Source organism: Melanotaenia boesemani, chromosome 18, assembly GCF_017639745.1.
Source record: "Melanotaenia boesemani isolate fMelBoe1 chromosome 18, fMelBoe1.pri, whole genome shotgun sequence".
In the NCBI taxonomy this organism is placed as follows: Eukaryota; Metazoa; Chordata; class Actinopteri; order Atheriniformes; family Melanotaeniidae; genus Melanotaenia; species Melanotaenia boesemani.
The window spans coordinates 14,867,616-14,939,704 of record NC_055699.1 but is presented as its reverse complement, the minus strand read 5'-3'; the positions used below and the strand labels follow the sequence as shown (position 1 = coordinate 14,939,704).

At 37.3% G+C, this 72,089-nt stretch overlaps 2 protein-coding genes across 6 annotated transcripts in view; one reads left to right on the top strand and one right to left on the bottom strand.

Moving 5' to 3' along the window:
* Positions 1–30,180: 30,180 nt before the first annotated feature.
* On the bottom strand, positions 30,181–66,934 carry fbxo15 (F-box protein 15). 5 transcript variants are annotated; one of them, XM_041967478.1, is made up of 12 exons: positions 66,878–66,934; positions 66,577–66,690; positions 64,658–64,762; positions 62,687–62,914; positions 60,998–61,201; positions 60,786–60,906; positions 60,537–60,619; positions 59,779–59,924; positions 59,133–59,257; positions 58,076–58,190; positions 52,728–52,768; positions 30,181–30,371 (listed from the first exon to the last, which is right to left on the bottom strand). In XM_041967478.1, the coding sequence occupies exons 1-11, from the start codon at positions 66,931–66,933 to the stop codon at positions 52,728–52,730; spliced, it is 1,338 nt and encodes a 445-aa protein (XP_041823412.1). In that variant the 5' UTR covers position 66,934; the 3' UTR covers positions 30,181–30,371. The 5 variants fall into 5 exon arrangements, with proteins under 5 accessions (XP_041823412.1, XP_041823410.1, XP_041823411.1 ...); XM_041967477.1 differs by having other exon boundaries at positions 30,357–30,371; positions 58,035–58,190; XM_041967476.1 differs by lacking the exon at positions 52,728–52,768.
* A 3,449-nt stretch (positions 66,935–70,383) lies between these two features.
* Positions 70,384–72,089, top strand: part of cbln2b (cerebellin 2b precursor) — a 3,157-nt gene continuing 1,451 nt past the window's right edge. The window contains exons 1-2 of the mRNA XM_041967465.1: positions 70,384–70,703; positions 71,062–71,593. Of these exons, the coding sequence (XP_041823399.1) occupies positions 71,306–71,593 (288 nt within the window). The 5' untranslated portion in view covers positions 70,384–70,703; positions 71,062–71,305. The remainder of the gene's footprint in view (positions 70,704–71,061; positions 71,594–72,089) is intronic.

The window sequence follows — 72,089 nt, the reverse complement described above, 5'->3', positions numbered from 1 at the left end:
GTTGAGCTTCTGCACGCAATGCATTGTGGTCTATATTGACCTGTCTAGTGACCATCGATGCTCACTACTTTTCAAGATGCATTGTGGGTAATTTTTAATGCCCTACTTTTTTCTCTTTGGACATTCGGACACCCCTCCAAAATGGCGTGACCCCTGTATAGGGTACTATATAGGAAGTAAGGTGCACATTCAGACCCAGCAAATGTGATTGGGCAGTTTATGGCTGTGATTGTTGGACTAACATTACGAACATGTTCTGATGGTTTGTGAACTTTTTGCAGTTTGTTCATATTAAATAATGAAACAGCTGATTTTTTAAAATGTTTGTTGGATCGTTTTAAAATAAAATGTTCAAGTTTCCAGTTGTTTGTCATGTGCAAGATGGAGGTGAAATGCAGTCAAACATGCATCTGAAGCCCAGTTACTACTAGTAAAAGAAAGAAAGATAAATTAAAGCGGCAAGCGGCATCCATCGGGTCCGAGCCTCCTGGACCCCGCCACCCGATGCTAATATGTTGCCATGACAACAGGTGGTGTAATGCGTTAAGGACCCAACAAGTATGAATACTTTCAACTTTGGTGCAGTTCCCATGTATTCCTATGGAGATATGAGTAGACCGTGTTTGATGGCAAGAAAGCTTTTTTCCATCGGTTGCCACGGTTACACGCTTTTTCCTATTAGAAAGATTTGAACAGCGTTTGGTCCCCAACTTGTCAGGAAGCTTCCCACCAAGTTTGGAGTCAATCGCACGAATCCCCTCAGACTAGTTCGTTCAAATACGATGTGTGTAAAGTGCAAAAAATGGCTGCACACGCCAAGATGGCGGGCACGCCGTTGTCATGGCAACAGGTGTTCTATTGACTTTTTTTGTTGAGTTGGGGTGTTACACGTGTGTGCCGAGTTTCATGTTCCTATGTCGAAGTAGACTTTCGGGGCCCCATTCATTTGGGCATTTTTTGGTGTCTAGGTGGCGCTGTTGAGCCAATTTTGCATTGAAGTGTATGCGGACCTTAGAATATTGCAATTTTCGCCGGGCTTGAGGTGTGTGCCAAATTTCACAACTTTTCATGGGTGTTTAGGGGGTCATATTTGGGGTCGAAGCGCTTAGAAGGAGGCGAATAAACATTTCAGGAACAATAGGGTCCTTCCATACTTCGTATGACTCGGACCCTAATAAAAAGACTCAAGCATAAAAAGATCATGTCTCAAGCAGTTTGAATCCGAATAATTTTAATCATTCATTTATTAATTTTCTATACCGCTTTGTCCAATTCAGGGTCGCGGGTGATTCAGTTTAATTCAACTTTATTTATAAGGAGCCACCTTATTAGTAAAAGATGTTGCCTTTACATAGAAGGTCTGTCTTAATAATCAAAACAGAGATCAATTATACAAAATGAAACCAGGAATAGAATTCAATAGCCTGGACATAGCTATTGCATTGGTTGAATTGACATTTTCCTAAACTTCGCCTGGGATCAGAGTTATAGGAATACTTGTGTCACCGTAAATCTCAATGTTTTAGGCACAGAAAAATTCAACTATCAAAAAAATAAATATAAATCAAAAGTTGATTTTTAAAATAAGGCATTCAATTGACTGACTGTTCTTTGCTGTTTAATTTGGTATTGTAGTATTGTGACATCCCTCTCCTGCAGCATGTAGCACATAAAGGTTTTTCAATGACTAGAGGAGTATTTGGGAATAAAAATTCATAGGTACTTTGATTTTCAGATATGAGGTGACAACTGTGTGACAGCTTTGTTATTATTATTATTTTCAATGAGCAATTTGGACTGGCAGCCTTGGGCAAATAAACGCGGGCCCTGTTGGTAACTAGGCTACAAACACAAACACCTCTGAGCTGCGGAGCTTTGAAGGTCAGTGGCCATTATGACGGCTGACTCAACTGTCTGCTAACCACAAGACACAATGTCTCTGGCTAATATATTTTTGAGGTTACCTTTCCATCTCCTTCCTGTCATCCTGCTTCTACTACTTATTACCTCTTCAGTGCACACACACTCATACAAACACGCACATGCACCCAAAAGGAAAAAGAGTCAGCGGTTAAACAGAATCACAGTGCAGATGCAAAGCTTTTCTTGGCAAATAACCTTTTTACCTTAAACTCATTACAAAGTAAATCTCTGAAACATTATCAAACAGAAAAATGAGAAATTAATGAAAAAAAATAATAAAAAAAAATTGTAAAAGCACCGTAATTTAATGTCTAATGTGAAATCAATAGGATAAATGGGTTTTAGTGAAACTGAGGAGCTACCAAAGAGAGGTGCAAGAGAGATAGATGAAGCTAATAATTTATAGAGAATCACAATCCAATTCAATTTTGCTTGGTACCACATCATAATAAAATTAAATCGCTCAATCATTAGACCACAATCCTTGTTAAATTCCCAATCAAATTAAAGCTGCCAATAGACTGAAGCAGGCAGTGTTATAATTCCCATGTAAGTTTTAAGATGAATGAGTGTCACCATTACTACCTACAGAGTTGTTGTCGCCCTAAATGATGAATAGCTTTCTATATCTGAGTACTGTTCCTTCAACTCTGCCTGTAATTGACCAGTAGAACTCATCACTCACACTTAAAATGCCACAACCTCTTCTCATTGGCAGACTAGTCATGTGTCATGTGAATATAGTTTTCTTCCCTGCTTCCACATCTCTTCTCCTCCATGCTTCTCATTCTGTTGGAGTTTTCTGTGTTTGGAGAGCAGCTCTATTAAAAGGAGGTGAGCTGCCCTTCTCCACACTAGAGAGATGGTGATCAAGAGAGCTGAGCTCCTTGTTCAGCCTTTAGCTTTCTCATTCATTTGGTGGTTCACAGCTCTTCTGCATGCTTTCATTGTTCTTCAAAAGCTGCTGCCAATTTCTCAAGATACCAGAGGCGTTGCTAGACATAGGGCGCTACTGGGGCACAAGGTCCCCCATTACTCAGATCACTTTTTTTTTGTGTGTGTGTGTGTGTGTGTGTTTATGAAATGAGCAACATCATGTTTCATCTACTTCCCTTTGCTAACCATACTATTACTGCTGCTGAAACTGAAACACTGAATAATATAAATAGTAATAACATGGTTGTAATAGACTTTGTGATCCTCCTTTTTGTGTGTTGTCAGCCATAAGTGAAAACATAGAAATAGAGAATTATAATCTAAGGAAATGTATAAATTACTATGGATTCAAAATAGAAAATACTTCCAATTGAATATCAGATTGTTGTACTAAATGCAGTCAGATAAAATAATTTTGATCTCTCTCACATGAGTTTGGAGGTTTGCTTTGAAAAACCAGCACAATAAAAGTCAAATAGTGGGACTTCACTCATATTTATTTACATTTCTAGACAAATATAATTATTAGCTGATTGTTGGAAATGTGTTGCAACAAAATGATGCTGGGAATTATTCTCTGGTTCTTCTACCATGCAGGCTGAGCACATTTCTGATGGATGGTACTACCTGAAAACTTTATTTTCTAGTTTTTATAAGTAATTAATTTGTTATCTAATTATGAAATGATCATTTTTATAAAATGACCCTTTTACAAGACAATATAGTTTATCATAAAGCATTAAATCTGATTCATATGCACCAATAGTAAGTAGGTCACATAACAATCAGACTCTGCCTTCTTCATCATTCATTATGGCCTTAAAGCTGAAATATTCCCCTCTGTTTCATTTGATCAGTTTTAATCTGAGATCACTTGATGTTAACATTGCAGTTTTTTAGGTTTGTTGCTTTCAGTTTTTCAGACAGCGGCAACTTTTCAATCCTGGGATTATAATTCACCGATACTAAATATGCCCTAGTTGATCACTGGGAAAGGAATAAAATATTGATACAGTCAAACCATTTTTACCGCAACAAATTTCTGATAATTAATCTGTCTTGTCCTTAAATGAATTCCAATGTCCTGCTGATATCAGCTCAGGCTGTTAGTCCGGGTGTGTTGCTGAAAGAAATCAGGAGCTGCTCCTCACTTCATTTTCTCTCCCACTCCTTTCTTTTCTTTTTTGGTAGCCTGGTTTTCCTTTTTTGGGGAAAGACATGACTTTTCCCTGCTTCCTGTGGCTGTCATTCACTCATGTAGGCCACTGGCAGGATATGTAATTCAGTTCAAACAGCCTGTGCAGGTGTGAACTAAACCATTGTACAGCTTTTAAAAGGGGTGAGAGGGGCGACAATACCAGGGCACAGATCCTATTCAAGATATTCTTTTCTTGGGAACCATAATCTGTTTCACTCCCCACGTTTTCCATTTCTATTTCTTATTCCTTCTTCTGTTTTATAACTGGAAAAATATTGAATGTATTGTCTGCACTATGAGGCTTAAGAGATGGCTCTGCAGCATGTATCATGTTGTCTTGATAATTCTGCAAAGTATAGAAATAAAATAAAGGCCCTAATTTTTAATGACCATACCAGATTATGGTTTTAGAAAAGTTTTTGTCAACCCCTAAGTTTCTATTGGCTGGAATTCAGTCTTATACTGCATAAACAAGTTCAAAAGAATCTATTGAACACAATTTTTCTGTGAACCTTGAACTGAATAAAACATATTTGCAAACATACAACTTGAACGTGAAAGGAGGACCTTACTCAGATTATACATTTTCCCAGCGCTACACCTACTTCACGCTACGTTATCCACAATGCACTAGACAGTCAAGCACAATGAATCAGAAATGCTCTGTGGCAATTGCACTGCTGAAACAGCAAGAGCAGGTGAAAAGAGAGTCTGCTTATGGTTATTTATAGGAATGTTACATACTATCTGAAAACACAATCTCTGTGCAAATTATGTCCACCTGCGCATAAAAAAAAAGTTAGAACGTATGCTTCATCAGCTTTTGATTTGAAGACATACAGTGTTGAAACATCTGCCCAGAGTGAGAAGATAATATAATTTCACATTTAGCAAAATAACTGAAAATAACTGTTTAACAAAACTTCTATCGCACTAAAAACGGTTAATGTTGTCCTTTGTCCATACATCTGTTCCACGTGCATATCTAGTGCTAATAACACATGACATAACTTGGCATGCCATAATTATTTCTTCTTATTAAACCAGGCTGCATCACACTTAGCAGCAGACATCCAGTGCAGGTGCAGTAAGAGGCCATCTGGTAGAGACAAAAGTGGGTGTTAAGTGCAGATTGATTCAGGATGTTATGGTGCTGATGATTCTTGAGTTTTAAGAAAATTCCGATCTATAAGAAAAAAGTCAGAAAGTGCAGAATTCACCATCACAAAAAAGGCAGGAGAATAATTAATAATAGCCATCCTAGGAACATTTTTCTGTAATGTTATGTCTCAAATTATGCTTTTTGCTGCAGATATATGGCCTTCATATAAGAAAATGGTTTCACTAAAAACAGCATAAATTATGCACTAAAAACAAAACAAGGTGCTCTACAATGGGTAGTGGATGTCCTTTGAATAAAGTTTTACTTATAACAGACATAATTTATTATCCTCATTGGGCCTGATAAATAAATAATTCCAACAGGAAGAAACATGAGGAACTAAATCATTAAAAGATAATATTTAGTAATGTCTGTTCTGGCAAAATGTTGAAAATTCTGATCACAGTTCTGCCAGAACAGCACAATAGCACACTGACCTAATTGTGAACTCAGTAAAAATGCAAAACAGGCTTCCTCACTGCCTTTAGTTTTGGTGTTTCTCTCATTGATGGGTCTAATTGCTTACTCTTCTTCCTCGCGGGGATATGAAATATTTGAGCTCATAAGCTGAAGCACTGATGTGCTGGAAAGACTTAGTTCAGCTTCAGAAGCCTGAAGAAAAGAAAAAAAGAAGGCAAAAAAAGCAATAATTTGTGGCATAATCATTATGCTGGCACTTTTCTTTCTAAGAGGGCCCACTTATGAATGGCCTGCTCAGCTGTCTGTCTATTTAAAAATATCAGGACAATGAACCACTGATCATTAATCAAATGGGCATCGAAAGACATCCAAGTCTCTGGGTGCAACAGTTAAACAAGATGGCTTGCTAAATAATTAATTTAACATTGAAACAGGTGAATTAAAATTAGCCACCATATTTAGTGTTTCATGCATTAATCATGAATCTGTAATCGAAATACAAAATAACAGTTAAATAAAGTATAATGACATGAAGTAGAATGAGACCGACCTGTGTTAGAGATAATTGTAGTTATGATTTAGTGTTTCAGCAATGGATGCCATCACCTCACACCAAAACAACAAAATAGTCTGCACTTTGAAAACCTACCTTCACTTTTGCTCTAAAACAACAACAACAAAAAATTATGTTTAAGGTGTAGTCTTTACAAAGTGCAATGAAAACCAGTTATGTTTATCTGTCATCAATTTATTCTGTTGCATGTACTTTCATTTCTTAACTCAGAAAACTGGGCAAACTAACATTAACACTTCAGCTTTTTTGCCACAGTTTATGTTACCATGGAGGGGAAACCATTTAAAAAGCAGCACCATAGCTTGATACTGTACTACTAAATCCGATTGCAAACACATTTAAAGGGACATTGTGCTGGAATAACAGCTATCTAACATTGGAATTGTGTATCACATTCTGACGTATAGTGAAGCGTCTAGCCGTATCTCCGAAAGCCTCTACAATCCAATGAAAGCATGTCATCCAATAGTCAATAGAGTGTTCACTCTGCTACACACAAAAAACTCATTTCTGAAGTTGAACATTAACTTTATTCACTGCCGCCATGTTCACAATGCAGTTCACCGACTTCGTTTACTTCACAATACCAACAACCGGATATCCGCCCCCTTCACAATAACAGTATACTTATGTGACCCCCATGAAATAAAGAACTATGTATTAACCTGTAACACAATTACTATATTTCAAACTTAACACACTCAGGTGAAGAAGTTCCCTCTGGATTATAACTGATTGGGGGGAAAACATCTGGTGGACAGAAATTCTCTGTAAGATATTGTTCCTCTGTGTTTCGAAGGAAGAATGGATCTCACAGGGGAAACAGACAGGGAAACTGTGAAAACGGCCCCTGTGCTGCTGCTGCTGCTGCATATGCATGGTCCTGCATTTTTGTGAATAACAATTTAATGGATTTTCCAACTTGCCAGGGTAGCAAGCTGCTCTCTTTTATCTTCTCCTCCTGCGTCCCAATCACGGTGCGCTGGCTCGCAGGGAAAACACATAGTTGGTGCTATTTGTACCTTGCCGACAGCTGTCTAGCAGACCGTCATGGCACTGCCTTACCACCTTACCTATGTATGAACAAAGTCAAGTCTCATGGCTCAAGTCCAAGTCAAGTCGCAAGTCACTTTTTGTTGAAATGCATAAACTGCCATGTGACGTCTGCCCTCTGGTCTGCTTAGAAGACTGGATTGTAATATCCGAGGAATACTCACCCTTTCTTTACCAGCATTGAATACAGCACTGCTTAAACTGACAAATACTCTGTGCCTCTCCTCTGAATGATTTCTATGCTTTACAGATTTTGGAAAACCTGTAGATGAGCATGAAAATGTATTCACATTAGTAAATATTCTTTAGATTTGTTCAAGGCTTTTTAATGTCAACTAAAATCTATTTGGACCCACAGAAAAATAAATAAAATTCTAGTACTGCAGTTCATAGCATTTTGTTCTCTTGAATGTACAGAAGAGGGATAATATGATGCACCAACTATCCTGCAGGTTTTAAACATTTCCCTGCAGCAACACATCTGATCCAAATGACAGCTTGTTGTAAACCTCTGCACAAGCTTCTGACCTTTTATTAATTTGATTGCAGCAGGTAAACATGTAAAATCTGGATGACAGTGGCTGAAAAGGTTGAGTGATCATTGCACTAAAGCACCAGAAAAATCTTAATCTTTTTTTAAAGGGCTTGAAATAACTCTGCAAGATGAGTATAGAAACTATTCATTTCAAACTTTTTAAAATTGAATACAAAATAATTGATATTTTAATTAATTTAGATCCAGTACTTGCAGACCCAATGAATATTTCTTAAATTCCTAAATGAGCATCACTTTTCTAATAAACAGACCCAGTAAAACCACATTAACAGTGGGTATGATCTCATCGGCTTGGTCACAATTAAATGGCATCATGGCAAAGTCAAAGTTTATGGAAACTGAACACAGTCAGTGCAGCCAATCTGATGGCATTAATATTGTTTTAGTACAAAAGTAGTAACAGGCTAACATTTACACCACTGTGGCTCTAAGTTCATTGCTAACATAGATGCTAACATTAGCTTTTATATTACAGTGACTCTCTAGTGTGTTTTAAGGTGGATGAAGATGGATGTGGGGGATCCAGCAGCCAGGTTCTAATACTCAAAAGTTACAATGGCACTGCAGCAACAACTGTGTTCACCGGTACTGTTAATGATTGATTGCACATGCATTGCGGGTGTGTCTGTGTGACTGTTACCGCTGGCAGCACTACAGCCAAGAGGGACTGAAGCGCTGATTAACTCAAGGAGCTGCAGCCATACAAATTAAGAGTGACAGAACAGATCCCGCCTCCTCGATGCCAGATTGGCCCAAGGACAGAGTGCTTCCGGGAAGACCGACCAATCCCTTGAGACTGCAGACTGTGGACAGTGGGACACAAGTCTGTCAGCAACTGGACTGTGGGACAGTTTGCTTGTTTGGGAGTGACTTCATGTCTTGTTGTGGGAAGGAATTCCGTATGTGGTGTCAAACATTGTAGTGGTTAAATCCTATCTGGTTCTGACTTTGAATTGGCGTCCCTGTTTGAGATACAAAGGGCATTTTGGTTGTTTTGTTTTGTTTAATCACCTGTGTGAGTGAAACCCGTTAATTGGGACATTTTCTGTTTGATTAGATAAATAATAATTGGTAACCCGCTAAGGGACACTTTTAGTTTGGTTTGGTTTGTATTACTTTGTGGTTTATTTTGGACAAGTCGACATGCAGATGACATTTGTTTGTGAACCCATTTATGTTAAATTGTGACAAATGAATTCTGGACTTTTATTTCATCCGGTGTTCGACTCACTCTATGTTCCGTCCTCAGACCCCTAGACATAGGAGGGCGTAACAGTGACATTACATCAGTGTTACGTCTGGAGAAATGACAGCAGATGGGAGATTGGACAGAGAGAAGATCATGGAAAAAATAAGAATGTCGAGTCTCAAGTTACCAGAAATGTGACTCGATTCTGAGTCCCAGACTTGAGTCTCCATCTCTGACACATACATCTGAAGTTGATTTTGGCCAGTAAACAACAAAAAATGTTACACAATGTCCCAATAAATTGAAATGCACTACAGATTATGAGGCAAAAATTTAAACACTAAATCAGGGGTTTAACTGAGCCATGGCTGCCCTTCTTTTCAAGCTCCTGTACCAGAAGCCTTGGAGCTTAAAAATTCTTTGCATTATCTTAGTAGTTCCCAGGATTTCACTCTTCTCAGATACCCGAGACGTCTCCAAGTATTTCTTGGAGTCGCTTATTCATTGTGGGTATCACTGCTGTGAGTGCTCAAATGACCATGGATACTGCTGTTGTCTTCACTTTCCAGATTTTCTCTTGCTCCTTTATAAGCTCTTGGAATTTCTAGTTTCTCATGTTCTTTTTTTCTGATTAGGTCCACCAGAACAGCTTTCTTCTGCTGCTTATCCATGATCATGATGTGTTTGGTGCACTATTACTATTTTGTAGCATGCTATCTGGAATTCTTACAGAATTTTAATGTAGTCATTCTCCACCACCTTGGGGTGAAGTGTTTCCCATTTTGACCTAAGGGTCTCCAGTCCATATTCTGCACAAATATTCCTATACACTATTCTGGCTACTTGGTTATGATATTCCATGTGTCATTTTCTTCCCAGTATCTCACACCCCACTATTAGGTGCTGGATTGTTGATAAAATGCTTACAAAAACAACTATTGGACCTTTCTCTCCAACAGGCTGAGCGGCAGGTGGATGGAAATGTAGGAAAAAAATACAATGTTATAGAAGAATGCAAACCTCACAGCATATTACAATCTAAGGTCTGCTTTTAAGTCTCATGAGCAATTTTAAAAAGTGCAAAAGTCAAGTGTAGCGTATAAAAAAGTGCAATCTTGATGCTTATTCAAATCAAAAATCCATTTTTTCTTGTTATTTTTTTTTATTTTGCAGACTAAAAAGTATTCTGCTGTAATTTTATTGCTAATGCAAGAAGAAACACGTAAAGCCATTTCAAACTTATCCTATAAAAGACAACTTTTAACAAATGACTGCAGACTTGCTTGCTTGAATTGTGACAGTATCATACTCTAAAACTCTAAAAACGTATTCTATGCTTAAAGCCAGAAAAATGAATGCTTCAATAAATGATTAATAAGTAAAGTTTTTGTTTGTTTTGTTCATTGATTTATGTTTTTTTTTATGGGTTTTGTTTTGTTTTTTTTTAATTTATACATAGTTGCAGTGCAGTTTTTAAACAGACCCTTTAATCTGTTGTAATTACCCAGAAAGCAAATAATGAATTATGTAGATTTAAACCGGGTGGTGCATGGCAGATAAAAGAAATGATCTGCTAGCAGAAAGCAGCAGATCAGAAAAATCCTTATTACAGTGGAAATATCAAGATTCATGGCAGATTCATTTTGGACCAGCAATTTGTTTCTCTGTGCTCGTAACACAACACAGCTGATGTTTTTAAGGCCCCAATAGAAAATGTAAAGAAAGATGAAAAGGGCTGCCCAAGAAACATTGTACAGCCACTTTCATTGACCTGTCCAAAGCTGTTAATACAGTAAATTCATACTTAATTAAGGTATAAACTTACCAGAATCTTTCATCAATCTGTCGGCTGATTCAGAAATTACCTCTCTTGTAGAACTCAATGTGTACAAGCTAAGAGTTAATGTCATTTACAAGAAGGCTCCTTCTTAATGCTTGCATGCTCTGAGGTTAATTACAAACTACAAAGCTTGCACCCATCACTGTTTTTGTATGCTCATGTCAGTTGGCCTGACTGGTTCACAAAAAGACTGAAACATTGGTGTGTTCTCATCTATAAATGTTTCCTGGGTTTTCTTCTCTCATGTCTACAAGTAATGGAATAATTCAGCAATAAAATCTCTAAGACCTCTTACTGTTACCTGTTCCTAAGGTCAGACAAAGTACAAACCTTTAAATATGTGATTCCTACAGCCTCGAAGTTTCTTTTTATCATTTGTTTACTATACTACTATAACAAAAAATTATAAAAAGAAAAAGACAAAGAAAACATTTCATGTAATGGGGACAGAAATTACATTTTAGAAACACAGATTTTTTTCATGACAAGTTCTGCTGCAAGACAATTTTAGCCAACCAAAACAATGTCAGCGCTTTCAAGTGAAATTTACATCCATCCATTGTCTATACCCAGTTATTCCAATGCTGGGAGAGAGGAAGGTACGCCCTGGACAGGTCATCCATCCATCACAGAAAAACAACCAACCTTTCTGACACTCACTCGAAACACCATTCAGTCTTGACTGCATGTTTTTAGACTATGGAAGGAAGCTGGAGAGAATACACACATGCACTTGGAGAACATGCAGATGTCACTGAAAAGCCCCAGCTGAGGTTTGAACCAGGAACTTTCCTGCTATGAGGCGATTAACCATCACACCTCCATGCAGCCCCAATTAGGATTTTAAAGAATACAGTTGTCCTGCGAAGTAAAGTCTTGTGTAATTTTTTAAAAAGTAAAAACGTTTATACTAGCATTATAGTCATATTCAGGGAATACATCCAGCTGGTTAGGTTTTGGTACCAAAAATAACTCAGTTATTGTTAGAAATATTGTGAATTGCCTTAGGAGAGATATACTACTATATAAAAACAGACTATTTCACATCAGCTATCAAATGCTAGAAATAAACTTTTTCCGGATTAGCAGGTTTGAGTCTTAACTCCTAAAAAAGTAAAGTCAGTGTCAAAGTCAGTTTGGGTTTGTCTGCAAGAAAATTAAAAAAAAAAATCTTTTTGTGCTTATTTGCAGCAAGTGAAGAAAAAAAATGAACATATTAAATTTCCGGAGAATTACAGTAAAATCCCCTCCCCCCTTCATATCCGAGTAAAGTCTCCTATAAATAAAAGACTCTTCTCTCGAAATCAGGCACCGAGCCAGACACAGTGTTTGTTGGCACAGTCCCCTCTTTAGGATTAAAGCTATTTATTTCTCTTCTTTTATGTTTGGTACACAGGATACAAAGAAAGGATTTATTCAGGAATGCAAAAAGGAGGTTGGCTTTTCAAACGTGGTAATTAACCTCCGGCGAAAGATTTTTGGTGCAGTTTCTGGAATTGTTGAGAACAGAAGCTTAACGCTTCGGTTGCTGGTTGGTTTACTCTGTTAATTTTCACAATATTTACATCAGCAAAATATCCACATTGCCAGAACTAAATCACTGTACACAAAAATATCATTGCAAACACAAAAAAGTAACTATAACCTTGATACTGGCAGGTGTGAAACTGTAGTCAAGGAGTTCAATTTTAAACATTTGGCACATTCAAATTAAAATTTGCTTCCTATGTTCCTCAAAATAGCCAAGATGGTGAGCTAATTTACTGTATAGTCTGGCTGCTTGGTGTACAATGCCGTAATACACAGTTGAATAAAAAGTAAACCGTTAGGACACCTTTACAAGCACTGATTAATGATGCTTTTGTTAATCTTCTTGTGCTGACTGCTCTCTTGGGAGTCAGGACCTTGCATGAGACTACTGACACCAGGTCTAAGGGCACATGTATAAAGCAGAGCAACAAGCTAAGAGAAGGTCCTCCCCCACCCCACTCCCCACAAACTCTCCGATTTCCCCAACGAACACTGCATTAACCTTCAGTCACAGCTATCTGATGGCAAAGCCCACTGGAGCAGTAACTCATTTGCTTAATAACACAGCCTATCTAAGAATGACGGATGGAGATAGGAAGTCAATCAGTGAAGAACTAAGAGAGTGAGCATATCCTTGCTTCATTAAAACGAGGACTGGATGGCACCTGCTTATATAAGGAAGAATAAACTGTTTTGGTATAAAGTAAGAAAAGCTTGCTGCAAACATTGTTTATGTAAGTGAGAACTTTTTACCTTAAAGGTGTCAGAAAGGTTTGACACTTCAAACGGTTTCTTTAACTTTTTGTATCATTTGATGCCACGTTCAAGCATTGAAGTGTCGCCTCACTAACAAGCCAGATTTGCAAAGCATGGTGCTGTCTGGCTGCAGCTGGAAGCATATCCTGTATCTATGGTTTGTCACAGACAGACGCAGGCATTAGTCATCGGCCCAATCTGTCTTTGATGCCTGATGAATTGGCAGGCCACAGTGGAGATGGCAGGCAGGCAGCCACAGTACAGCAATTATCAATCACACACACTGCTAGGCAGCGCTCGTATTTCAAGCCACCATTGTCAAATGGGATGGATGTCTCTCAGGTAGATTTATAGACCACAAAAACCTTATTGCCTTTTTTTTTCTTTATTAAATCTTTGAGTAAATCTTTGTAGTTTTTGTCTTAACATTAAAAGCATCACTTCAGTTTTTTTTTTTTAACAAATGGCATGTGAATCATGACATTTGATCTATTCAATATGAAAGCATCAGTTATAGTGACCAGCACTGTAGACTATCCTCATGGCTCCATCTGCCTCCATAGCAGTACTCAGTGTCACTTGTCTTACTGAATCAGTCATTAAATCTGACAGTAGATAACTGTATAATAATACAATATTAATAGTAAGATTGGAAAATTCTTTTAAAGTAAATTGCCACCTAAAGATAGTGTAATTTTAGCCTCCTTTCAGTTAGCCAAGTTGCATTTGGGTGCCTATGAGAAGTTAATGGTGTCTGTGACTTTATTCTTCATTAAACTTACATAATGAAGGCAGAATGTGTAATCAACTGCAGAAATGAAAATTGCTCATCTTATAACTGACATCCAACAAGTCAGAGCTGGTACAGCAGAGGGAGTACACTTAAATCCTACTTGGCATCAGAAAGCACAATTTGATCCTTGTTATTGACTTGTAAATGGCTTTGAGAATGTGTGTCTTTTTAGAGCAACATTACAGACACCAGCTCTGCTAGCCATTTTCACTTTATGCTTACACTATCTCTTCCCTGTCCTGACACGACATTGAGTGAGCTAAATTTAAAGAAAATGCAAGCAACGTGATTATTGCCGGAGAGAATAAGGAAACTTATGGTGATAGATGTGGGCACAAGGAAATGTGTCAGAAACTCTCATATATACAGTAATAGGAGGGGTGAGAACTGGGAATAACTGACAAACAGTCCTTATCATTTGTCTGCTACTTTCTCCTTGTTACACAGACCTGGGAATAAAAAAGAAAGGTTTTCAAAGGTTATATAAAAAAAGTGTGTGCAGGCAAAAATAAATGCATCCACTCTGAGGTTTAGTGGAGAAGGATAGGCCTAAGGCAGGGTGGAAATTAAGCTGAGAAAATAATTCAGTGGTGCTATTTAATGATAATAATCAGCGTTATTCAGTTATACTTCAGAGTGTATTCAGTCACACCTGAGGGTGAATTACTGAGCCATACGGCAGCAAAGATTATTAAAGGCACAGAGACTCAATGCATAAACATTTTCAATAGAAGCATATTTGGAGAAGATGTCATTCTCCCCAGTTTTTACTGAGCTCATCTGAAATTCTCAACATTGCTGTGACTTCAGAGAAATAACAAGACCAGTTCTTCAGCTCATCCTTCAGTTCCTTTTACATTAAAAACCTTTAATATCTCATGCCAAAGGGCACTTATGAAGATTCTAGTTTCCTTATTTTTTGTCAAGCATGCTATAGTTTTTGTTGTGTGTACTGACTGCTATTGCTGAATTAATTTCTGTTTTAAATATCAATACCGCTGAATGACATTGAATAATCTGACATATGACAAACTGTGAGAGGATCAAACAAAGCAAGAATCACTGTGCTGTAATTTGTTTGCTCTCTTTTTCATTTAGTCTTCCATGATCACTTCTTCTAAAAATCTGGTCAATCAAGCACAAAAAAGCCCCTCAGATTCTGGGTAGTTAACACTTCTTATCTATGTGGGGAACCCTTTCTTCTTCATTTTCAATATTTCAGTCTTTGATTTGAGATACTGCCGCTAGTGGATTATTCCTTACTTTTCCCAGTGACATTTTCCGATCTGCTCCTTACACAATGAGACAAAGGAAATGCTGTTTTTATGTCTGTACCACTGAAAACAAAGAGCCTGTGTTACGGCCCTGCTTGTCAGAGACAGCTGAGGCCGTTTGTGTGGTGATTAGGGGCGGCAGAGCGCTGCCCTGAGTGGCCAGGGCCAGCACCTTTGTCCCCGCCCCTGTGTGACTGGCACCCCTCTGGACCAGTCAGGCTGCAGCCCGAAGGAAAGCTGAGGCTGAAAAGGCTGCAGCCGAGGCAGGTCTGGGGGGGGAGAAACCAGAATGGCTCCGGCCTCTCTCCCCCTCATGTTGTGCACCGGGTGTGTGTGTGTCGCGACCACCTCCTTTCCACAATAGGTGTTTAAGTGTTGAGTTAAGTTTACTTTGTGTTTGTGTTAGAGCTGGGCTAGGTTAGCGTTTTATTGTGTTGTGACGACGGTCACTTTAGTTATGGGCCTGTTGCTTTTGTTTGGGTTTTTAGTTTCACCACCGAGTGGCGGTTGTGTTTCGTTTGCACTCGGTGTGTGTTTGGTATAGGTTTTAGTTTGTTTCTTTCTGCAGGTCCGCTAACCCCAGCTCATCTTTTGTTCTACAGGTTGTCCATCACTTCACGGGAATTGTAAATAAATGTGCTTTTATTTTGAAATACCATCTCTCTTCGCCGTGTTTTTTGTTACGCCCGTCCCTACCCCTTAAGTCGGGTCGTAACAGCCTGGCAGATGTAGACTGATACTTATTTCATCACATTATATTCAGATGTCAAACTAAAACCATTAAATAAACTCCCAATGCAAACTTATTCGGTTCTGTTTTCAAAAGAAGAGCACTGACCCTCAGTTAGTCCTGCAGAAAGACCTTATTTGGAGAAAATCTCTAGCAAGTTACTTAGTACCAACCACTCAAAACAGGGAATCAAGATAATGCTCAAAAGCGGGATTAACTGTCCATGGGCAAACTAAAGCTGTGATTAATGAATGTAAATGAGTACTATTTTGACTATAAGAGTCCTTGTTGCAAGACTGGGAAGAAACATATATATATTGTATTATTATTATTATTATTTTTTAATCTGAAGCCTTTATTTCGCCCTTTAAAAAAATGTAAAACAAATGTCCAAAATATTTTAGTGTCTTATTGTATTATTATTATTACCAGAGGCAGAAGACAAGTATCAGATTTTGTACAACAGGGTTTTGAGCTACGTTTTTACCATAAAGTGATGCAGAATGTTTCAGAAACTGTATATATTAAATATGATACATACAGCTTCATAGGGTTAAAATGTGCCTTTTGCAATTTGGCTAGCCTTCTACCAAGAACACACTGCTCTGATAAGGGCTTTTTAAACAAGGTGGAGAAGAGTGCTGTGGTACTTCGTCACTGTTGTATTTCTGATATATATATAACATGTGTCCTTTAAAACATTTTAGCTTGTGCTGATGGCAGATTTTATTTAGGAAATGTTCAGTTTTACTCAGCTACAGTTTTAGTCTATATTGTGAACATATTTAATTTATTTAATATGTTTTTAGATGTTTAAAAATGTATAAATATTTATATGTAAGTAAGTAATATTTATAAGTAGAATGACAAACATTATAAAATATTGCAATAATCATTCCCAGTGAGCAGAGACAGTTTTTGCTATAGGCGATTGTGATGTGCGATACTACTGGTTTTTCTTTCTGAGCCATTTCTAAGTAAAATTTAAGGGTAATTTTACAAGCATATTTTTGTTTTTGTACAGTCTACACTGCGGAAAAAGGAAATTAAAGTTTACATGCGGTACACTCACTATTTTATGCGTAAGAGATAATGCCCGAAAATTAATGGACGACGCAGAGGCGTGAACCGTTGCCTTCACGAAGTCCATTAATTTATGATAATCGCCACCTCGGAGGGCATTATCCCGCTTATACCATAGTCCATTAAGAAAGAAAAAAAAATTAAATAAATTATTAATGCGTTAATGTTGTTTTTTACTGGTAAAATTGTAAGTTTTTCACAAGAAGCTGCTGAGTGGACTATTTTGTTGTGACGCATTGCCAAGGTAACCGGCTCTGACACAAAACCTGCAGCTAAGTTGGCCGCAGTTAGGTTACGTGACACAAAAGTTACAGAGGGCGGGTGCAGCTCTTACAGCTTGTGTGTGTCCAGAGGATGATGCAACATTTTGTTTCAAACAGTCAAAGTCCACAGATGGTTTCCTACATCGTTAAATAAGCCTGCAGGCTGCTTTCATAGCCACGTCCTGTCACAGACGTGATCTGGTGTGTCTCCAGGGGCGACTCTTAACCGGCTCTAACACAGAACCTGCAGCTTGGTCGGCCGCAGTTATGTTACGTGACACAAAGTGTCATTTCAGAGGGTGGGTGCAGCTCTTATAGCTTGTGTGTATCCAGAGAATAATGTGACATTTTGTTTCAAATAGTCAAAGTCCACAGATAGTTTCCTACATGTTCAATAAGCCTGCAGGCTGCTCTGATCTGGCACTTCTGCAGTCCTGAGTTTCTGTTGCCACGGTTACCAACTACCCTGGTTTAGTCAGCACAATAATTTACAGCAATAAGGCTTTTTGGCCAGAACTTCTTTTATAGGTGTCCATTATCATTTTCTAATGGACACCCTCCAGCCAGTCAGAATCGAGTATTCACCCAGACCATGGTATAAAGAATGTGTGACTCAAACTGAAATTGGAGGTGTTTATTTATTTATTTATTTTTTATTTCTTTACAGGTGAAGTTGTTGGTTGTCTGGGTTTTTAAGTTCAGATCGAACAGCTGGATGCTTTTACTTTTTTCTATCTTTGTCTCCTTTTTCTTCTCTTCAGTCTTTTTTCTTTTCTGTTTACTTTCTCATTTCTTTTGCCCTCACCCTCATTGTCAGGTTCAGCATTAATATGTAAATTCAGCAATAGGCTAATTTAAAAATAAAGAATAATACTTAAGTATTAACAAGGGTCTTATATCCACAAAGCTTCTCTTGGCAAAAAAAATTTATTCAACACAACACAGTAGCCAGACCAGCTTTCTGCTTGCTATGATGCTGGAGAGTACAAATTAAAAACATAAAAAATAAAAAGGAAAGTGGCTACACATTGTTGTGTTCTTGGTTTTCTTCCCTTTGCACTGTCACCTCTACAACTCATAAATAGAAATTAAGTGTGTGCAATGTACCACATAACAGAATTAACTAAGAAGAAACATTATCAGGCTGCTGGAGTAACATAGTAAAGCAAAGCTATTTTTTTTCCTTTTTGTACAGGATTTCTCTGCTGTGGCAGCGGTTCCAGGTTTGCTTACAAGTCTCTCCTTTCCAATCTAGAGCATTTATTTTGAGGTAACCGTCTGGATTATTTTCCACCAAAGAGGGCACTTTCTCCAGCTTTTGTAAGAGAATTGTTTACCCCTCCCACAAAGAGAGGACTAACATCAGTGTGGGACGCAGGTTACATTTTGAAACTGTATATTTCAAGCCAAACCATCACTAATTGTAAACACATTCCTTTGTGTGTAAAACTAACTAGTTAGTTGCCAAACTCTATGTATGTTGCTCATTCAAATAGTTTCAGAAAGTGTTTGTTCCCAAATTAAAAGGAACAAATATAATTGAGGTTCAATTAAGATTTGTTTGGCATTGATAAACTTAAATTACTGTAATGTTCTACTCTTATTGTTGTTGAATGGCAGATTAGGAAATATTTATCCTCATACTTTAATCAATGACTCTGCCTCAAAGGTAACATAATTTGAAATAGCATTGTACCATCTGTTACATTACGGTTAAATCCTCCATTTCATTGCAAATGACATACGAGGAAATTATTCCACTATGTCTTTCCAAAGTAACAGTTTAAAACATTAAAGTCATAGTTGATTGGGAAAAAAAACAGTAAAGAAAGTAAGCAGGGAAATGTGGAAAAGCAAGAGAGAAAAAGAAAAGAGAAGCCTTTTTTTTTGTTTTTGCAGGTCCAGCCAAGCAGCAATTGCTCTGCACAGTTGAGCAGTGGAGATAAGCCACAAAGCAGACGCCTGCATATCAAGTGCTTGCCTTAGTTGCCACATTTCCAATAGCTGGCTCCCTGCACTGATTTGCCAGAGGACATGGATGTATTTTTGTGAATATATTGCATTTTTATACATTTTTGTCTTTGTATATATGCAGCTGTTTGGGTCTGAATATTATTTATTTATTTATTTATCAAAAGAGGGTTATGGTTGGTCATTACCTTTGCTCAAGGTCTGTGAGAGGCGCAGAGCAGGAAGCATCGATCATGTGTAGCTCTGTGACCATAGGAGGCATCGAAGATGCTGGAGGAACCAGATCAGCAGACCATTGCTCACCCTAATAATTAACAGTTGATTGAAAACTAAATTCAGCTCACTTCATGTGGTCATGTTTTAAAAGGATTTTTGCTGGTTGGAGCATGCACGGATTGAGGTACACAGATTCGCAGATACAGATAAATGCAAATCTTATTTTTGAGGTGTTGTGCAGAAATGGTGTTATGAGCGCATTTCTGTCAGATGAAATAATTTTTCAGTGTGTTTTCCATCCATGGTTGCACAGACATCAGTGTACTATCATTCTCAATAATTGCTTTTGCCTTTTGTTTGCAGCATTGATGCTTCCAGTCATGTTTTTTACCTTGTTCAATTTCATCTGTTGTCAACAAGTCCGACGGAGAAGGATTTCTCCAACATTTTCATTTAAAATGCACGCTGAAGCCAATTACTATGGAAGAAATGAATTAGGGAAAATAAGGAGTATGAGTTTTAGTTTTTTTGTATTTAGGAAAGCATATTTGCCCGGTAAACATTTGTCTGACATGAAATATTATGTCGGGAGAATGTGTTGCATATAGATGTGGCTCCCATTAATTTATACATTACTTAAAGTAATTAGAAAAGACAAGCCTTGTGCATCATGGTGTAAGAAAAAGATGAAAATTGGTCATGCTCAAGGTGAAGTGACTGCACAAAGACTAACAGTTAATCTAAGCTCTTTAATGTCTTAAAGAAACAGAGCCTAAATAGACAGTTGCATAAAGAACTTACAGTATATTAGTGCTGTGCAAACATTCTCATTATAGAGTGTTTGAATAAAAGACAAGAAGAAGATTTAGAAGACTGAAGCTCAAACTTTAATATTGAAAAATTTTACAACCAATTAACTGGGTGTCTGCAGTGGAAAATGCCAGAGCACCGGAGATAAGAGATTAGCATTAGCATAGAGCATTATTACTGAGTGGGACCTATGAGAGTTGAACATAGTGTCAGTGATTTTTCCGTTGCTGATTAGCAACTAAGATGAATGTTGTGTAAAAACTGACTATTGATTTTGCCTATCATGAGACACACTCTCCAAGGGACTATCGAACCACTTTGGAGCATTGGAAAAACAGAAGGATTTTTCTTTAAAGGTCAATGAGGATGATTCATGTTCAGTGGAGTCTACATGCTGGTGTAAGTTGTATAAAGAAGACTTTTTGATCTACAAGATCTAAAAGACCTAAAAGGGATTTCCAGAATAGAAAAGCAACACCAATAATCTTGTTTTGTCTGTTATTTCATATCTTTGATGCTGAATGTGGTTTGTTCTTGGGAGGTGGGACGAGGTAAAGGTAATGTCTGGAGTTTCTGCCATTGTAGTGATAGATGATAAACTTTTCATCTCTATTCCGTTTTGTATTAGAGGTGTAAATCACAAATTCAGTGGAATATAATACAAACAATACAATTTGTTTAGAGCCTGTTTACAACATGGTCATCTCAAGGCACTTTACAGACATTTTAAACCAATTAAAAACAAACATCAGGTGAATTTATAGTAATTGTGTTCATATAAACCACTTATTGAAAACAATAAGGAAAACAACAGCTTGCATCTAATATGCTCTTCATTTCAATCCCCCATCCTGAGAAAGCACAACATTCCGATGGGCGGATCAATACTCTGGAGTAGATACTTCACCCACTAAAAATACTGAATTTAATACTTTTTGGAGCATCGGGATCCCACTCTGCTGATACAAAACATGCCATTTGTTTTCACTTCTGAGAGTGAAACCTAATAAAGTTGCATGACAAGCCCAGCCACTTCCTTCTGTGTCACATGATAACGGTAGCCAATCAGATGCCTTAATGATGCCGCTACTGTTAGTGATGATGAGGTTTTGTTTAGATATTTTTCTGGTTTAATGCAGGTTATGTTTTATTATATTAATCATATTACAATTACATATATTTCAATAAATTTGGATAATCTTATATTAATCTGTAGATTAATTATTTTATAATTTTAAAAATATTCATCTTATTTGTTTAATTTACTCATCAGTATAATTATTGTGTTAAAAAATATATCTTTTAAGTACTGATGTTTTTGAGTTTATTTATTTTAATACTGCTCTTGCAATAAAGATATTAATGCACGTTATGATTTTCCTTTAAGGGCCAAGAAGTATCGATATGGATATTGGTATCAGTGAAAAAGTTCTATAAACGAATGGCATCATATCGACAATAAAAATGTAAGTATTGCCCATGTGGATATCATGAATTCTCCATGATTTTAATTAAATTCAATTCAGGAGTCAACGATCGTCCTGAAGCAATATCACATTCTGATTGAACACAATGACTATAATTTATAATAAATAAAAAAAGCTACTGAAATAACAAAATGAAAAGACCAGAATGGAAAATGAATGAGTGAGCGAGCGAGCGAGCGAGCGAGTGTCTCAAATAATATATTTCCTTAACTTAATGATGACAACCACAACAATACAGTCTGATTTTATCAATTATTTTTATCTTAAGCAAATTAATCTATCTTTTTTTTCCTTGATCATGAATTATAGATGATTTTTGTATCATGTTTAAATTAATGGTTTTACTTCAGATCGACACTATTTGCTCACTGATCATTGAACCAATGTATCGATATAGAAATTTAAAAAAAGATATAGATTAAATTATTGTTACACCGCTATCTGTTAGCCGGCAGTTATTTTGTTTGCTACCATTTTTTAACTTCATCTTCTATTGTTTCAGGTCAGAATAAACTCAACAGTAACTCATGTCCTATGTAGTGGTTCAAAGTGGTATTACAGGCAACTTTTCGCCCCTAATTTCCTATAGACATTTCTCAGCTGCATATTACATAGACATTTCTTTATATAACTTCATAAGTATACCCTTTTCCAATTTGGTTGAAGGCTGTAGTGAAATTGTATATTTCAAACAATCAAATCTAAATAGCACCTTAAAAATAGGTTAAAGTGCTCACAATAAATGTCTTTAATATCAGTTAACCCATGAAATATGTCACATTGTAGTTTAAATGTAAACATGTCCATTCAGCGTGAGATTAATAGCACATTAATGTTTGTGTCCTTTTCTAATCTGATACTGAATAATGAAGTTTAAAAGATATATAGCATAGCAAATGCTGTACATCACTTTGACATTATCTCTCACTTTGATTTATTTGCACATCAACAAACAGGCAATTTGTAAACGACTGAAGGCTGCATGGATTTAGCCTTTTCATCTGACAGATCATTAAATCTGCAACTTTGAGAAGAATTTCTGCACAGCCGTCAGGTTATGGACAAATTGATAAATGAATAGGGTGGAGTCCTTATTCAAAGAGAAAAATGAAAAGAATGACAAAAATAGCAAAGCACATCAGACGCTGTCGAGAATATTTGTAAAAGTTTTATATTCGGGACATTTCCACAGCTGTCTGCAGATCTGTTCATTCATGGGGAACAGTAAAGATTTTGTTGATCTTTAAGGAAGAGGATTAAAAGCACAAAGCTGTTTCAGATTCAAGATTAGTTTTGGTCAGACATACACCCCACAAGTTTAAACATGGCATGTTTTCATACAGTGGATCATATTCAGTTCATGGTGTAGCAAAAAATCTAATGGATTTCTTTGCAGCTGCATCTTCCTTTGTTTAATATGGCTTTAATAAGTACCATGCGGCATGTATTTGTGCAAGTGTAAACATTTGAGAACATAAATGGAAGAAAATTTATCCATTTCCTGTTTTGCGCTTACAAACCTAGATCCATCGCTCTTCTGCAGCAGCCAAAATTACACAGGATCATGGGACAGTTACATTTGCCAAAGAACGAAGCATGATATGCTAATGATGGAGCAGAGTGCTGCTTTTAATGTTTCTCCCAAATGAATTGAAAGGATTATTCATTAAATTAATGAGCAACACAATAAACGAGTGGAACTTTGAAATGTGGGCCTTTATTACGTAACGTCATGTTTATTTCAAATGAGAACATATGACTGTATTTACCAGTGATGCTGTTGGTTGATTCAAGCACATTTGGTGATTTTTATTCAGATTGTGTGAGTGACAGCAGCAGCAAATTAGAGAGGATTAACTCAGTCTTTAATGTTTCCATCCTGCATGCCAAACAGTTGAGCTTGTCAGTAAAGATTGCATCCACAAAAGGAAACATGGGAGAACATGAGCGAGAGGGATCAGTTGATTTTAAACATGGGGAAGCTTTTACGTGTATTATCATGACTGTTCTGTAGTTACTGTTAAACATGGATACAAAACTCCTGACATATAATAAAAAAAAAGACTGATTTGATCTGAAAAAAAAAAAAAATCCATTGTTGTGTTTACTGAATGCTATTTAAAGTGCCAAACCAGGGGAGATGACGGAAATTAAAGGGAGAGGAACAACAGCGACTCATCTTGTTTTTCACAGACAGATGAACAAATCAAGTCTGACGCAAAATAATGTTTCTGACAAAGGTTGAATTCCTGTTAAAGCGCATGTGCATTATTTTTAGTGCAGAAGCATCTCCTCAGCTGGAGATTTAACTCCACTGAACCAGGAAAAGGCTTAGCTATTTAGTGCTGCCAGGCTTTTTGTTTTCAAGAAAAGGGATGCAATATGAAAGCAGCATTTTTTAACCATTTGGTGTTTTACAATAGAAGGTTTCATCAAAGATCTTATTCATACTTTATGACAAATTTATAAAGGATTACAAATGTAATAATTATTGAATTACTTAAAAAAAAGCATATAAGAGAAGGATATAAAAATACATTAAATGAATTAGTCCTATCAAGTGGAGTCAATACTAGGAAGTACACGCTCACACTGTATAATGCAAAGTGACATAATTTTAAATTAGGATCAATACTGATAACATTTCTATATCAAAACACCACAGAGGAGAATTGCCAAGGGATTAATGCTGCTTTCGTTTTTGAAAAGAAGGTAGAGATAATCCTATTTATGTTTCAAACAGTTTAATTTTACTATAAATCCTCTAAAATACAAATTCTACAGAATTGTTGGAAAATGTTGAGTCCTGCAGTGTGGGCTGTAGCTTATTCAGGCGTTAAAGATAATCAGGAAGTCGGGCAGCAGCACTTTTGATGCAAACGAGCTCAGACAGATTTCATGCAGTCACAGCTGAATCTGCTTACGAGAAGTCCTGTTCTCTGAGCTTTGCTGAGCATGTGTCGTTTTAAATGCATAAAATCTCACCTTTGCAATCTTTGCCCTTAAAAGTATTTTGTTTGTCTTGCAGAACTGCAGACTGAATCCTCCAGGTGTGTTTTGCTGACAGTACATCTTACACTTTTGCCACCCTGCTACTATTAAGGTGGGTGAGAAAAACAGATTCTCTCCTTTTTTTTTTTGTTGTTTTGCCTCACAAAAACAAACAATGTTGGCATACTTACATAATGCAGCAAGACAAGTCATCCAGGTAAAAAACAAACAAAAAAAAAAAAAAAAAAAACCCCAGTGCAAGCAGTTTATTACCATCCATGGTTTTATTTTGCACTTAAGAAATAATGACTGAAGGAAATAGTCGAGTGACATTGTTATACAGCTACTTAGTCTGGAGGCAGGGCATTGGGGTGGGTGGATCTAGCAACAGAACATCACTTTTAATTCAAATTTTTTTAACATTAAACCTAAATCCAAACACATACAATGAGCTTTCTCTGAAACCTTCTAAGATGTGTTTGTACCTGAACCTGACCAATAAATCAACCAATATCTGAGCTCCGGTCAGGACTCTAATTCAGTAAAGATTTTCCAATGGTTGCATTGGCGAACAGAGATACCTGACTTTTGTGAATGTTCCAGTTGAAGGGCTTATTGAACACAAAAAACCTGGGGCTAGTGTAAAGCTAGCCATAGCACTGGCGGCGAACATGTTTTAACCAGTATAGAAATGTTGCTTAATAAGGCAGCAACATTCATTTAAGCTGATGAGTTTCACTTCATAACGTCTGTTGATTATTTAATCACCATCATTTCCCACCACATCATGGTAATAAACGTTTATGACTGACTGGGAAGCTGAGGGGAAAGGACTTTTTGACTTTTATTGTGCATCAGGCAACTTTAGAAGAAATTAAAATCAATGTAAAGGTATTGTTTGATGTGGGTCGTTAAAACTTGTCATCTAATGATACAGTGAGATGAATGAGCTCATTTGTTTTTTTTTTTCTCATTGACTGGACTTTTTTCCCTTTTTAAAAAAAAATCCACCCTGCAGCAGCTCATATAAATGGTTCACAAGGTAACACTGAAGACATATTTATGTCAAGACCTTATCAGCACAATGAGCTGCTTGTAAGCTGTGGGCCACTTTTGATGGTCAGCCCAGTTTGATCTGCTCTTAATGTTACAAGTATGTCATCCAAAAGTAAATAACATGTTTAAAACAAAACTATTCTAAGTCTATTTTGAGTTGCCTATTTATTTTTTTATTTTTTTTTATTTTTATCTATTCTAAAAATGGGGAAATGATCATTTTTGGATTCGTCACCAACAGCATCAGTCTTTATTTCACACCCGTGATGATATAGATAACAAAGAGATAAGAATATAGTCAGCTTCTTTTAAATTACTATAAACCCAACTTAACTGTTGGAAGTCATTGGCAGTTTGGTAATCTAGCAAAAGTGTTGCCAGTGAATAACCAGTTAAAGCAAAACTGGGCACATCCTGTTGTGTTCACCTTTAACTTCTTCATTAAGCGAGTCCCCTATTTAGGGGACAACACAGGACACATGCAGTACAGTGGAGGCTACTACTAATAGTACTACTTGAACTTGAAAGCACCAGTTCTAACAAGAAACATACCAAAATCATTAGGAGAAACTCAGCTAAGAAAGCATTGGCATCTAAATGAGACACACTTTTCAAACACCAGGCAATTATATAGGGATGTAACAAAAACATGAGAACAGCACTGTCCACTTCAGTGCTTTTGCTATTTCTCCACTTCAGACAGTTCACACAAACAATATGTCATATGCAAGCAGCAACTCTGCTGAAGGCATCTGTCTCATCACTGTGTCACAAAATCTGAGAGCTTGCAAAGTGGAGGATTAAAAAAAAAAAAAAATCACATAATCTTAAATCACGTCTTACTTTTGCTGTTTTGTGATAATTTTTTTATTCCACCTCAAAAAAAATAATAAATAAAATAAATAAATAAATAAATAATAAAAAAAAAATGGATACTGCTAATGTGTTCTCCTATGACTGTATTTGAAATGATTTATGAAGGTCCACCTTTGAAGTTCAGAGCATTTTTTCCTAAATGTACATAGAGAGTCAATATCCTGCACTTTAGTGCAGAATCACCATCTTTCATGAAGGTTTTAGATGTTTCCCTGCAGCAACACACCTGATCCAAATCACATCTGATCCAAATCACACATGATTCAAATGACAGCTTGTTTTCGAGTTCTGCACAAGCCACTTAATGACCCATTAATAATTTAACTCAGGTGTATTGCAGTAGGTAGGTAAACATGTCAAGTCTGCAGGGCAGTGGCTCAAGAGGTCCACAGTTTGTGACTCCTGTGTCACGGTCTGGCGGAAATGAGGACCCAATTGCAGGACAGAGAGGGAGGAGGTAGACGGAATGCAGTATCCACCTATGTCTCAGTCTGCAGCTCTAGAGGAGCACAGCAAGCTGTAGGACTTACGACAGCTGAGCTGGTTTCTAATCACCAGCACCTTAAATTTTTAATAATTTTAAAACTGGTTAATTGCAATTTAATTCTTGTGTTTCTTTCAGGTACAACCTCTCCAAAGCTGGAGGTAGTGTACCAGAAGAGGAACAGATTGAAGTCTAACATTATTGAGAAAATACATAAATTTTTTTTTTTAAATTAAAATCTATGAAACTTTACGAAGTTGCACACAGAATTAATTCTAATAGAGAAGTATGAAATCACTAACACAATCACTATACCCATTGCGCAAGCACCCCTTTCCTCATACGTTCCCATTTACAAACACAAGTGTAGCTGCAAGGAGGTTACTACTGTCATTACAGATCGGTATAAATAGCACACCATAATTTTGTTACCTAAACCAATGTTATCTAACAGCCCCTTTCTCTCGTATAAATGAACGACAGAAGAATATATGACCACGATAAAAAATGTTTCCTTTATTCTTTCAATCTTTACTACAGACTTAGGGTCCAAGACAAAAAAAGATAAAACCACAGATAACAAAAGCAAAATATATACATAAAATATATATATACAGGCATACACATACAAACATACACATACACACATACATGCATACAGTATATACACACACATATACATAGATATATCGGTCAGCACCCACAAGATGGCAACCAGTGCCTCCCCAACTGAGATTGATATCTTGTAGTTCTAAATTGTTTAAATTAGCTAATCCCATAAAAATTTGAGTCTCTGAAGAACATAGGCAACAAATAAATTTAAACATTAAGTTACCTAAAACCGTCTGAAAAGTACTGACCCCAGCAGCCACAAAAATGTTACTGGCACTGTACCATCTTGACTGCATTATTATAAGTCACTTTAAGTAAACATGCCTCTCTGTAGTTTGCCCACAAGTGTGCAGTATAGAGTGGAGCACAACATGTCCTAAACAAAGACACCTTCACTCCATCTGTACATGCACTAAACTTGTGATTGAGAATGTGTGCTTGCACATACACCATCGACACTGCCTATAGATGTTCTCATCATCTGTCACTTGATCTGTAATAAAATGTCCAAGGTACTCAACTTTATTGCAGATGGTCAGATTATTCTCAGACAACTTAAAATCAGGGTATTTTTGACTTATCTTCCTTAGTTCTGCAGATCATAACAACACTCTTGCTAGCATTGTATTTAATATTATACTCTACTCCATAAAAGGAGCTACTGTAGAACAGCACTACTCAGATTGAACACCACAAGATCATCTGCATACAAAATATGATTCACCCATAAATTACCAACCATACGCCCAGTTTGAGCAACTGTCAACTTCCTGGAGATCATCAATGTACAGGTTAAAAAGAACTGGAGATAAGATCACCCCCTTGCCTGACACCACTGCTAACTTCAAATGGGGCAGAAACAATTACCCCATTTCAACTGCGTGGTCTGATGAGCATACCAGTAACACAAAATTCATACAATATATTTGGGTACTCCTCTTTGAGACAATTTTCCAAATAACTTTCTATGGTAACACGATCAAATGCTTTTGATGCACCAATAAAGAACATAGTTGTTTACAATATTTTTAAGAGCGTAAATGCAGAAATCAGTTCTGTGTTTACCATAAAACCAAACTGGTTCTCAGTAGAAACAATAAACTCATCGAATCTATTTACAATTATATTCTCCTGAATTTTTGACCGGAAGGTCTGTAATTATCTGAATTACCACTTACCACTTTACCAGCCTTATCCTAATGGCCGGCACTAACAGAACCGACAACATTGAGTTTGGCAACAAGCCATAAAACATAAAGCTGGTAAAACAGATGGCAAGAAGATGGCCTATGATCACACTGGCATATTTAAGATGTTCAGCAGAAATGTGATCTGGACCGCTTGCTTAATTATCAGCCAGTTTCATTATAGCTTGACACACTTCACTTGACAGAACCACCATTCTACCATCACCCTCAAAATTGGCCACCTTATACACATCACTATTCACACAAATAAAGAAATTACTGTAGTGCTGCCTTAAAAATTCAACTATATTATCTGATCTAGTAAGTCCATCTATAGCGCTTGGCAGAGACATATTGCATTTATTAACAGCCCTCATCTCTTTCCAAAAATTAGAAGCATGATTACTCAACAAGTTCTCAGTCATGGAATTAACCCTCACAGCTTCCTCATGTTCACAGATGAAACAAACAGCATCTTATTACTTTGCATTAATGATCTTCTTATATTCAAACACGGCCCCTGTCTGGGTCTATGACCTTGTAGCTGAATGAGCTATGTCATGATATTCAGCTACATACTTATTACAACCAGGCTTGATGTTCCGTACTTTGTTACTACAAACACGTGTACAAAAATCAGCATGGGGTAGCGTCACTCAGTGGATAGAGTGGTCCTCTTGTAGCCTGAGGGTTGCTGGTTCGATCCTCGGCCATGTTGAGGGGTCCCTGAGCAAGACATCAAAACCCAAATTGCTCCTGATGGGTCGTGGTTAGTGCCTTGCACGGCAGCTTCTGCCATCAGTGTGAATGTGATATATAATGTAAAGTGCTTTGGGTATCATTCCAGGTACAGAAAATTGCTATATAAATACAGACCATTCACCATTACACTTAAAATGGGCTTTCCCACCTTCATCCGGCCTGATCACATCTTGTTCTACAGGATTGCCATACCTCCTGGAATTCTATCTCTAACCATTCCCATTCCCAAGATTCTCCTACCCCTTGAAAGTTATCAGTTTACCCAAGTCCTGTTTTGCTAAAAACCTCTCTTGTAAACATAAAATACCATAGCGCTCCAAACAACAAATCGACAAGCTTTATCTCCTGCACTGTGACCCAAGCACAGGCCACAACAGTTATAAACCAAATATTCATTTATCATGACCTTTAATGACTACTTAATCAAAGATGAGACAGGGATGACAGACGTGCAGTGAGAAAACCTTGTCAATGCTTTCCCTCGGATGCATCACACACCCACAGCCAGTAGATGGAGCTTTTGACCGTGTCAAATGTTTCAACACAGTGAGGTGATTTCAGGCAGTTGTGTCAAAGCTGACTCAATGTTTCATTAGGTCTCGGTTTCACTATCCCTAGGAACCTGACAACAGGGAAAAACTGTAGGGAAACAGGACAGATGATGTGACAAAGGACAACTGAATCCAAGTAGTATAAATACACAAAAGAACTAACTAGACAGTTGATGTGAATGAACAATCAGACCAGGTGAACTAACGTGCAGAAACCAAGAGCAACACACAACTAAACATGACCATTAACACAAAACCCCAGAACGTGATGGCAAACCAAGAAAATAAGCCAAAAATGTGACACAAACCAAGAACACAAACTGTGATCATGACATCTTGTGCTAGCGCATAACAAAAATCGTATTTTTTTATTTTGTAAAGTGCTTAAAAAAACTGAGATGAGTACAGAAAATATCCATTTTAAACTTTTTAAAGGTGAATGATAAAAAAAAAAAAAAACCCTCAACGTTTGAATTAATTTAGATCCATACTTGCAGATCCCATATACTCACATTCCTAAATCAGCAACAGCTGTACTTTTCTAATAAACAGGCCCAGTAAAACCATGTTGTTTAGGGGTCTGATCCCAGTTTGGTCCCAGTTTAACTTCATCTTGGCAAAGTCACAGTTTATGGAAACTTTGTTAGGTAAATGTCTCATTATTCTTCTAATCACAGTGGAGGCAATCGGATGGAGTTTATGTTATGTTGGTAGAAAGATAGCAACAAGTTAACGTTTAAATTGCTGTGGCTCTAAGCTTGTTGCTAACATAGATGCTAACATTAAGCTTTCTCATTACAGTGACTAAAGGTGGATTTATACTCGTGCAGCGTCTGCGTGCGGTCGGCTACGGTGTTGCTGACGCTGGTGATTTACTGTCAGTTGCATGTCGTTTTGTTGTTGTGTTCCAGTTTCTCTTCCTAATCTGAAGTTGGCAGCAGGGGTGGTATCGGTCAGTAAACTCACCAGGTCGGAGTTGTTTTGATGGTTAACTTCATTTCGGTAGGTATTTTCTGTTTTAAAACAATGGTGTCCAGTATAGTTCATTGTCTTTATTAGCTTGTGGAAGGAATAATTTGATCAGCCTCTCATCAATTTGATCCTCTGGTTATTGTTTTTAAAAACTGTGTTTACCACACAAATTCAGCGAGAAGATCCAGGGATCCGGCAACACATGATCCCAAACTGACCAATCACAAGGGAGAACCTCCACGTAAAAGTCTGCGTAGCAGGGGTGCCCATCAGGTCTGGAAGAGGTACGCATCAAGGCTCTGCAGACATACACAGCGCCTATGGAGGTGATGCAGACACAGACGCCTCCTGAGTATAAATCGGCTTTAACTTCTCCAGGTGTGTTTTAAGGTGGATAAGTTTGCTGTTTTTATTTTGGTCCCTCTTTGTTACATTTTTAATACCCAAAAGTTACAGCAGTGCTGTAGCAACAGATGTGTTGGCGCTGCTATTAACTGATTGTGCGTACGGACACATCTGTGTTTGTGTGACATTGCGTCTGTTAGGGTTCCTGTCTGTCTCCCGTGTATATGCGTCATGTCTGTTTTCTACCTGGAGAAGTTCAGCAGCAGCAATCATCCCACCTGGGCAGATCATCACACCAGGAACTCATCCACCAATCAACTACCACAGTATTTAAACACCGGACCTTTCTGCATTCCTCACCGGATCGTCCAGTTACCCATCTGGTATATCGTGGCCTTTCTTGCTTCTCTGTCTCAACCAGTTTATGTCTATAACGTCATTCTTGTATTTAGACTCCTGGTGTCGTGGATCCTGCCTGTCCTGTCTGCCTGCAACCTCCTGGACTATTTTCCTCCATACAATCCACTTCCTCGTCTCTGGCTCCAACCAACCGCCCGTCCGACTCTGCCAGCTTGCTTGCCAGTCCAGTCAGCAGCGAACCTCTGAGGATCTTGGATTTGGAACACGGATCATCCTGTTAATTGTCAACATTAAAACCCCTTTCTTAATTGATCACCCTCTGTCTCCTGGTTGCTCAGTGTCTGCACCGTGGGTCCACAAACCATTGCCTGTCGGACTCACCGTAACAGCGTCAGTGTTATGTCTGGAAAAATGACAGCACGACAGGATATTGGACGAAGAGGAAATCACAAAACGTTTGCTCACGAGTCTCAACTCGCAAGTCCGAGTCAAGTCTCAAGTCACTAGAAATGCGGCTTATGTGTAACTTAAGTCAGAGTCTCAGACTTGCGTTCCTATCTCTGCGTTACATAAATCATTGTTTATTAATTCAGCGTATAAATATATGGATTTCTATCGGTAAGGACAACATATGTCTGACAGCTGCTTTAGGTAGGAGGAGACAGAAACTCTGAGTTTCTTTATGCTGATTTTGCTATTGAGTAGCTTTACTTTAGAGTCACCATGGGGGTTTCTTTCTTCTTTTTTTTTTTTTTTTTTTTGTGTTCAAACCTGAGGTGGTTTTTACAAGAATTTGTCCAGTATGAGCAGCAAGAGAGGCAGAGACATATTCAGCATATAGTGCTATGCTGCTTTTTACACTTCTTACTTCCTCTCTTTGGTTCACTGGATGTTCTTTTTGCTTTCTCACTGCAAGAGAACTGCATAAGTAAACCAATAACCTCAGGTGGACCAGAGGTTGCACCTTTGGTAGAAAAGACATAAGAAAGTGTAGTATAAACACCATGTCCTGTACTGAGCAGGCATCCAAATAACTGCTCTAGCACAGAAACTCACCAAAGGACACCCTGCCAACTGGACCCTCCCTGTTCATTGGTTTTGTTTTGTTTTTTATGCTCTTTTGCCTTCCACAGGACCATTTACCAGTACATGACTAAGGTCAATCAAAGTGCTGATTGGTCACTTTCTTTCAGACAGCTTCTAAAGCTAAAATAATTTCCTTTGCTTTGTGACTTTGCACATTTAGATCCAGGTACAGATTCCTCCTGCTTATAAGGTAACAAAGTGTTCTGTCTTTTATTAACAAAACAGAAATGGATTAGTGTATTGTTTGCTTTTTATTTACCAATTGAGAGATATTTTCATTTCTTTTCCTTAGGGGAGATTAGGGGCAGGTTCAAATATGGGACATAGACAGACTAAGCGCGAAGTAAACAGGCTGCTAAGCACTTAATATTATGCCAAAAATACAAACAAAAAAGAGAAAAATAAAAGCCAACCTTATTTTTAACACTACATGCCTATAGTGATTTTTCTGAGGTTCAGTACAGTCTTTTGTGTTGCTTTTACTGTAAATCAACATAATGTGGTAGATTGTAAAGGAAAAAAGTAATTCTTCTCAGCAAATGACAGATTTTCTTTTCCAAATTTGTTTCATCTTCTATTACTAATGTAACTTTATCTGTCAGTTGTCTGATGAGCCATGTCAAGCCACCTAAAGAAAAATTACACAAATTGTTGCTGTCACGTTGTTATCATGTTAGAGCTGAACTGTACTGCACCTTTTTCCATCCAAAAAAGCAATTTATCTTTGTGCTCTTCTACCCTCCTCCTTGTCAGAATTATACTTTTCAATATATTAATCTTTTTTTTAGATGTGTTTATCATTAGTGACAGAATTAACCTAATGTTTTATGAGTAAAGTTTAAAGAACTTGGTAATAAATTCTGTAGCGTCAAGGCCCCTGTTATTATCACATCAAATAAGTCTTCCTCTTCGTGTCCCCCTCACCCATCCTATCTACAAGCTTTACGACCCAAGGAAAAACTCCCTTTTTCCCACCAGATAGCCAAATTGTTTATTTAAGCTGAATTCTCAGCTTACACCGGCTCTTTCACTCAGAGGATACCTGATTTGTACTCAAACCTAAAAATACAGACTTAAATATCTTCAAAGAAGAGAATGTGAGAAACACTCTACGTTGATTAAACCCAGAACTAAGTGTCAACTATGCATGCACGCAGATGGCTAACAACCTGGTGATTCACGACACTTAGAACATTTGAAAGGGGGAAGATGGCTATCTCCCGGACGATTCACACATGTAAATCACCTGACCCGGACGTCTTCCCCATTCTTGGGACGTCCAGATAACATTCCTGACACAGCTGGACTCTGTTAAGAAGTGTCAACGAAATAACCATTTTCCTTGCAGGACTGTTTTGAACTAAATCCATAAACTGCATTAAATGTTTGATCTCTGTGATAATGACTGGTTTAAAATGATTCCACATATTAAGAAGCACCAAGTGTAATTTGAACGGAGTTACTGGGACATATCGTTACAAAGTTACAATTAAATGGATTTTTATCATGGAGCAACAACTCCTCCTAGTGGCCGTTTCCAAGGCGTAACTGTGGTCACAAAGAGTAAACCATTCTTACGACTTACAGAAACTTTTCTCCATAAATACCCATGACTAAACTGATAGTGAATTATTGTAAATATGAACTTTCCTTCCAGGTCCTGGATTTTCAAAGTATATTTTGTTTTATCAATGAAATTATATAAATGTGTGTTTATGTTTCATGAATAATTAACGTCCTATGACAATCTAAGTTTGTGTTTCACTGTCAAACAGGCTATTCATCTGTTTTTATTAATAATTAATTGTGGGCATATTCAATAAAAGGCTCTGATTGTGATTTCCAAAACTTCTGGAAACACATTTGTCACACCAGCAAATTGTCACCGTTGTGCCAGTTGAGAACTGAAGACCACAAGATTCGCCTTAGAAGCTGAACCAGACCGGTTCCGGACGGGCTGTCTCCTGCTGAGCATCTACTCGGACTTCAGGGAGGATACCACCTTGGTTTCTTGTCTTGCTCTGCTAATAGGCCCTACCGAAATTAAATAAATTCTGTTCATTAGTTTAGTTAATTTTCCCATATTCCAAACTTCATAAAGTCCAGATATTATTTTCGTTATAATTTTTGGTTTGGTTTAATTCCATTCCTTATTCTTATTTTATTTTCCACGAATCTGCTTTATTTCTGCTGTCTTTTAAGCTGGTTCACCCTCCCGGCGCAACTGAAGGGTGGTGCCCCTTTATGAAGCAAACACTAAACGAAATAAAATTATCCCTTCATGAGTAGTAATATTAATTTCTAACCTTAAGATCTTACTTTAATATCGAGGCATTACGCTACAATTCACTCCTGGCCTGGACAGGAGTGAGGAAGGGTAATAGTATCCTTTTTAGCGCCACTTACTCTTAATACTTCCTAAAGTAAAAAAAAAAAAAATAAATAAATAAAATAAATTAATTAATAGACAGTTAAAATAATCTCCTTGTGTCATAGTAGGAGAAAACAGTGTTTGTAAGGTGGCAAGTAAAATATGTGCTTTTACTAAATCAGCTGTTGTCTAGTCAATGATCAATTATTTTGTGCATTTGCTTGGAAAGTGGAAGCCAGAGAATAATAGAATAAATAATGAAGGGTGAAGTGGTTCACCAGCAGAGGATTTAAGCTCTAAATGTGCATTGTTTAAATAAAACCTCAGTTACAGGCAACAGTATAGCTTTGAGTGTCATAGTATGCAAAGAAATAAAATATTGCAGCATAAATGTTTCATTCGAGCTTTAGAAACTATTGATCATTTAGAGACCAACTTCATTGGTAATAAATTCTTTTCTATGAAAAAACAAAGACAACAGATTTTTACCAGTTGTTGCGTAGCACAAATCAACCAGATGTCAAAGAGAGTGATTTTAAAATAATTAAATACACCAACAACCTTGTGATGTGAATATTCACAAATAAAAACTTGTGAATCCAGTCCATGAGGACAAGACAAGGCCATAAGACCCAAATGCCTCTATAATGAGAGGCAGGTAGTGATGTTCTGCTCAAGCCCATCTACTCAATTCCGTCTCGATCTTATGAACTGGAAGTATTCATGAAAAGGTTTATTTATTTTGATCACTGTTATGACATGGAACAGTATGTATCAGTGATCAATGCTGTCAACTGCTGCCTGACTAACGTACTTCCTCTAAAGACCCATTTATGCTCCCTTACCACCTCTTTGTCCATTTTTGGATGTTTTGAGACCAACGACACGTGTGACACTACCAAGATGGCGACGGTGGGAACGCCCAACGAGCTTCACTTTTGCTCTTCAGAAACCTACGGGTGATGTTACAGAGGCTCCGTCCATCTTTTATATACAGTCTATGTCCCTTACGTATGTAAATGGTGACGTCGCTTCAAAAGTTATCATGTGTCACCATCCTCATACTTCCATTCGTGTTTTGTGCTTCAATGGTGGTTAAGTCAATTCCTCCACTAGTGGCCAAATTCAGAGTTCACTCCCTCAAGACGAAATCAGTTTCAGACACCATTTGGCATTGGTAATGCATTGCTATAAAGTTGTTTCCAACTGCCCAACTTGCCCTAAACACTCATATATTGTCTTTTTTCAAAAGCTCAAGCATTTTCTAGTTGTTGTGCTCATCTTCATTCTTCTTTTGTTTTTTTGTTTCCCTCCCGATTCTCTTCTTCTTCCTGGTTTGTTTCTCACCCTGGTCACATCTCTGCCCCCGCGATTTCTGGTGGTATTGCACCGTTTTCAGCGACAAACAACGGATAGTTAAATTTCCTGAAAACAGACCAAATTATGTGAGTAACCATTGCACAAGACGGATACGCAGACTGGAGTACAGTTTCGTCCATCTTCTGCGTCGAGCATAAATGGGCCTTAAGACGCAGAGTTTAAGTCTGACTTAAGAAATTACAGTGCCAGTCACCATATCAACAGTGTCAAACCGAGGGTCCAAATATCAACTGTTATAAAACACAGCTGCATGCTAATAGCTAATACAACTGAATAAAACATTGCCAAATCAAACAACATAGATATTCATAAAAACTATAATTAAAAAGTCATGCTAGACAGATGAAAACTATGCTAAAGTGCTAAAGTGCTAATGTTAGCACATGACACTAGCTTTAGTTTGCCCTATATGTACATCTATAAACACATAAATCGAAAAGAAGTCTAGACATACAGCTACAGATTCACTGAAACATAAACACATATAGGTGTCTTTATACGATCTCCCCTGTAATAACAAGGAACAGTTGACAGTATCAGTGATCGATGCTGTCAACTTTTCTGCCTGACCAGCATACTTCCTCTAAAAAATTACACCGCTGGTCACCCCCATTAGTAGACTCCTACTGCCATCTATTGGCAGAAAACAGCACAATTATTCTGTCTAAATCAGATAGGTTAACCCAAGTAGCCATGTGCACCCAAACAACTAAAACAGAAAAATTAAAGGGGCAAAATTATTAATAAAACTAACAATGTCCCACACAGAGAACAGTGTTTCCATCCAGTTACATGACCACCTCAAATAAGGCCTTGTTACATCATCTGTGTGTACTAAGCTGCCCTGGGAATTTCAAAGCAATTGGCTTGTCAATCTGTCAATGCTTTAAAAAGGGTTTTATTTGCATTGGAAATTGTAGGTTTTTGAGAGATTTTTCTAGTGATCATTCATCGTTCAATTTAGGAAAGAGATTAAATAAACACATCACATTAGAATGATTTTAGATTAGATTTAATTTCGTTCAGATACCTTTATATATTCACAGTGGCAGCCAGGTAGGCATAATACATTCACAGACATACGCAGAACATGCACTGTTACACAAACAAAAACATCTCTGCTACCTATTGTTAGACAGGAATACTTAATCCTACCAACAAGTGTAGAGAGTAAGAGGCTATCCTATAAATTAATTCTGGAGGTCGACACAAGGTGGAATTCTGCATGTTTTTTTTATTCTGCAGCACCTACACAAGCAGTGTAAACCAGATGGAGCAGCTGTCACATATCTCAACATAATGTCCCCCTGAGAAGTGTCTTAGTAGTAAAATTAATTCCAATTATTTGTATGACTCAGCATAAACCCATGACCAAATTACACGAGTAAAAAAAAAAAAAAAAAAAAAAAACAACACAGGCTTTTTAAACGGATCAATGTTTCAATGCAGTGAATCAATCTCAAGGCAGTTGTGTCACAGTACCTCAGTGCTTCACAAAGCTTCAGTTTCCTTATCCCTAGAGGCAGGCAGATGTATCAACCATGATTTTTTTCTCAAACATTTAGTTCTGCAAAAGGAGGGAGTTCCACAAACTAAACAAACAAAAGGCAAAACTTAAACAACTGAATGACTGACCAGCACAACTTCCAACAGCTTAACATGAGAAAGAACTGGCAGAGAACAAAGGAAACCATGGGAAATTATACTGAGTGACTAATAATAAATGAGGAGCAGGTGTGGTAACCAGAAACCCAGCATCAGGTATAACAAGACACAGGAAGTAAACTTTAGAGAATGCACTAGTACTAAGACTTTAAGTCAGCTTAAAGTTACAGTGTAAGAATTACTGATATTTAATGATAAAGATTATCATAGCACAGTGGCTGTCAGTGGCCAATATTCCTTCACACTATAAACATGTTTTCATCTGCTAGTGGATCCAGTGATCTCAGGTGCAACAATTACAGGCACCAAAAGTATTTATCTGTTGTGCTAATGAGTTACTTATCCTAAATGGTGCTCAAGAACCTATCAAGCAAAGCTGGTATTGCAGTTTTAAAGTTCAAAGGGTTCTCACTTCGCACACTGAGTTGTTTGTCCACTCAGAGGCACCATAATAAAAATGTTGTCACAAATATGGCAGCTCCTATGTATGTGGACCCACTGCAAGTAAATGGCTCATTCTTTCATTCTTCTCATTCTGCATTGAAACCACAACACTTATATTACTAAAGTGATTAGATATCAATAGTAAGATAGTGATAGTAGTTTTTAGTTACATTTTTCTGTCACTGAGCTTTGATTTTTTTTTCTCTCTTTTTTGCACACTGCACCTTTAAACCTCAAAGTAAACAGAGAACAGAAATCCAACATAAACCAGGAAAAAAAATCAATTATGACATTTGTTGACAGTTTGTTGCGTTTGCATGAAGAAGGCCCCCAGTTCCAGTTTAGTGATAAGTTGCTGTCAGAAAACAAATGCTACAGTATGTATGGCATAATGGCAATGATTTCATTAAAACCTTGAGAACTGACTCTTTATCCTAAAAAAAAGGCGCATTTCATGAGAACAATACAATTTTTACACACAAAGTATTATTATTATTTTGGTACATCAGCTACAACAAAGAAAGTTTCTCCTTTCTAAGTTTCAGAGGTTCCTGGCAATCTGTAGTCTTGCCTGCTATCTGCTCGGTTTGACTCCACCAACCTTGTATTGATTTGTAGGTACAGACAACAACACAGAATGATGTTGTAAAACAAAAAGAAAAAAAAAAAACTGTCATGGGATTCTTTATTTACATGACCAATAATTTGTTTGACTACAACAATTAAAGCCTATGCTATACTAATTGTGTCTGTGAAAGACAGTTTTTTTCCTGACAAAATTTGCATGCTAGCCATCCTAAAATCCATGCAAAGCTAGTATGCTAAAGCTAATGTGATATCATCAGCTATGGGTGCTTTTGCAAGACTGCAGATATTTACATTATGTTCACACTGAACTGCAGGCAAAATGGCTCAAATCAGACATTTTTGCCCCTGTAAGACCCATATCTGATCTTTTTTATGATAGTCTGAACAGCACAAATCCAATATTTTGACTTTCACATGTACTAAATTGGAAATCTGATCATTTTCAAAGCAACTTCAGTTTGAACGATTATGTTGCCTTTCATCCAGTTTTTATGTCATTGAAGCAAGGCAGACGTCATAAATCTGTGCTGGTGTAGGCAAGATGTCGTAAGGTCAAATGTAAACAATGGATGGAACAATATTATTATTGTGTTGGATCTGACTGCAAAACTTACAAACTAATACACACATGCTGACATGCGCAGCATCCATTTTTACCTCGATAAACACAGTTGGCTTCGTGTGACGTCACGTCTTCCTCTGCTCATGGAGGTCACTTCAGAACAATAAACTGTTCACAATGGAGTCTAATGGCAGTCACATAAAATTAAATTGCAAAATTATATTGTGACCCACCAACCACCTTAATTTCATTAATTTATTTACCTTATTCATGTTACAATTACAGCAAACAGCCTTTTAGTAGTGGTCCATAACAAGTTGATATATCTAATTTCATTTAGGTCTTAATACTTTAGAAACTCAAGGTAAGCTGTCAACAATAAGGAAATAATTTCATGATTTATATTACTGTGGACCAAATATGTAGATTTAGCTGACTAATATCTAATGTTTCATTCAGCACTAACAAGTGATTCAGATGACTTAATTATTACTAAAACTAAATGACAGTTCAGCCCTAACACTTTGACTAAAGCTAACAAAAGAAACACTTGTACTGTATTACCTTTGTTTCTGTGTGTTTCTGTGCTATTCTCATTTTTTATACACCCAACGTCCTTTCCTGCATGCCTCAGATTTCTTCTCCAAGGCTACTGTATTACAAGCCTGTCAGCTTCTTAAATTTCAATTATGGTTATGACCTTTGCTCTAAGCATGTTGTTATGGGTCCTTGACAGGCTCAATGCAGTCATCCCATGAGCTATCATCGTATATCAGACATATTGCAGCATTAGTGACAGTGTTGGCGCTTCAGGCAAAACCTTCATTTTATGAATGGTCACCCTGACAAGTGTCATATTATTTTGAGTAGAGTTAGTCTTATCCACCAAATGGAAAGTCATTCCCAAATGGGTTGTCATAGAATAAAGTGATAGAAAAATGGAAGACATGAACATGTTAAACTGTTTTTAAAAGCAATTTGTTTGTGGATGAAACACACAAACTGTCAATGAATGATCCCATTTAGCAGTTTGAGCTCACTAGAAAGTAGTGCTACCACTGCTTCTGTAGTAGGTTGGGAATGGCTACATTAAGTTTTGTTGAAACATCTCTCCATTCTTGTCCTTTTTTTTCTGTCCCTTCTGGTCAGGTCCAGCAAGATTACATAAATTCCATAATACCAAATAAATAAGATGAAACAATATGTTTAAACCAATAAAGAAATAAAAAAAGTGAGATTATCCAGAGGGGCCTAGTACCTATAAAGCTTCTCTTGGTAGAACAAATTTGTTCCGCAGCAGCCAGACCATTATTCTGTCTGCTACAATGCTGGACAGGACAAGTCACATTTTTTTTTTAAATACACCTAAACAGCACACGTTCACTGAAATCCTGAAATATTCTAGAAATGTTTTGGAGTGGTGGCATGTGAGAACACATATCTGCAGCATGCGTTCTGGATTTTCCGGTAGAAATTTATTCCACAGATGCACTATGTAACTTCCCAACCTTAATTCTGACTTTCCTAACTCGTTTGATGGCACAGAGAAATTTCTGGAGCCATCGCTGCATAGCAGTGTCCTGAGACTGAAAAAGTGCAGTTTACAACTTCCGCTTCCAGGACACCATGTGACATTGCAGCTGAGTTTGTCTTTATGCATAGAGCTTCACAACCCCCCTTCCTGGTGAACCGGCCCATGTTTACACCAGTTTAACCAGAACCAAAGTGGGAGGATTTTAATCTGTGGAATTCATTGCAGAAGCAAAATGGCAGGTTGTGTTGATTATCTGCAAAGTTTCATCCTGTATTTAGTCAGCTGTATGCAGGAGGCCAAGAGTTGAGAGGTGGTACTCGGTCAGCTTCTTCCTGGTTGTGGCTGCTATGATGGCAGAATTCTGTGCCAGTTTTTACTGGTCATGGAAAATGGATATGTAACAACAAATCCAGCTCCCCTTTTTTCAAAATCTTTTTTTACTGTTGCACTATTCTTTCTTCGATTTTCTTAAGTCTATTGATTTGGTGTTTGAGTGAACCCAGTCTTTGACCACTGATGACATCATGGTTTGCAAAGAAGGCAAACCACTATTTTTTGGTTCTAATCTAATCAGTCCATCAGGTGTCACATTCAAAAGGTTAAAATGAAACCTTTGAGCCATTCAGTGTGGACTCCAGTCTCTTCCAATGACATTTTAGTAGAAAAATCTTGGTTTATAACTTAAGGAGTAACTTGATGTTTGCTTGCTTAGCTTAAAAGACAAAAGAAAAAAGGACAATGACCACAAAGTATTCATTTAGCTACAAACTAGAAAAAAATTATTTAAAACTTGCCCAAAGCATTAATACCAGCATGTGGTTGCAAGATTATTTGGTTCCTGCTGTCATGATATTAAATTAACTGTTGTAGTGATTCTGAAATAGAAACATGTCATTACCAAAATCTGCATAATTCCTAATTATTGATATCTATTGAATTTATTGCAAAGGTTTTCTTTCATTGTGCCTTGATACGCCACATTTTTCGAGGACAGCAGCAGGTTGAAATAGTACAAACTGCATCATATGGATACTGTGTATGGCAGGGGTGCCCAAAGTCGGTCCTTGGGGGCTGCTGTTCTGCAGATTTTCCCAATGTTTCCTGCTTCAATACACCTGACTCAAATGAAATAGATCCAACAGCCAATTACGTTTTGCACAAGGACTCATCAATTTGAATTAGGTGGTTTTGGAGCAGGGACACATAAAAAACCTGCAGGATTGAGGCCCTTGAGGACCGGAGCTGGGCACCCCTGGTGTACGGTAAACAAGCTGACATCATGTACATACAATGCTGATCCTGGGCAGATTAGATTTATTCTCTCCTATTTCTCTGTGTTTCTCAGAAGACATCAGATATAGTAACAAATTTCACAATTACACATTTCATAAACTGCTCATTATGGCAGCAGTTTCTTGAAATCTAAATTTCTTGAATCAGCAAAAAAAATGTTGGAGAATGTTCAGAAGGAATACACTGCCGAATACACAGATGACTGGAACATTAGGTCAATTTTGTGATTGTTTTTTTTTCTTTCATCTTTCAGCTTTCAGACTTTATATTACATGTGACCTAAGAGCACACTTTTGTAGGTCATTATGTTGCCTGGATTTCTAATTCAGACACTAAACATTTTCACATTGTCTTCATGTTATTTTACAGTTAAAGCAACAGTGTGAAAATGTATAAGACCATCATGTGTATTTGTTTTACTGCTGAAGTGTGTGCTCCTGAGGAATCCCCAGGAGTAAGACAAACGAGCCTCAGGACAGATGATTTAGTAGACTCTCAGCTCTCAGTCATTATCTCTAGTACCAAATCTCATAAAAAATGCTGTTGGTTTCATTGGGGGATGCATCCTGACACCCATCTCCAGGGCTTCATAAAATGCTGCAAACACTCCCAGTCACTTCCAATAACCATCTGACGCAGTCCAAGTGCTCAGGGCAACAGGTTGCAGGAATACAAATGTGTTTCTGATATGCAGTGTGTTGTCTATGCTGAGTGTTTAAAAAATCTTATGCAAGCAAGCTGGACAGATATGCATATTATGATTATTCAAGGATTTGGCCAAATGCCTTCAGCAATGACAGTACGCCGATGATTTCTGTAATCACTTTGAGGTAATTATGCAGCAATACGCTGAATGAAGTCCTCGGGGAAGAACAGAGAATACTTTCTGTGGTGCCACTATGTGATCACAGCTCCCCAGTGACACCTACCATACTTTGCAGCAGTCCTTTGTCACAGAAAAGCTCCAGCTCGACACATCAAGCATTGAGGGATGGATCCTAATGCAACGCTGCAGCATCAAATGCAAAGAGGTGTGCATGCATTACCGCCTGCTTTAGATTTGACTTTGTTATTGTCTCACTGACCCTTTTATTTTAAGTGAGAGGAATTATTTCAGTGCAGTTTGGAAACACTAAAATCTGTTGCCAGGCTCCAATTAAACTGAGACCTTTTATCTCAATGATCCCAAAACACAGAATTAGAAAAGGAAAGGAAGCAGAAAAAAAAAATATTTACATGCCTTAATTCACTGTAGTTTAACCTAAAATATTTCATGGTCTTGAACTAATTTGATAACATACAGTTTATTTATTTTTACCTTTTAAGTCAGCAACATATTTCAATAAAGTTAAGAACTGGCAATTGAGGCAAGGCAGGTTTTTTATAGCATATTTCATGTACAAGACAAATAAAACATTAAAAGCATTACATTAAAGCAGGGTGCAAAGGGTGCAAATATTTAAAAAGTACATTAAAAATAAAATTAAAAGAAAAATTAAAAGAAATTAAATAGAAATCAATAGACATGGACAACAGAGTACATACAGTGGCTTACATATCGTTGTCACCATGTGATAAAATATATTCAGAAAGAACAAAGGGGGCAAAACTTATCTTAATTAAAAGCAGTGGCAAAAAAAAAGACTTCTTAGACTTAATTTAAAAGAATTAAGGTTTAGCAGACTTAAGGTTTCTTGCAGTTTCTCTGGTAGATATTTGGTGTGTTAAAAAGAAAAGTTTGGAGTGTGTAAATAACATTTGTGGACCCAAATGCGGGAACTGAAAGCAGACACATGCTGGAACAAATGTTTTATCCTAACTACAGACTGACACAGGACTGAAAAACTAAACAGGTATGTACAACACTGAAGAAACCATGAAAGAGTAACTGAAACCAAGAGGTAACCTATATGTACACTGAGGACATCTAACAAGGAGCAGGTGAAGTGAATTTGCAAATTAGACCAGGTGAACTCATGAAAGAAGAACACACAAGGGGAAAAACTACAACGTAAAACAGGAAAGACGGAACTCAAAATGGCAACAGTAACAAAACCCAAACCAAACTTCACAGATCATTACAGTAAAGGACAATGGCACACGCCTCCATCATCAAGAACACTAGGCAGTTACAAACCGAATGCCATGCAAGAGACAAAAAATCATCAACCCCACAGCAACCCAGAGTCAAGGTTACTGTCTTGTTGAGGGCTTGTAAATAATCAAAGAGGAGCGTGTGTATGGTTTTTGATATCAGTAATAAATTAAATATAAATAAATGAATAATATTGGTAATAATAATCATGATGTCATAAATATGATGGATGCATACTGACAGGATCTGACAGCACATTTCAGGCGTCAGTGACAAACGGTTTCCGCTCAGTAAGCAGGGATGATTTTGAGATGAGGGCTGAGGCTGGTTCCACTCAAGCTGTCACAGAAAGCTGGCAGCATCAGTTTCACTGACACGTCTGAAATTAGCTTTGGTCTACCTGAGTGTGAAAATCCGGATTCAGGTCGACCTTTAGCTGCCCGATTACTTAGAAGAAAGTACAGAAAAGTGGGAGAAGCAGCAGCTACAGAAAAAAAAAAAAAAACAACAGGAACAAACTACATGTACAGTCTTGGTGGCTCACATTTATTCATCATGTTTTAAAATTAGTTAAATTTCTGTCAATGAAAAGCTGTAATAATTTCAGGATTTTTTTTCTTTACGTTTTAGGCAGGAGGCAATCTCTTCATCTGTCATGTGCTTTCAAAAGAAGCCCTGGGCAAGTCATTTGCATTGGCTGCAAGGCTTTCTTTAATATGTTAGTCATAGTTAAACTTCCTTTACCGATTATGCTTCAAACACTTTCATTTCCTTTTGTTCAAAACATATAGATTGAAGATTTACACCTACGGTGCTCAAAATACCAAGGACAAAGCTCACTGGTTAAAATCTAAACAATAAAGCAGATGCTATGATTTGCACAAACATAGATGCCATCCTCCTTGGCAGAACTTTTCTGTTTGGGCTTTGAAAATCAAAAGGCTTTCTAGTAGCTAATGTGATTTTCCATGCATTACTGTGCTGGCTGTAGCTCTTACATGACTCTCTTAGAAAGTGGGTTCACTGTAAATCCTCAAGGCTGTTTTGGACGACTGTTGTTCTTCGGAAGCTGTAAATAACACACAGCCCCTAGAGCTGTGTGTATGCCATGCTTGCCTTTACGTGATGATATTATATGTGATGCAATGCCTAAAAACTAAGTAATTAAATGCTACTAATATATTTTGGATATATCAAATACATCTGCTCAGAAGGATAATGATGGGTGTGGTATTATGCATGCATTGACTGCATGACTACTTTGTGTATTCAGATATATGGGAAACATAGCACAAGGTGTATTTGTTGTATATTTTCTATCTGAAAGACTGTAATAATGTTTTTTTTCTTTCTCATTCTCTTACACTTACTATTTATTTTGAGGTTTACACACTGGCAATTAGTTCATCTACAGCATGTTCCAAAGTCTCCTTTGATGAGAATTTTTGAGCTGATGAAGGTAATATAGCTCAGACATCTGTAAAGGTTCTTGTTTATCTTGGACAGGCTATCCAGCGTTGGCTGATAAAAGTCAACTGGACTGGGGTTAGCTTCTTGGAGACGTTTGAGTCTCATCCAGAAAAGCTTCCATAGCTTCGAGGGAGATAGTGGAAGACCTTACTTAAGTAGTCTGTGAGGCCATTGATGTTTAAGCCCCATTTCCATCCATTCTGTTAGGGTCCCAATCTTACCAATCTGGTAAGGATATGGTTGGCTGTGGAAACACAACAAAGATCAGGATTTACCAAATCAAAGAACATCAAACCATCCTGTCCCGAGTTAGACTTCTTGGTGGAAATGGGGCTTTTGAGTCCATGACCATTGCTGAAAGCCATGATTTGCCCGAGGTCTCGTTAAAGAGACTATTGTCCATGGTTTGTTTTGTCTCATCCCAGTAGGGCTGGGCAATATGGCCTAAAAATACAGTAAAATCTCAGACTTTTTCAAACCAAATCAAATTCCAGATTTTGATCTTTTTTTTTTTTCCATCTGGATCTTTATCATTCGGGATCCACTGTGGAAATAATTCCCTGATGTTGGTTCTTAACGAGGGTTTGTGGGCTGAAGGTGTGTTCTGCATCTCGAAGAGAGCAGCATTTGTCCCTGCAGTTATATGCACAGCTAAATTCCAGGTATGAATGAAACTTAACTGAATATCTGTTATTGCTTTAAAAAAAAAAAAAAAAACATTCTGGTGCCGAGGGAGGGCTGAGCCCACTGCCAACTATGGAAGCCCAAGGAGAGTGTTTGCGGTGCATATGAAAGAGGAAAAAAAATCCACATTTTCATAAAACTAAATAATAATAAAAGGAAAATTTCATTAATCGAGTTTATCAATTAATCGCCCAGCCCTATGTCCCAGTTTGAATTAATCTACGAAAGTAAATTTTTTAATTATGTTTCTGCTTTTCATCTCCATGTCATTTGTTGCAAGCTTCTCCCAAATGTCTTGTTGGTTTGTAGAGAAGAGTTTTAACTACTTTGGAAAAATAGTGAAATTACTGTTGTGGTGCCACTTATTGTTTACTGCCATTCGAAAATATGTTCTTCCAGACTACATAGGGATTTCCTTTTCAAATAAGCATGTAACATAGTCATTATCTTTTTGGGTTTGTGTTTTCTTTTAGTTTGTTCCGGCAAAGCTCAGGTGTGCAGATGCTCCTGCATTTACTGTACCATCACCCTTATAGGATTAGTTATGGCAGTAAATGAGTCTGTCAAGTAAGGTTAGGCTTCACAACGTTCACTAAAGGCAAAAGATCCCTGAGCTGACTCATCGGCATTTTTCTTTTAATTTAAGTCAAACCTTACAGGAAATATTTACAGCCTAAAACTGAAATCAAGACACAGACAATTTGATATATATTGATTTTACATCAGCAGAAACTTAACTCTGAAGAACCTTGGAAGAGAAACGTTGCTGAAGTGTCACAAATCATACAAGGTATCCTGCTGTGCTGGAACAACTGAAATGGACCCTGGGTGTCCACAGAGAGAAATGCACTGTTGGCAAAAGCACTGGGACGTTGATGAATGTTGTCCTCTGAGTGCTAGGTAATATTCTCTGATGAGATGCAGCATGTACTCCTGCCCACAAGGTTGTAAGTATCGCAAAAAGTGATGACATAAGGGTGTGGGAGCCTGTTCAGCAAGGCCACAGGAGGAGGACTCAGTCACGAGAGTAAATGTACAAACAACTGGACTGAAAAAATATAACATTTTGTTTCTGTTTTTGTTTATTTTTGTTCCGGAGATCATTAACATTATTATCTCCTGAATACATGCTTGAAGGGTTTGGCATATTTTTATAAACTTGGACAAGTAAGTTCCCTATGTTTCTGCTTTATTTGAAAACCACAAAAATCTGACTAGCTTTGTGGGCTATGTCCACATCCATAACAATATCCTGACTACTGACCTCAATCTAAATAAGAGTGTACTCTGATTACAGTGGTTACATGAGTTGCAGACAGAAAAAAAAATCTTTTATATTTTTGTTTGCATGTTACAGAACAAAATCTAATTGGTGATCCCTAAGCAAGGTTAATGCTTGGGCCCATTCGGTGTTAATATAATCATTCTTTGAAACAGAACATTGTCTTCCGGGGTTTCTTCCCAAAGTTTGTGCTAAAGACTACGTCCTACTCCAAAAGCCCAAAATATTCTAGAACACGGTCTGTTACAATCATATCCCATCATCTTTTGCTTTTGAACACAGTGTAATAATTAGTAGCAGACAATCGACTTGGATGCTGAAGGTGTGAAACACACAGTGTGTCCATTGTGGACACTGGGCAAGTTGCCAACTCATTAGTAACATGTGGCCACAACTTAATTATCTTGTTTCCATGCACAAGTAATCCTTGGCTATTTAATAAACTATATTTTCCTCTGATGTCACCAGATGAGCTCTGCAGAAATTTGTTGAAGCGAATGTTGCCAGGTTTTATGACAAAAACAAGGAATCTTGAAAATATGCCCAAAACACAGAGGCGAACCTAATGTAGATCGTACTAGGTAACCTGGCAACTCTGCAGTCTGGAGCAAGTGCAGTGTGCGTTGCAAGAGTGGAAACTCTTGCAAGAAGAAAAAAATGTAGCAAAAAGAAACAAACAAAAAAAAAAAACGTGTACGTGTATTTACAGAAAAAGATAGCTATACCCCACATAAATTAAAAAATTTATATAGTTCATATCATCATATTGCTGTGCATATCAACGCTGCTTTTATGAGTCATTGCTGGTTTTATATTCCTTCACACAGCGTCAGGTCAATATCAGTTGGGGTATATATTGAGCATCACAAGCAAATCCCTCAAAACAGACTGATGGAAAAACAACAAAACCGATTACAAGCAAACTTTCAAGACTGCAAAAAAAACCTCATTACCCAAGTCTGAAAAAAGAAAACTAAATAAAATGACTTGCACAATACAAACAGTTTGATGAAATAATGATAAGCCCAATTTATTTTTATATTATTGAGGAAATATGCAATATATTGGTGTGTATTAAATAAAACAAAAACAGACAGATTGTGGTAAAATATCTAGAAATCAACAACGATCTTTCTGAGGATCAGGCACAAGGTGTTTCAGTGCCTTCTTGTGGTCACTCCACATTTCCTCCAATCTTTAAGGTTCCCTCTCAGCACTCAAAAGACACAAAAAATCAGACTACGGGAAATATTACACTGAAATTACTTCAGAAAGGGCTTATTTGGCAAACAGGAACATTTTATTGTTTCCTCTGTGATGAATCATGGATAAAGCTTCTAATCTCATCGCAGAGCTTTAAGAGCTACAAAGGATATTTATTGCATAACGAGTTATGCAAACACAAAAAATTATCCCTATCATCTCCAGTAATCACAAATAAACTGTTTTCCCTTTGTGTCTGTTTCTCCCCTTTATATTTTACTACAGATGCTTACAATGTACAGTAAAATAAAATGTACACATCTGATTTCTGGTTTGAGGCCGGACCATTTAGCTTACTAAGATGGGAGGTGAGTGATTATAAAGTGTGGAGACTAGAGAAGAAGTTGGGACCTAATAGAATCGGTCATAATCACACCTGCAAATGAAGATATCTCATCACACACACACAGACGTGTTTACTTCAACTAGTGCAAACAGCTTTCATTATTTAGGTATGTTGGTCATTATTTAACAATGATCACCCAGGATTGTTGTTTAAGGTAAACAACATCCATCAGTCCCCTGCGGATCGGACACATTCGGTCATGGAGTGGGTGAGGAAATAAAAGGAATCCATTTGATTAAGATGACAGTGCAATAAAGTGGGGTGCACAACACTTAACCTTTCATATTCATTCCACCTTGGTATCAAAACTTTAGGATATATTTGGACTAAAAATCCACCACCACTGAGCAATGGCTTCTTCAGTATTAGGTGTACTACATATAGTATACATATCTGCATGTGTGTTTTTTGCACAGTTCCTAAGTCCTAAAATGAGGTTGTCCAAATCTTGTCCTCGAGGGTCACTGCTCTGCAGGTTTTAGATGTTTTCGTACTCACATTATTATTAGGTCATTAACAGGCTTGTGGGAAGCTTGAGTATAAACTTTTAAATAGATCCATTCTAGTCGAATTAGCTGTGTAAGAGCAGGGAAACAGAGAAAATATGGAGGGCAGTGTCTCTCAATGGCTGGATTTGGACAAACCTGTCCTAAAACATTCTGATGGACCTCTGTTAATGTAGACCGATGCTTTTTTTCTCTGACCTCTTTGTGTAAGAGCTAATCGTCAGTGAGGTAAAGCAAATTCAGTCATAGATTAAAGTAATAGCAAAATGTCATTGCTGTAATCTCTTCTTTAAAAGCAGACCTTGGCCACACCAACAGTACATACAAAAAAATTCAGTTTTATTGTGTACTGACTGTGTTACTGTTGCAGTGAAGAAAGCTTGTAGCCTGTCTGGTACAGCAGATAAGTAAAATCTGAATGTTTAGCTTTGCTGAATTTGGAGGATTTGGCAGGTTTCAGAGGAAAAACCTATGTATCATGGCAGGCTGCCTAACATATGTCTTAATTTGCATTTGTAACAGCTGCAAGTATGTTGAAATGTTCTCTAATCCACAGTGACTGCCCTCTTTTTTATTGGGTGTCAAACACATGTGGCCTTACAGCAGAGATGTGATTAAAAGGTGATTATCTAGCACCAAACTGGCTTGTTTCAATGTGTGGGTGAGAGAATCTTTATTGGTCCCAAAGCAACATCTGAATTAACAAATGAGATGCTGGAACCAAAATTTAAATGGGAATAAATATCACTGGATTTTAATCTGTGGACATGTTATTGTTTTTTCTTCTAATGTGGAATCTTTTTATCTAATTGAAATTTAAACAGAACCATTGTCAGGATACACCAAGGAGAAGCCGGACACAAACACAAGTAAGAAGTAAACAGACTTTAATAAAGTCTCAAAGATATACACTAGAAAGCAATAGAGATACTGGATACGATTCAATAACACACAATCTGACAGTCCGGGGGTGAAGCTTATATAGGGAGATGAACAGGTGATGCTGATGGAGCTGATGAAGATTAGGATTCGTATCATGTGTGTCCAAGATGTCAGATGCTGAGGGATGATGGGTATTGTAGTGTGTGACCAGTGATCAGTACTCTGGTGACCTGGAGCGCACCCGAGAGGAGGGCGCAGGCATGACAACCATAATTTTTATATTCAGTCCAAGCCACAAGCAAATAATGCTGAACTTAATGCACATCTTCACAACAAGTCAAAAACAATTCATGGAGATCTACTGGGAATTTATCAGTGTTGGAAATCTAAGTAACAGTTCAGGGTATAATCACATTCAGTAAGGCCATGTCTTATTGACAACATGTTTGGAGGTAATTTTGTTGGGCATAAATCAAAGATATCACACCTACACATACAATACCTGTAAAAAGTTTTGCCACACGTTCCTATTGGATTGAATGTACCTTGGTCTGGTACTGTACATTCATCTATTCATGCATGTCAAAACTAAACACACAAAGTTTGTTCACCATGTTCCCATGTTCTCTGATCCTTTGCTCACCCATAATGAAGTTCTGCCTCTCTATTTTTATCTTTGCATCTGTCTTGCTTTCCTTCTTAATAAAGGTTCAGATCAATACTTTGCCTCGGGCACAGACCTTTGCACTGAAGCCAATTGTTCCAGGAATTCTAACAGCAGAGCCTAGACTGTTTTCTGTGAAACCTGTCTGGTTTTTGCAACCAAGAAAAAGTGCTGCATTTAACAGTTTGATTTAGGTTAGAAAATATGTTTACTTTGCTTAATGTCACAGTTTGTCATGGATACACAATGCCCACAATAAAATCAAGCCAGTCTCAGATTACAGCTACATCAGTGTAAGTTGGCTATTGTAATTTTTAACACTAATCTTTAAGTTTTCTCCTTAAAAAATATGGTGTTTGCATGACCTCAATAAAAAACATTTAGCATGCATGAATTAGTGAGCTATGCTAAGCTGAGGTGACTGCTTGTGATAGCTTTGTTTTTACCTCATAGACATGGAAATGGCACCAATCTTGTTATTCAAGTTGATAGAAGTAACTCAGCAACCAATTAAATAAGCATTAAACCCAGACCCTTTTTTTTTATCTCTAGCGTGCTATATGGATGAGCAGGTGACCTTTATTTAACCTGCAATCAGCAGCAAGGTAAAAAAAATAAATAAAATAAATAAAAAAAGTTGGACTGTACTTACCTACCAAGCTTGCTCTGAGACCAGACAGGCCCAGGATGTTACTGTGAGGATAAAACAAACTAGTGAACCATTAAATTGCAGAAAGTGCTTCTACAGTGTTCTGGGTAATGTGCTGACTCATGCCATCTCTCTCTCTCTCTGGCAGACAGTTTAACTTGTGAGCAAAAGTGAGATGAAAACAGACAACAGAGGCTTATTTGTTTTTGATTATTAGAAAAAGTATCAAGCTGTCATTAGTGTTATACAATGTGAACACATTACTGAAATGTGGTGACAAACAAGGAGGCAATATACTTCAATTCTAACAATTTATCCTCTTATACAACAGAGTGAAAATGCCTAATATGCATTATATATTATGTTCTAGTGTATCAAAGGTAATCTAATTTAACTCTTTGATAGATGCTTATGTGAAAGACACAATAGTTTTGTTGCTGATGACAGGTATTATGTGTAATTTGAATAAGCTGAAAATGCAGCATCTCTGAAACAGCTAAATATAGAAGGAAAGTGATGTTAAATGTCTGTATACGAGTAAAGAACTGACTCCTAAATAAGGTACAGTAATATGTACATGAAAGAAGTGGCAGTTGATCATTATTAACTGTACTTATACAGGATCATTACATTTGGTCTAATGTATACTGTCTATGCAAACAGATGCTACTCTAGATTGTTCTTCCCACTATGTGCATCCAGCTCGGATGCATAAATGAAGGCTGCATTCCACTTCTGCACCCCTGCTTGCCTGTTGGCTGCAGAATATGCTCAAAAACAGAATTTATCAAAGTGGAATGCAGCCTATATAAATCCACCTGTGATTGTTTTGTTCAATAAATTTTAAAAAATGCCTTGAAAATGAACTATCACCTACTATTAATTCCAGTCCTATGACTCTTAAGAGATACTGTGGACATGTTGATATTGCAATGATTTTTATATTTATGTTATATTGTGCAGCCTTAAAGATAGGTTATGCTGTAGAAGTCAGAGTTCTCTAACAAAGCATTATGTAGAACATTACCTTTCATCTGCTGACTTGCCATTCTTCCACAGTGCATTGTGGGTTAGGGTTTCAGTGCATCCCACTATTAATATAACATAAAGAAAATGTGATTGATTTGACCAGACATAGATTCTTAGGATCTATGTTCCAGTTTTTAACTCTCTGACCAAAGTCTTTTTTCCAAATGCACAGCACCTCACAAAGCAGACTGTGGTGTGGTGTGTGTACTGATGCCTTTCTTTTATAGCCACCACTGCAGTTTAAGAAGTTTCTGCAACAACAGCTCTTCTTTGGCACTGGACCACATAGACTTTACACATCAGTTAATTTAAATGAAGTCCAGGTACAGTATAGCTTTACAAGGTCATTTAATTGGACTACTGTGCTTGTCCTAGTATACAGGCATGAGGAAAATCAGTTTATTAACTGAAGTATGTCCAACTCTGCAACAATAGGTGGCAAATCCACCTGTACTGGGTTTTTTTTCCAGTGGACCTTTGACATTAAGACCAAAACACATTTTTTATTAATGTTGTGTAGACTTACTAAGCAGAGCTAAGGAGTCCATAACCTCACCAATGGCTCACCAGTTGTACTCTTTTGAATGTTTGGTAGAAAAATTATTTCATTCATGGAAGATCCAAAATGCCTGCTGTTTTAAGTTTTCTCTGACCCAGACGTTTAAATAAGAAAATCTGGGCTTTGTCATAATCGCTCAGATTCTTGTGCTTGCCCATTTTTCCTACTTCCAACATGTAAATTTCAAGGACCAACTTTACATGTTCTGATCTCATCTTTCACAGGTACCTTTATGACAAGACAATTACTGATGTTAACTCTATATTTCTGTGATTTAATCAAAGGGCTGATTAGTGTAAATGGATATCTCCACAAGCTGCACCATTTACAGAGAAGAATAAAGAGGAACCAACTGGGTGTCGTGTGATTTTCCACAAAGCTGTCTTTGCTATGCATCATTCCTTCTTTGCAGGGATCAAAAGAGTGTCAGAAATATAGATAAAAGAAGAAAAAGAAAAGATAACAGCTAGAACTGGAACTAAAATCTAATTGGAAGGGTTCACATTTAGTGTTGTACATGCATGGCCATCTGTTAACTTGTGATATCTACGCATCACTTTTTGCTTGATTACGGGGCCGCTAATGGGACATTTTTGGCAAGGATATTTTAGGCTGTTGTCTCTGAGGCTGTTCTGATCATTATATGCATAATTAACTTCCCTGGCATCACATACTAACCCAACGAGGTAATAAATATGTTATATTGGAGATTAGGGATGGTGAGGACATGGAGCTCATGCATCTGGCAGAGGAATATGATCACCTCTGAGAACAGAAGATAGAAAATGAGCTATAATATTTTCCTCCAGTGTTTGTTTTAAGACAGGATTGTCAGTTAAGACTGTCGTTCTTGGTAAGATAAAAATAAAAAGGACATATATGGGGGCAAACACATTATCAGTCCCTCTCCTGGTGATTTTCATCAGTTGACTGTTTTTCTCCTATGAAAGGGCTAAATGAGAGCTGTGTCAGTGGTTTATAGGGATGCATAGTTTGTGCCCAGCTGGTCACTCACAAGGGACAGAATTAAAAGCTAAAAATGGAAGCAATTTTCTTCCAAGATTAGCTTCTGAGGAAACAAAGAAAGATGGGTTTAATGAAGCTTTGTGTCACTACAGTTATTAATTTAGAAGTTAGCATCTATTTTTTTTTTTATTATTATTTGGTGTTAAAGTCTTTTAACTTCTGATTAACTTGCAGACTTGTACAGTAATTACTTTGCAAACTGAATAAATAATAAGACCAGAAAAGAACTAATTCTCTGTTTTGTGTTGGGATAGTCAAAGAAAATAAATTAGTGTTGTACTGATAAAGAGATTTAAATAAGCTATGTACTGTATATTTCTCTGGAGCTGTTGCTGAACTGACTTTAGCACTGAACGAATGAAAACACTGCTGTTCAAAGTCTCACATTGTTTACTAAAGAGAGACATCTACTGGAGAACAGGCTAAAATAAACCATATTAAAATGAATGTAAATTGCATGCTTGTGTGGGTATTTATAATTCTAATTTTACATGAAAACAAGTCAGCGTAAGGAGGCGTGTTATTGCTTTCCTCACAGCCATACACATCGTTCTCTCTGACATGGCTCGATGACACCTATTTCTTAGGGCTTTTAAGATGACTGAATAAGAGATGTACATGCTTGCCAGTCCATTACCAATGCATATTACTCATGGCTCCTGGTTTTTGCATATAAAATGAAGAAATGAAGGATTGGTTCTTTATAACAGATGATGTGACGGCACTCAGTGGGATGAAGGTCACTGTGATGGAAATGTGCTGTTACACACAAAACCTGAAAACCATTAATGGTGGGTATTATTAACTCCAAATCTGGGTAATGTCATATAATCTGTCAGTGTATATCCCTTTAATGTCAGAAATCTCTTATATATCTGTATGACTCTATGGTCTTTATGTTCGGTCATTCTGCCACAGCAAGGACTACCCCAATTCCAAAAAGTTGGAACAAAGCAATCTCCAAAAAGTTTGAATCAAGAGAGCAATAGGCAGGAAAACCAAGTGAAACTTAAACAGCTAATTAGGGCTGACTGGCAAAAAAAAGATCACCTTAGGAGGGCAAAGCCTCTCAGAAGTAAGAAGTTTCAACATTAGTTCATGAAATTTGAAAATAATTGTATTCTGTTTTATCTATATTTTTACTTGGTGTCCCAAAAGGTTGGGGGGGGGGGGTTAATAAAGTTCAGCAATTGATACAGATGAAAAGTAAAACACCTCTTGAAAGAAAAAAAAAGTGACAAGAAGAAGTCCTTAAGATTCAGAGTGAGTTTTAATTCTCCATTAGTTGTGATACAGATGATGTGACAAAAAAAAAACAGTTGCCCATCTTTCCCCCCTGGCTTATTTCCACAAATAATTTAGGGGTCTGCTGCCAAAGATGTTGGTGATGTGTTTTGAAACAGAAGCAGCTTTTCAAGGTGATGATGACCCTCTCTGTGAAAAGGAAGAGTAGCCTCTGAAATCCTATTATCCAGAAGCCTGCCTTATTTCATTGCCATCAGCGATGCTGCTCCATCAGCAGCATGGCAACAATTTCCAACAACTGCCTTCACACTAATTCTGCTGCCATGGCCAGACTTGCCTAAGGTGGGGACAACAAGCTCCATTTTCATCTAAAAGGGATTGCTTGATTTGTGCAAAATGCACAAGGTAAAAAAAATGCCTCCTATACACACATAAAAAGCACGTCTTAATTCTGCTTCAGTTTTGTAAAACGATGCAAATAAATAGATGAAACTGTTAAGTGCTGACATTTGCTTTTATTAGTATACATTACCTAAACAACAAAAGAAATAAAATAAAAAAAATAGCAGCAAAAATAAAAAATAAAAAAACTACTAATCATGGAAATTACAGTTATGTGGATATCTGAGTAAAGAAGGACTTACTAAGTGATGAAAGTGGGTTGGCAAGACAATTTTAAGAAAGCATCAGAGGCAGATGCACGTTTGCAGTAACTTATCCCTATTCCAGTTTTTTTTTTACAAACATGAATGCAGATCAAATGTATCAGAAAAAGTAATAAAAAAACATAAAAAAAAGTTTCAGCTTCTGTATTTTGGGAAAATATTCAAACAAAGTTGTCTCTGACTCAATGTCAGAGTTGAAAAATAACATTTGAAGCTATCTGGCTGAATCCCATCCTAACACTATTTTCTGTTACATGTGAAAAGGTGATCCAACTACCAACAAAAATGATGGAGATCCACATCTGGATCTGTTTTTTAATGCAATGGAAGGTTGTGTTTAACATTTGGCAAGATTACTTAATAATGGACGGAGTTGTGATTTTAGAAGTTGATCCTATAGCTGAAGTGTAGAAACATTACCTTAATTCAGAATTTGGGATCTGAACAAAAGACAACCTCAGAACAAACTTACATGTGACAACAACTTTGTGTTCTTTATATTCAGTATATCAACAGGTTAAACAGCTCAGGACAGAATAATAACAAGGCCAGCAGGTTTTGATCTATAGACATTGCATTGTGGGTGACCCAGCCTTTCAGTTGTCCACCCTGTGGTGAAAAACCTGAAAGCTTAAATGCTTCTGGTGGACATTTCATTGTAAAGATTTACCCTGATCAGTAATTTCTACAAAAATATGTGTTGACAGCACAAACGCTCAAATAGAGAACTAAACTGATTAGGATAAACTGCTTGTGCTCCTCCATCCATACAAGCTGTATTTTCACCTGAATGTCTGAGTCCTGGTAGAAGATCAGGAAATGCTCACCGTAGTAGTCATAAGAAACAGGCGACTTTTCCGGCTTCATAACAACAGGACAACTGACACACCTGAAGGGTTTCCTGAATTCATCCAACAGAGTCAGACTCATGATGCAGCAGTTCTGGTGAGGAATCAGAGAAGAAACCTGCATCAGTATAGATTATTACTTTTTTGCTTGTACAATACAGGGAAAAAATCAAAAAATTTTTCTCTATCACACAAGCAGACATTCACAACTGATGCAAAGCCTCCCATGGCTCTTTACCCTAATTATAATCATTAAACTGCATGTTTAACACTGATCATTCACATAACCCTAACCACACCTAATTCTAACCCCTAAAACCAAGTTTTAACCCTCAAAATAGGCATTTTGGACCTGAGAACTGCACTTTGGTCCTCATACTTACAGGAAGTGCCCACAATGTGCTATGCTGCATGATGATTTAAAAATAAACATACACAGAGCTACATTATGAATAAATTACTATTCACAACTACTTTGAAAATAACTTGTGTATATCAGTTAATATATATATATATATATATATATATATATATATATATATATATATATATATATATATATATATATAAAATAACCACATTCCCTTTCCTTCCACCTCTCAGATGACTGCCTCCATTATAGTTGGTATCATATGTCTTCTCTGTTGCTTTAATTTACATGTCCAATAAGCTGTGCTGCAAAAAATGTTGTCATATCCAAATGATAAATGAATAGAACTTGTATATCCATGAATGGCTAAATATAGGAATAGTAATCAGCCTCATGCACATAAAAAAATTGCATGCACACACTTTTGCCTTTGTGAATACTCACGTTTTTGGTGTGAGTGTACTCCTAAAATCTGTGTTTGTGCCATTTAAACTATCAGTACACAAACAGTATGTTCTGCGTAGTGCAGACATGAAGACGTTGTATGGGTCTTGCTATGATTTTAATGTAAAATTAACTGTTAGAAACACACTTTAAGGGGCTTTGGGGATGCATTTTCTTCTTCTGCAGGGCAATAGTAGGACAGTTACAAGCACATGCCATTACCTCTATGGCTCCCTGCAGGGCCTCACATCGCCAGGGCAGGCTGACTCTGCCTGTCAGAGGGGTGTGCTGTGACCGGTTTGTCCTGCTAATGGCAGTTAACTGGATCAGTCCATCAGAGATCTGAGCTGCTCAAAGAAAACAACAGTTAAGCCTGTTTTATAAGCTAACATAAGTAAATACAGCAAAATACTGCTATAAGAGATTATTTAAAATTTCAATAAGTCTGGATTTTCTGTAAGTGAAGTACAAGGCAGATAAATATTATTAAGACTGTGCTAAGGAGGGTAGCATGCCACATAGGGAAATAATTAGGAAAAAGAAAAGTTAAGTATTAATAAAATGATAAATATGAGTAACATCAGTGTAGTTGTTCAAATTTCCCAGTATGTATGCAGACTGTGCACTCCCTAAATTTATAATATGATGACAGTTTTCTAGAAGCTTCACGGGCCTGACAGAAAGAGGAAAAAAAATTGAAATCCCTTTGCTTTGGTGTTATATTCATAAATTTTCAGTATGAGAGACAAAAAGAAATGAGGGCAAATGAATTCTTGACATTTCTCCACCTGATCTTTATTCATGCAAAAGTTACTATACATGTAAATGATCCAATGTGACTTTGTGAGTATACGCATAAATAGATTACCTCTGGGGCAGGAGAGGTTGGAAAAGCTTCCAGACATAAGCTCGCATACAGTGTCGTGGAGAACAATGTGTAGTTTGTAACCATGGAGACCATACTCTGGGTCTATATCATCGAAAGGGGGTTTGACGACAGGCTCCTCATAAGGCCTGGATAAAAAAATAAATAAATAAATTGAGAGAATATTATGAAAAATATATTGCATTACAAAGCCATTTCAGAGGTTTATTTACTTTTGTGGATCCAATCATAGATGCTGTAACACTGCTGTGATCTCATAAGACACCAGTAGAGGGGGGTACATACACACTATGTTGAAGTGTAAGCTTCATAACTCTGAATGGTGTGTGTGTGACAGTGCTTTTTTATTTCTTTTTGTGTGATCAGTGCTGCACATTCAACCCCACACAGCACCCTTAGTAGTAAATATCAAATAACCTGGATTAGATCTTCTCAGATGGATTTGACAAATCAAACAATGTATCTTTACATATTTATATATATATATATATATATATATATATATATATATATATATATTCACATATAGAGGTTCCTACATTTATAAAATCATCAATAAATGTAAGATCATTCCTTTTTTCCTGCCGCTGCAGTGCGTCATAGATGTGTCACATCAGGAGCATCACATGGATTCTTTCAATCATTGAATTCTTTGAATATGAGCCATAACCAAGTGATGTTGACACAATTAACACCATTTAAGATTGTGAGATTTAAGATTGCTCTACACTGCAACTTACCAAATACAACACCCCTGAATGCTTCTCTCCACCAGTCTGTGAAAGTGCAGGGTGAACATGATGAAGGCAACAGAGGATTGGTCCTGCAAAAAAGACACATCACTTAAATTTCTTTTAGTTTTTTTTTTTTTTTTTTTTTGGCTGAATCGGTCACTTTGACATGAATAGGCACACGTCACACTGCTTCAGCTACAAAAAAGCTAATGAATATTAATGGAGAAATGGCATGGCTGCCTGTGAATTAATTACCCTCCAGACACCAATGATGATTCTAGGCTGTAACAGCTTCAGTTGCACCAGTCTGTCCTGGCCAATGACCTGTGCTCTTACAGTTAGAGGAGGCATGTCCACCTTTGCCATGAGGGACCTCCTGCCAAGGTGAGACAAAGTGAAGGATACATTTGGTTTCAGAGAGAGATGAGGAGAGAGAGACGGGTGAATTGGAGTCTGACTGTCTTTACTTGTTTAGGCCGGGAAACCTGAGGGCATTCCTCTGGACACCGTGGAGTTGAAGGGTAGAAATCTGCTCGTAGTCAGGCAAGTAGCCTCCACCGCACCAGCACAATGTCAGAGAAGTCTCGAAGAACTGGGACCAGCTCAGCTCCAAAGTACTCTCATGTCCTGACTTATCAGTGATTGTCAGTTCCCAGGTGACACACCAGTTTCTAGAGGAAGATAACACAATGCTGAAGTAAAGCAAACAGAATTTTACAGGATGGGGTGAGAGCACAGCTTCCATTTCCAACAAACAACACTGAGATTAACAGGTTTTCTTCCTTATTGAGCAGGAAAACCTAAGTTTATGTTCTCAAGAGGAAAAAACTTGAACCATCTATCAATCCAATTCAATGCAGTTCAAATAACTGGGCAGTATTTTACAAAACTGCTTTTAAAATGAGTAGAATTATTAAGTTAATAGCTTTAACATTTTTTTGTCAGCAATAGGAAGTAGCACAACTCCTTTAAGGCTGTTCTCGCTAATGAAATTATATGCAATGGATGACATGAAACTGCAGCTGTTGTGATAAATCTCTTGATCCAGTTCTGTCGAAACTGTGATTCACGGCTGCTCCTACTGTGACGCAGCCAATATCTCGCCTAGGCACCATCCAATATCAATTAAGTGGAGGAACAAAGCTAAAAATTGGAGCAGCCCAGGAGGCCCCAGATGACCTAAGGGATTTTCACTCTGTACTGTCTGTATTTGTGATGTCTTGTGATTATTACCAAGGTAAATCGCATGCTTCTCAGTGTCTCTAACAGACAAATCCCTATGGGGATTTGTCTCAGCTGGTGGTAGGAGAGAGGGAAGAGGAGGTGTGACTGCATGCATCTGTGTCTGTGTGTGTTGGGGACAACGGGTTGGGGGGCTTAGTAATTTATTTCAACAATTCAGACTGCCTCTGCAAGGAACACAATTATTTCTACTTCCCTTCTGTAGCACAGCGACTGCTACAGAACTCAAAATTGAGTGCTGCACAGCCTCTAATCAGAGGTTATAAAAACACAGCAGAAACCACAGTGGAGGTGGTGAAGGAGCTTTCCCTCTGCGTGCTGGCATCCCCTAGAGCACACATCGCATTCAGACACAGACCTCCTTTCTCACCTTTAATAAGACAGTGACAGTGTCATTAAGCGCAATATGAAGAAAGAAAGAAAAAAAACATGCTTTGTTTTTGATTGCAAGCAGCTTGTCTCCTGTCTCTGCCCTTGAATTTTCCCCATAGCAGGGGTAGATCTCAAAAGTTTGACTCTTTTCTAACAGTGTAGGAATGTATAACAGAGCTGCTGCAAGCTGAGAGGGAACAAAGGAGCATAATAAAAAGATAAATTTCATAAGTTTATGCCAGGGTATATGCAGTCTGATCAGCAGACTGAACTACAACTGAAATAAGGTGAAGTAGTATAAAGACAACAAGGGTTCCCAGAGAAATAGTGAAACATCTTTTAGCACCTAAGTGGATGATAATCTTAAATGCTTGAAACAACTCAATTAGCAAACCTCTCAAGAAACGCTTGTTGTGCTACTAAAGTGTCAAGTAAGTGAAATAAAGTGGGGCTGGTACACTGAGCAAACAACACACCTCTAATACTCCATCTAAACTGCTGTTCAAAGGCACCTCTTTTTTTTTTTTTGTCTCTTACTGCACCTGAGAACCTGCTTGGTTTGGCTAGGCAGACCAGTGTGACAGCTGATGCTTCCTAGAAGTCGTTTCCACTTTGTGTCCCGGGCCACTACAGTCGTGAGGTAGCACCACTTCCAATGGCCAGCAGCTTGGTCCTGTTCCTCCATCTTCAGCACCACGTCATCCATGTCGCTAGTTTTCTGCTTTTTGTTCTTGCCGAACTCAGCCATATATCTCTTCATCCAAAGAGCACTGCATTGATGGTATTGGAAGGCACAGAAAATTGACAAATTTTGGTTAGTTAAAACACCAGAAAAGGTTATTTAAGCGATATGAATGGATTGTGTTGCATGAATCTCCTTTGCTAATTTAAGATGCAAACAATTCTTTGACTTGCTCTTGAGTGGATTTGCTCTTAAATTACACTTTAAAGAAATTGAAGTACATTAAAGGACTGTTCAGGAAATGCTGTTTTCTGTCTGGCTTGATAGAGGCAGACAAACATTCTTTAAGAGGACATTTTTTAGATCAATTAATCTGTCAACTGACAGAACATTGATTAACAACTATTTTGATTTCATACTGAAGTGCTTTTAAAGCCAAGGATTAATTAAGCATGAATATTTTGTTTGTTTAGTCCTTGTTAACAGTAAATAGGAGAAGCATTACATTTAACCAAAATGTTTAAGCTGAACTATTGCAATGATCTTGGAAAATGCCTCAGACTTTAAGGGACAGACCAGCCCTTTACATAAGGGAACTAGTACATGCACGAGATTTTAATGGGTTTAAACTAATTAGCAAAAATAAAGTCTATCTGTTGTGCTGCTATCTGGTAAAATCAGCTCCTGTATTTATTTCTGAAGTTTTTAATGTTTGCTTTAATTGTTAGTGTTACGGCCCAAGGCCTGTTCGCCTGTTGCAGATTCTGCAAACACTGCTGTGCAGGAGCAACTCGAGGATTAGCTGCTGCTCCACAACAAGTCCCCTTCCTCCGATGAACTGGACGCTTGCTCTCCCGGACACATCCAGAATGGCAATCCGGAAGGACTCCGCGCCCATAAAAGCTGTGCAGAACCCATCTGTCAGCGCGGCTGAGTTGTTTTGTGACACACAGTGCGCCAGGGTTTGCTTTGTTCTTGTTTAGTAGAAAAACATTGGATGGCAAACCTTTAGAAATTTAGGTTTGATTGTGCTGAGTTTTCAGATCGATTTCGGTTTTGGTGAAGAGACTCTCATTTAATTTGTTTGAACCGCTTTTGTTTTAGCTGGTTCTTGTTTGAGTTTAGTGGCATTTGTGTAAAGTAATTTGACAGTTGACGCATCTCATTAGGAGTCGCTTTTTGAGTTGTTTAACGTGTTCTTTTTTTGTTTTGTTTTTGTTGTTTGTTTCTCTATTGTACCATCCCAGAATTTATCTGGTGGACTTTTGTTTTTCTTTATTTGTAGATCTATTGTAGTTAACCTTATACCTGAGAAAAGACATATTTTGTTTGACATATGCCGGGTTTTCTTCCCTGTTTTTTTTTATAGGAACCTATTTCTGTTATCTTTAAAGATCCCGATGTGTTTTGAGAATATCTTTGTATTTTGTTTTGTTTGATTGGTTTAGGAATAAACTTGTTGTTCCTTTTGCAAAACGCCGGATTTTGTTCCTTTGTTACCTTTACCTGGTCCCTAGCCAAGGGCAAACGTAACAGTTAGTCTGACAAAAAAGTCAATACAACTGTCATCTTGAATTACTGTAACCATATCTCAGTAAACTAACATTTTAAACAAAAAATAATTAACAAAGAAAAATAAAACAAAATAAAATAAAAATTGTGTGCAGAATTATAGTATTGGATATATTTTTTAAATTAATTTCCCCCTAAGGGTTAAAAATTGCATGAAACATTCTTACTTATGTTCTTTTGTTGCTGGCTTAGATGAACATACTCATGTATTTAATATATAGTTTTCACTGAATACAAACAAGCCCTGTATGATACTTACTTATCGTTTCCAAGCTGATAGAAGAGCTTATTGATTTGACTGACGCTGAAAAGTGCAGAAGCATCCAGGTATGATAGAATCTTAATCAGAATCTCATGTGGCAGGCTACAAAAAAGATAATCCAGTATCAGCACAAGGAAGTGACACCAACGTTTGCAGTTTGCAGGACATGCGACAAATAAATATGAATTTATCATCCTAATTAAAAAATATTGTCCATATCTGTTAATGAGAAATATTGATCAGGCCTATCATATTGCACCTGTCTGAGTTGGTGATGCAACGCTGGCCAATTAAAGTATTTGAGTGAATAATATATTCATGTTTTAACTTTCTGTCTGAGCAGCTAATGACATGTCACTGCATATCAAATACCAGATTACTTTAAGGTTGTTAAATCGCATGAATAAATCATACTTGTCTGTGTTCAAACAAGTGAAGTGACACAATGTTAGCTTAAAATTCATATTAATCAACAAGTTACTACTACTACTACTACTACTACTACAACTACGACTACTACTACTACTACAACTACGACTAGTAATACTACTACTACTACTACTACTACTAATAATAATAATAATAATAATAATAATAACATTAACAAAATACACAGAATGCATCTCAGCTAAAGTTAAACTGATCAGAATCAATAATTCACTGTAACAAGCTAGCATTTGGATATTTCCTTGACTATATATACACTAGTATAAGTTAAAAAGAACAACACTAACTTAGATATGTCAGTGTTTTTTTTTTTTTTCTTTCTTCTTTTTAGGTTTCTCTGACAGTTGGTTTATTTAACAGAACATATTTAAAAAAAAGAAAAGATCTTCAAAACTTATGTTAATATAACCTCATCTGGGATTCTGTGTAAAATAAAAAAAAAAATAAAAACAGATTGATCACCAAATCTCACAAATATTAAATTCATAATGGCACACAAAAGACAAATCAAATGTTGAAAGTGAGGCATTTTGCTAATTTAATAAAATATCATCTTTAATTTGATGGAAGGAAAACATCTTACATCTTACACCAATAGCTGGGTCAACAAAAGCTTAAAATCTGAAAAAAAAAGAGCTAAAGGAAAGTTTTGAAACTAAAAAAGTAAACTGGAAGCAGGTTCAGCACACAACTGTATGAAAAGAGCACCTTAGAGAGGCAAAGCATCTTAGAAAGCGTGATTCATTCATCTGCAAAAATGTAATGCTGGCCAGATGTGTTGATGCTATTAAATCTATGATAAGCTTATATTTTTCAAGAAATAGTCAGATGTCACATTTAAGATTTTGCTATGTTTTCTATGTTCTATTCTTAGTACATTTTTTTTTATAAAATGAGCAAATCGTTGCATTTTGTTTCCATTTTTCACACCAGCTCACTATTCTGATCCTTTAATCAACACTTTGTATTAGCATTAAAGTCATGTGCATACATAATTAGATATTTTCCACATGTTGCTTTCGCAAAGGTATGATTAGTGTTAAAAAAAAAAGACAGAAAACAGCAAAAAAGACAGAAAATCACCTAGACTACCATGTTCAAACACTGACTTTCTGCAATCAGCAGAAGTAATAACTTTGCTTTAACATAACTATTGGGAATTATAAATAAAATAACCCTGTTTAGATTAAATAAATACTGTTAAATAAGCAGTCTCCTCAGAATAGCAGTGTTTGAACTACTATTCCATGGCAGCAAATTGCTGACTACATTCAATGGGAAAGTCTCAAACACCTCATTGCAGTGATTTTTAATTAAGGTAGTTGTGTTTTACTTATATAAATCTCGGCAGTTACAGGGCTATATAGTCTTGATTTGCCAGTTTCTGAACCGTCTGCTTCAAGAGCAGAATAACACAAGTTTTCTTGCTTTTTTTTTTTTTTTTTTAGGGGCTTGTTCTGACAGATTACCTTTCCATGAAGTTGTGAGTGGACGCTGGAGATGATTTGTCAGCTCTTTTGCTTGTCCTCACTGCCCGCAATCTGGAAACAGCTGCTTTCGAAGCCGCCATTTGTTTCACTGCGCTTGACGTGTTTGTCAAAGATACAAGAGAATTTATAGGCAGCCTGGAAGGAGGTCATGAAACGTTCAAAGTCACGTTTCTTTGGCGTTTCTTTGCTAACAGGCCTTTGAGATTAACGTTGGGAAAACGGACACTGCAAAAGCCAATGTAGAAACTTAGTAATTCAGATAAATATAGAGAGTTTCTACTTTTTATTCAAAGTCATCTCTACCGGAGTGAATGATTGCCCGCGTCTAGTCGCCATGGTGACGTCCGTTGAAGTTCTTTGCCCGAGCAGAAACATAACTTCCGGTAAGCAAACGCACCTTCAAATTGTATTTTCCTACACACAGTGTGAATTTGCAGTCTTTGACATTACCTAAAATAATAAATAAGTAACTAAGTAGTAGGTAATGAAGGTAAGTTACATGGCTGAATAATACGATTAAGGCCATTCACAATGATACTTTCTGAAAGGTTTACAATTACAATCCCTTACAGTCAGTAAATAACATTTTCTTTAATAACTCTGAGGACTTGGTCTTGACTTTACATTTGCCAATAAAATTCATGTTATGTAGATAGAAATAACAAAGACTAAATCATACAAGCACACAATAGAAATTAATATGAAAATAAGACATCTTGTAATAACTTATGATTAACTGGCAATCAGTGAGGAATATGACTGGATAGAAAAGTGCATCCCTGAGAAGTTCCCCTCATATGTCTTTCTTTTGGGGGGAAAAGTAAATACACGGCATCACTGTAATGTATTTAAAAATATAGGTCACTGAGTTTTAACAAGTTGATAAAGTTTTCATATCTAAAATTACTTCTTGTCAGTGAAATGATTTTAAAATTTAGAAGCATGGGAAATATAGCAAGGAGTGTCACTCATGAAGACTGCAAATCAGCTAGTCCTACAGACTTGGTTACATATTTTAGTACCGTTGTTTTGACGTATTGTCCTTGATAAATACATTTTCAATGAATTAACAAATAAATAAGGTGAATATTTTTTAAACTTTTAGATGACTTTAAGATGAGTCTGGGTTCACACCTCTGGGAAAGGCTGTAGTTTAATTTAAGTTTATATCTCATCAAGAAGTATAATTAATTTTATGCTAAACTTATTTAATTTGTTTGAGCATCATATTTGCCACAGAATCAAGCTGGAGCAATAACATTCATTCCAAATATATTTCAATACTAGCTAAGTGTTTCTTTGCTCTATCTTTTGAAATCAGTTCATTTTATGGTTAAGTATTCAAAGTGTTCTTTAAATATATATTTTATTTAAACATCAAGTTTACACAAATAGGTCATAACTGACTCGTTTATTTAAATGTGATTTAAGATCAAATTACTTAATAATAAGTTGTTCCAAATAATTACTTTAGCAATGAGTTGGGCCAAACACTAATACATTTAATATTTGCAACATTTAGCTGTTATTTGTAGGAAAATTGGATTCCCAGACTCAGCGGCTCATTTTGGGCCCATGTTGTGCATCAGAACACGAAAGCAAAGGGTTAAAAAAACAAAGGAAAAAAATATTTTTACACAGAACACATGATGCAAGGCAGTAAAACATCTCTGTCACAATTTTTTGTGTTGCTGGAATTCATTTCAAAATGAGAATAAAGTTGTTTGTTGCATTTCATATGCTTTGTACATTTTTTTCAATAAAATACAGTCTTAAAATTTATTTGGTTTTATTTAGATTTTTTTAATTTGTGTATTTATTTTACACAAAGGATGTTCTGTACTTGAGCATTTTGACATTTAACATTTTCCACCTGTTTTATTCCAATTTCAACCATAATTCTGACTGAAACATAAAAATTTCAGCAGCCTAACTAACTTAAAGGAAGCTGCTTTCATTCTACCATTAAACTGAATAACAGAATCCAGCCTGGAAAATGTGAGAGCAACTATTCACACAAACTAATACCTGTTACACGAAAGCCTGCAGTATTTTCTCTCTGGGTTACCAATATAACGCCTCATCAGGGTATTAGCCCAAAACTAGCAGGGGAGGAACAAGCAAGATTGATGCCATTTGTCTCCTCACACATGCTAAGATAGAGGTCACGTCTTACTGATGTAAGACAAGACAGACATCACGCACTCTGTCTATCTCTTTCTTCCTCCCTGCACTGAGACTGAACTCACAAATGAAGCAGTTTGAGAATCTGACCTCATTTCAGATATAAACAGACAGTGTCATTTATAGCTGCAATCAGACAGATGGACTTGCAGACAGATGGACAAGCAAATATCCATTTTAAAGTGGACATTTAACATGGTGATGTGAGCACACAGAGGATACTTGTGGGTTTATCAGTGTATGGATGCTTTCTTGTGACAGTAAAGTTGTGAAAGAAATTACTTTCATGAGCCAAATGTAAAATATAAATACATGTCTGATATGTACAGAAAACACGAAGCAAAGCCGATCAAAGATTAGTCATCTGCTTTGCAAAAGCAGATGGTTTGCTTTACGTCCCAACACACAACCGACCTCTAGGTATCTGGAAGCTTGTAGGCTTTACTGGCTGTCATGGAAAATAACCATAACTCTGTTGTCAGTCTAGCCGATCAGCTTGCCTGATGGAAGTGAAGTCCCTTTCAGGGCAACAGCAGCCTCTGGTATAGTAATGCTATGTAGGCCACATCCCCTTCCCGTGCATGTCCCCCGTACTTGACATTTGATGTTTTCTGTAGTCGTGTGTCCTTCTGAGGGCCTGGGGACAGTTGTGGCTCTTGGATACCTGATGTCACCCTTCCGCATGATTTGTCGGGAAGCTCTGACAGTGCAATGTTTGTCAAATGTGAAGGAAGGATGGGGGTGTAACCATGATTAAGTCAATAATTAAGTCTTTTCTTTTAAATGGAGAAATCTGAATATTTTGGGATTCTGGTAGACATTTCATGTGTCACAGATTCCTGCTTCTGTCTAAGCTTATTCTTTAACTTTAGATTATCTGCTACTTGGAGTCAAAAATGTGCAGCCTACATACTTAGATCCAATGAATTCCAGTCCTGATGAGTAGAATAAAAATAGTTCTTTCTTCATTGCTTGAGCGGATGAAGTTGAAGACAGTCTATGCACTTCCTCTCAGTTTGCATATCTCTAAGTAGGGAAATGACAGCTCATTAAAGGTCTAAAGTGAAGGTTTGCCACTCTTGAAGCCCACTCTTATACCATTCAGGGCTGTGGAGAACTGATAGGGACCCTCTACACAGCTCTTCAAAGGATGATGACATGTCAGGACTTGAAAGGAAAAGGTTAAAGGTGCACCAGAGAGGTGCAGGTCATTCTCTGTGAAGTGAGCATTTTTTGAAGTGTCCCCAGCTTTCAGCTTGCCTATTATATCTTTGTTGATTTTCAGTGTGAATCATCCTCTGATTTGTCTATAAAGACATCTATTAATAAAATGTGAAAGAAAAGTACCACAGGGGTTGTTTATTTTAATTATTTTAATGCATTGGTATATTTTTTATTCTAATTTCAACTGCAGAAGCGCGTCTTGCACGAATAAAATCCGCCACTGGATGGCGCACAAGTATCTTTACTGGACTTGTCTAACTGTTAAGTCCCTAAATTGGTAACATATAAATGCATTCTGAATGTACCATGCCACAGCAGGGTTATCCAATGCAGCCCCCTTCATTTCAGATTAATCAGGGCGAGAGATGAGAATATCACAGCATATTAATGACAGACACTGAGAGAAAGTGATCCTCGGCGTCCTCAGGGGGTCCTGAGTTCACAGGACTGAGTTGATTAATATGTAAACAAACCCATTAGACCACGCATGTGCTCTTAATTGCAGGCCATTTCTGGGGAAGTGTAGTTGCAGCAGCTACACACAGAAATGGGCGTGAGTTGTCCCTCGAAAGGTAGCCAAGAGACTCGTGCGTTTTTTTTTTTTTTTTTTTTTTTTTTTTTTTTTTTGTACGAACGATCTGAGCGCTCACTCCAGTCTGGGAGAGACAGAGAACACAACACCGGGATGGAAGGCACAGGTACGTTGAGCTTTACCTTTTCTTATTTTCAAAGAAATGCCTGAAAAGTGTTTCTTTTAGTGTATTTTCCAACACGGCGGATGGGACATAACGATAGCATAACATTGTTGCTTTTAATTTAGCAGAAAGTGCTTTACAGCTGCAAAAATGGTTCATTTGATCTAAACCAGGCGGTTATGAAATGACTCGTGAAATCAGTTTCAGTAGTTTTATCTGTTAGTAGTTGCTGTTCATTTTACGCATGATGCCATTGTTACGCGCGCAGAATGTGTCAAGTTTAGTGACTGAAATATTAAAAAAATTCCATCCATGCTGTTGTCTTAAACGACAATTACAACTTTTCCTCTTATATCATCAGGGTTTACAACAGTAGCTGTTTGAATACTCTCCCAAAATCAAGTAAGACGCACAGGAGGGAGGGGAGTCTCAACCAGAGAGAGTCGGGGTGCGTCTATGTCAGAGAGTGTTTGGGAGAGTGAGGGAGCATCACTGAGAAATAGAGTGGGGAAGTGAGAAGGGGGACTAAGTCTGGACCAGGTGATCGACAAACCTCCAAGGGGCTGCCTGGTTGTATCATTGTACACGGGATCAGTGATCCAACCATGGTGCCAGCGCGCTGCATTGCACCGTGTGCCACCCTGGCACTGGCTCTCCTCTTGGGATGCGGCGTGGTTCTCTGCCTCGGCCAGAATGATACGGAGCCCATCGTACTGGAAGGGAAGTGTCTAGTGGTGTGCGACTCGAACCCTTCTTCGGACGGAGCGGTGACTTCCTCTCTTGGCATATCAGTCCGTTCCGCTGGGGCAAAGGTGGCTTTTTCCGCCGTGCGTGGGACCAATCATGAGCCGTCAGAGATGAGCAACACGTCCATGACCATCTATTTTGACCAGGTGAGGTGTCCACTCAATTTAACATATCAAATCTCCCAACAATCTATATAAATGTATATTGTTTCCTACATCTTTGCGCAGTTGCTATGATCTATTGCACTGTGGGTGTGCGGAACTTGTTTGGCATGTTTGGATGATTTCCTATTACTTCTGACGCTGTGTGTGATCTGAGCCTTGAGCATCCCTTTCCCACAGAACACCGAGTAGTTTCCCCTTTGTAACGGGTCCAAATAATGCTGTGCGTAATTGGCGTGATTAAGACAGGCGCTGCCAAAAAGGACAGATCATTCAAGCAGAATCATTTATCAGATAAGCGGACACATTTACATTTCAGTTTTGCAAAGCTGATTAGCTGTTTCAATACGACTTGACGGCTGATGTCCTTGGACAGCGGCCTGTTACATGCATCAAACTGGGAACCCTCCCAAACTGCGAGTGAGGCGCAGCCTAAAGCATTTGGCAAACCACAGCCAGGCTCTCTGATGTACCTTTTTGC

Excerpts from the sequence above, each read along its gene's own strand:
- fbxo15 (XM_041967475.1), bottom strand. The coding sequence starts at position 66,933 with ATGGCGACTAGACGCGGGCAATCATTCACTCCGGTAGAGATGACTTTG. Across the intron at positions 66,691-66,877 it reads GAGATGACTTTGAATAAAAA|CGCAGTGAAACAAATGGCGG; the intron begins GTAGAAACTCTC and ends AAACACGTCAAG. Across the intron at positions 60,907-60,997 it reads AGGTTTCCCGGCCTAAACAA|GAGGTCCCTCATGGCAAAGG; the intron begins GTAAAGACAGTC and ends TCACCTTGGCAG.